The 71,746-nt window shown below is 46.5% G+C and overlaps 1 protein-coding gene across 3 annotated transcripts; it reads left to right on the forward strand.

The window, feature by feature from the left end:
- Positions 1-231: 231 nt before the first annotated feature.
- LOC146337807 (sialic acid-binding Ig-like lectin 13) lies at positions 232-47,589 on the forward strand. 3 transcript variants are annotated; one of them, XR_014785100.1, is made up of 10 exons: positions 232-321; positions 9,708-9,825; positions 9,966-10,352; positions 16,234-16,536; positions 17,751-17,801; positions 18,658-18,915; positions 24,533-24,720; positions 34,552-34,654; positions 43,002-43,086; positions 45,457-46,953. XR_014785100.1 is itself a non-coding variant. In XM_084815286.1 (9 exons), exons 2-9 carry the CDS (start codon positions 9,765-9,767, stop codon positions 45,643-45,645), a joined length of 1,437 nt encoding a protein of 478 aa, XP_084671412.1. In that variant the 5' UTR covers positions 232-321; positions 9,708-9,764; the 3' UTR covers positions 45,646-47,589. The 3 variants fall into 3 exon arrangements, 2 of the variants coding, with proteins under 2 accessions (XP_084671412.1, XP_084671413.1); XM_084815286.1 differs by lacking the exon at positions 24,533-24,720 and having other exon boundaries at positions 45,457-47,589; XM_084815287.1 differs by lacking the exons at positions 34,552-34,654; positions 43,002-43,086; positions 45,457-46,953 and having other exon boundaries at positions 24,533-24,775.
- The last annotated feature ends 24,157 nt before the right edge of the window (positions 47,590-71,746 follow it).

Raw genomic sequence — 71,746 nt, forward strand, 5'->3', positions numbered from 1 at the left:
CCTGGGGACAAGAGACACCTTACAAGAACCAGTAGCGATGGCGCTTGAATCACTTTTGCTAACTAACACACACACACACCCCCACCCTCATTAGCTCTTTGCTTGCCCAATGAAGTCCCACATTTCACTGTCCGCTGTACATTGATGTTGCAATCTACTGATGACGGTTTGTGAGGCATAAACACTTCTGCTTTTCACAGGTACTTTTTTCTGGGAACTTCTTTCTTTCCTGCATTATTGCACTGATAAGAGAGAGGGACAGGCACATTGGCAAAGAAACTCCAGGACGTTTGCGACAAACACTGGTGCCGGCGCAAAGAGGTAAGAATCCCCTTCTCATTTCAGCCAAAGTTAAGAACTTTTAAGTAACACTGATTTTGACAGGCTGCCACTGAGATCAAAAGAACTTTTAAAGTGCTTAGCTTTAGCTGGGCTTCACTTATGAATGTGTTTGTTTTCTTGATTGCCCATCATTCATTTCCCTTCTCCTCTGCCATTCTTTAAGCTTGCTTTGCTGGAATATCTCAAGGTACTAGATTGTTATTAGTTATTTCAAAATTTCCTGGTTATATGTGACAAGTGACTTACTTTACAATTTCAAAAAAGAGGCTTACTTCCTTTCTTATTTGAATGATGCCTGTTTAGCCTTGAAAAGAGAAGACTGAGGGGAGATATGATAGCACTCTTCAAGGACTTGAAAGGTTGTCCCAGAGAGGAAGGCCAGGATCTTTTCTCCATCATTCCAGAGTGCAGGACACGGAATAATGGGCTCAAGTGACAGGAAGCCAGATTCCGGCTGAACATCACGAAAAACTTCCTGTCAGGGTGGAAACTGAGCCCATAGAGCCCTAGAGCAGTTCTGATTCTGAGGAGGAACAGCAATCCATGGGAGAGGAGCTCGCTCATCTCTCACAAGCACAGCAGCTGTCAGAGATTCCTTCTGCCAGCATTCCTGGGAGAGATAGTGACCCTGGCTGTGAGAGAGCAGTGGAGGGGGGCTTGCTGGATGCTTGGCGCAGACGCAGGGAGCAACGACAGATGGAGGGCACCGAAAGGAGGCGCTCTGCTCGTTTGGCGCTCAAACAACGGTCATGTCCCAAGGACCCAAGGGTAAGAGGGAGGATCTCTCCCTAGCCCATAAGTTCAGAGTCTTCCTGCGCTTCTCCTTCAAACGGGGACCAACTGCCTTACCTGGAGCTTAGGCTACTCTGCTATCTACCCCAGTGCAGTTCCTTGCTTAGTCGCTAGTGATTAGTATCTGTAAGAGTCATAAAGTAATAATGGAATAAAGCCTTGGAAAGAATCCTCGTCGTCTGTGTCCTGAGTTGGCTATTGGAGGGGACTGTAAGAGGCAGCTAGGGTGCTCCTGACACTTCCTAACTGTTAGAGCAATACGACAATGGAACCAATGACCTAGGGAGGTGGTGCGCTCTCCCACACTGGAAGCATTCAAGATGAAGCTGGACAGCCATCTGTCAGGGATGCTCTGACTTGGATTCCTGCATTGAGCAGGGTGTTGGACTCGATGGTCTTATAGGCCCTTTGCAACCCTACTATTCTATGATTCTGTGATGCTTCTGCTTTCTCACTGGAGGGAATATTACATAAGATGATTTTCTCTACTGTGTGTGCCCTTGTGTCAGAATATGCTTGAATTACACATGAATCCACACCATGCAGAATGTTAAAGAGCTCTGTGTAACTCAGAAATCCTGCATACCTGTACATCGCCAAATTAGTCCCATATAGAAATATCCAATATATATATATATATTACCACACCTGTTTTTTTTTTTATTTTTTTTTTTACCTTATATCAACCTAGTCCAAGTACTTTGGCTTACTGGGATTGTAGGAGGATACCATTTGAATCAGCCCTCAGACTCACCTCTTAAATTTTGAAGTGAGTGGTTAAACCATGGGTTCCAACTCTGGCTTGTCAGGAGAAAGACAAGCCATGGTTTCTGGTTTGCACATCATGGCAAACAACCCAGGGATTGATAACAATCCCTGGGTTGTTAGCCACTCTCACTCAGAGCAGGAGTGATTGGACATGCTCACTCATTCACAACAACTCAGGGTTAAAAACTAGAGCTGTGCGCAAAGGGCCTTTTGAAATTCTCCACCTTACTTGGGGGCAGAGAAATTTGGGAGACAACATCACCAAATTTCTCCAGTGGGAGGAAAAATTATCAACAGTTTCGCCCAGCCGGAGCTCCCCATTGGCAAAGCTTGCGGCACAGCTTCTTTCTCTTTTTTGTAAGGGGTTTGGGGGTTTTCATGCTGCAACAGCATCAACTGTCTTGGCAGGTTGGCCCCCAGTTGCATCCACTGCAATGCAGATGGGGGCAGTGTTGTGTCCAGCTCCAGGGATGAGGATTTAGTGCTCTGCTAAAATCTGCCCTCCAATTTCCGGCATGTTTTCTCCCCTGATGAAAAAGGCTTCCATTGTTCTGCCTCATTCAGGATGTTTTATAACTAGCTTACCCAATCACAGCCAGCCTCCCAGGCTGCCTGTACATCCTGATCTGAAAACCCCCTAAGGGTGGAATTACCTCATGGTGCCGTAAACTGGGCTTTAATTGAAGTGTAGGGAGCTGAGGAGGCCACAGGTTGCCAGAGAGATGATTGTACAATGAAAAGCAGGTCACGTGTGCTCGCTCCTTGGCCACCTCCTAAGTAAGGTAAGCCCAAGAAACCCAAACCCAGCCCATGAGAATTTCTCCAAAATGTCTTCATCGTTGAATCTCTTTTCGAAAGCAATTTCTCTTCTATGAAAACGGTTGAAAAAATGTGGGAGGCATTTTCAGCACCACACTATTAAAAACAAACAAACTTGGGCTGTTGTGATGTCCGAACTAGGCCAATGTGGAATGGCTCCCTTCAGCTAGCAAGTTTGAAAGCCACTGTTTTGTTTCAAGAAAAAAAAAGAGTTATTTTTGTTACAAAATCAAAGTATAAAATGAATAACTAACAACCATATTAACATTTTTACAAAGATAGAGAAAAGCCCTTGGCTTTTCATTTCACTTATTTATTTTTCTGAGATCAAAAATATTCACCAGTAAGAATTGTATATTACAAAGATGTATATGGATAGATTATTTATGGTACTGCAACAAGTAGCAGGTTTTTTTTTTTAAAAAAAGATCTAATTTCGGTAAAATCACAAGTTATGAAATCCAGGTCTGCAAATAGGAAGTGGCTAGCTATAATGAACAAACAGAGAACTTGACCCACCTTGAGAAACACTATGCTAAGAAGAAGGTTGTGTGGGTTTGAGTTCTCTGTCTGGCTCTTACATCTCAATCCCAAGCATGTTTACTCAGAAGTAAGTCCTTATAAATTTAATGGGATTTAGGCTGCAATCCGGTACACAGTTATGTGGGAGCAAATTCCTAAAGTAGTTACTAAACTCATCCGGGCTTTCTTCTGAGTAGACGTGCCCAGGACTACACTATTACCCTCTAGTAACTGGGTTTAGAATTGCAGCCTTAGAGGGAAGAGGGAAGGAACCACCAAAGTTTGCAGATCCAAATTAAGCTCGCTTTGGGGAAGGAAGGCTGAATGTTGTTCTTTAGAAAATTACTGTATTTTGGTTCTGTTCTGCTTTCATGTGTATTGCAGTGACCATCAGTGATTCACTTCCAAAATAAAAAGAGAGAGCGAGAGAGAAGCTGTGTCTAGGAACATTAAATGTTGCGAGGCAGCCTATGCTGTGACAATATTTGGGGATTTTTAGTTGAGAAAGAAGGCAAATAACGGGGTGTGTATGAGAGGGGTTTATAAAATTATGTTGTGGTCTCAACTCTGTCATAATGCTAGAACCCGGGGTCATCCCATGAAGCTGTTTGGTGGGAGATTCAGGACAGATAAAAGGAAATACTTCCTCATCCAGCGCATAGTTAAACTATGGAATTCACCTCCACAAGATGTAGGACTGGACACCAATTTGGATGGCTTTAAAAGAGGACAGGACAAATTCATGGAGGATAAGGTTATCAGTGGCTATTAGTCCTGATGGCTACATGCTACCTCCAGTATCAGAGGCAGTATGTGTATGTACACCCGTTGCTGGGGAACATGGGCAGGAGGATGCTGTTGCATTCATTGTCTGCTTGTAGGCTTCCCATGGGCAGCTGGTTGGCCACTGTGTGAACAGAAGGCTGGATTAGATGCACCCTTGGTCTCATCCAGCCTGGCTCTCCTTATGTTCTTATGATTGAGGGATGATTTGTCTCTCCCACCCACCCGCTTATAATAGTAGAACCCAAAGTAATCCAATGAAGTTAATAGTGGGAGATTCAGGGCAGACAAAAGGAAGTGCTTCTTCGCACACAGCACATTGTTAAACTATGGAACTCGTGGGTTCTCATGGGTTGGGCTTGGGGTCTTGTCCTTATCTTGCTTAGGAGATGGCTGAGGAGTGTGCATGAGTAACCTGTCTGTCATTGTACGGTAATCTCTGTGGCAGCCTGTAGCCTCGTCAGCTTCCCGCACTTCAGTTAAAGCCATCATGAGGAAGACACCACGAGGCAATTCCTCCCATGGGGCCTTTTCAGTTTAGGAAGTGCAGGTGGCCTGGGAGGCTGTAGAGGAATAGAAAGATGTGTAATAGGGAGGGAAAACACACACAGCACCCTCGGCCCCCTCACAGCGATTAGGTAGGCTCAAAAATGCCACCAAAAGAAATCCAAAATTCTGCCTCAAAAAAGTTGAAGCCTCACACAGTTGATGCTGTCACCAGCTACAGAAGCAGTGCAATAAACCAATAATGCTTTGGAAAAAAGAAAGAAGCTGTGCTACAAGCCCTGCCCATAGTGAGCCCTATCTGTGAGAAACTGCTGGAGAATTTCTCCTCCCCAAGAGAAATTCGGTGAAATTGTGTCCCCCCCCCCATTTCTCTACCCATAAATAGGCTGGAGAATTTTGAGAGGCCCTTTGTGCACAGCTCTAGTTCTTACTATACAGACTACCCACTAGGATGACCAGATGCGATAGGGCTCATTTACCATTAGTGGATGAGTAGAAGTAGTAATACACCTGCGGAGATCCCCTCTTCTACACGAGTATTAAAGGTGTAGCAGCCCTGCCCTGTTTGGCCTCTGGCTACCCTAGCCTTCCATAACCAGTTGAATTCACCCACATTCCTTCTTTTCCACAGCCATTAAAGGAACAGGAGCCTCACCCTTCTTTGCATATGGTTGCCTCTAGTGATTTTCTTGGTTAAAATATGATTACAGAAGGAAGGGAAGAGCATAACCATAATGTCACATTTTCCAGATGACTTTGTTCATCGAGAGATTGTGGGGAGAGGGGAGAGGAAAGTTGCTGCATATGTAACAATGGGTGGTGAATTCAGACAGTTGGTTAGCAAGTGGTACCAAGTGGAACTGTGTGTCAAGAGGTCGCCCCTTCTGCCTTCTGAAATCCTCAGGTAGCCAGAATCAACACGTAGACAATAGAGCTCTTTTCCAAGGCTTTATTTCCATTCAACGTAATGACGCTTACAGATGCTAATTGCTTGATCCTACCAGTGAGACTTAAGAGAGCTGCCTACTCAGGGGTTCTAACCTTAGGAATCAGTTGATCTCCATTTGGAGGGGAAGGTGGGAAACCTCTGAACTTATGAGCTAGGAGGAGAGAGTCCACCCCTTTCCCGTGGGGCTTCGGGGTGCTGCTGTTGCCATCGCGCCAAGCGGGCTGAGCACCTCCTCTCAGCACCCGCCATCTCCTGCTTGACGCTGTGCTGGCACCTAACATCCAGAAGCTGCTGTTGTGCCTCCCTCTCCCTGCCAGAGTCACTATCACTCTCAGGAATGTGTACGACACCAGGAATGTGTACAACGCAAATGGCGTCCCTGCGTTAGCCGTGATAGGCTATGTAAGTATTTACATAGCCTATCATGGCTATAATGAAGAAGCGAATGGCGGCTGCAGACGCGGCCGCCATTCGCAAAGCAAGGCGAATGGCAGCAGGTAAGTGCTCCGTTTCATGCACCTTTTGCGGGGTGGGGGGGGCAGGGGGCTTTGTTCCACCACTGATTTCAGGGGGCCGAATGCACTGGCATTCGGCCACACTGAGATCCGTGGCGGAATTCTCTAACATCCCTAAGTAACAACAACAAAAAACCCTGACACACTGGGATGTATAATGGAATGAAAATAGACAAAATACATGTACGCACACAAAACACATAGACAGACTTTATAAGGTCCAAAATTTAAAAAAGATAAGAAAGAACAACATATTACATCACCTAAATGCATAAAATAAAAGTGATCCTAACAGTGGAGGCTGGTGGCTCCGATTTTGGTGAGGCTATGCATCCATTCCAGGTTTTAGTCCGAACCAGCCAGAACTCTAAAGGAACTATCCAAAGGGCTGAATCCTACCCCCCAAATGGGTTCAGAACCTTGGATAGCTTCTTTAGAGTTCTGGCTGCGTCTACAGCCCCACCGAAATTGGAGCCACCAGCCTCCACTGAATCATATGGAAAACACACTAAATGCATATGACCATAAGGTCTTCTTCCGTGGTAAAATATCTGAACATTATTATTTCTCATAGAAGAAAGCATATATATGGAGACATACATACAACCAAACCTCTCAAACCAAAGTGCCAAAGTAAGACAGCTGAGTCAATGCAGACTGTTTCACTACACCTGATGTGTGGTAAAACTCTCCTTATCATTTGAAAGGATGACCAAGGCTGCAATCCTATGCACACTTTCCTGGGTGTGTCCCCACTGAACACAGTGGGACTAATTTCTGAGTAAAACATGCATAGGATTGTGCTGTTATTTATGATCATAGGAAAGAAAAAAAGAAAGAAAGAGAGAGAGAGAGAGAGAAAGAAAAAGAAAAAGAGAGAGAGAAAGAAAGAAAGAAAGAAAGAAAGGGGGGAGGAAGGACTCTACCACTGAGCTATGTTGTTGTTCAGTCGCGTCCGACTCTTCGTGACCCCATGGACCATAGCACGCCAGGCCTTCCAGTCCTCCGCTCTCTCCCGGAGTGTGCTCAAGTTCATACCCTCCCTGTAATGACCATGGGGTGAGAAGGTCACCCTGGGACAGTTTGGTTGACACCTCATGCTCTCAGTCTCTCTCCCCGCAAAGTGTGAGTACAGTACTTTGCACCTGGTCAAAAATTGGAGGAAGCATGTGTGAAGAGGGAGGATTCCCCTCATCACTTGCAAACACAGCCAATAGTTATGTGGGCCTTAAAAGGGGGTTAGACAAATTCATGGCTAAATGGAACCTCTATATCCGGAAGAAGTATACCACCGAAAGTTAGCTGCTAGAGAACAAGAGCACGGGAATGCTATTGCCCTCATGTCCTGCTCATGAGCTTCACAGAGGATTCTGGCTAGCCCTTGGGTGAAAAACAGGATACTGGACTAGATGGAGCACGAAGTCTGATCCAGCAGGGATCCTCTTTTGACCTTATGATGATACTATCTAAAGGACCACCCACCTCAGTGGTGCAGCTGGGACTTAATGGTCTGATGGGGGTGGGGTCTCTTTAGAGACCCATGTTGTGAAGCATACAATTAACATTTCCCTTCCCAAATTTCTCCTAGGGGAAGAGGAATTCTCCAACAGTTTCTCACAGATAGGGCTCACTATTGGCAGGGCTTGTAGCACAGTTTCTTTCTTTTTCCCTAAGTGCTTTTGGTTTATTGCACTGCTTCTGCAAGTGGCAACAGTTGATGCTTGCAAGCAGGGATGTCAGAGAATTCCGCCACGGACTCCAATGAGCCCCCCTGGAATATGTGGCGGAACAGCCTCCCTCCCCGCCACCCTGCGGAATCCCCCCGGGACAGAGCTTACCTGGCAGCGGATGCGACGGCAGTTCCGGGGCTGGAATTTCGCCACTGGAATTCTGGAATTCCGGCCACTGCCGGGCTGCTGAGGCCACAAATGGCAGCTGTCGTAGCGGCCACCATTTGCATGGCTGCCTTTTGCCATAATAGGAGACGTAAGTATTTAAGTAGCCTATCACGGCTTGGCAGCCACGCAAATGGCAGCTGGCATAGCGGCCGCCATTTGCGGCCGCAGCAGCCTGGCAGCGGCCGGAATTCCAGCTGTGGCTGGCCCCAGCTGACAGCTCTGCGGAGTTGCCGCGGAGTGGAGCTGGCCAGGAAGGATTCCAGGGGGAGGGACGGAGCGCCTCCCCCCAGCGCCGGTGCCCCGGAACGGACAGGTGAGTGGGATTCGTACATCCCTACTTGCAGGCCAGTACAAATAGGTAGCCAGGCTGCTCTTCTTTGCTCAGTGTGCATATGTTGTCTGTAAAGAGGTATTACAAGAACACTACAAACTGCTATTGACCTCTCATCCACCACAAACTGAAGGCTTGCAGTGTTCTCCTGAAAATTTGACACATTAACCATGCACAAACCCTCTCCTTCAAAGTAAGTAACTCCGCCTGTCAACTTGACAATAACTGAGCCATTGTTTCCATCCTTCCTTCGTCATTTTATTGCTTGTTTGGTTCTGAAGCTTCTAGAAAGAATGTCTTTTGTTCTCCCTTCTGGAATGAATGAGTTCATGAGTACCCTCTTGCAGAGCCAATTACTAAGGGAAAGCACCAGAGTTTATGGCGCCAATGGATGGTCTCAAACCACCAGCAGGTTTTTCTGTACTAGCTCAATAAGCTGAACTGAATTTCAATGGTGCTTGTTCAAGAGAAACTTCCGGGTGGCCTTTGTGAAAATCTGTTTGCAAATTCATGAGTTGAGAAGGAGTCGCAGGAGTGGCAGTGAAGAGAGGTGTGCTGGCCAAAATGAAAAAAATTATTTATTTATTACATTCATATTCTGCCTTTTGGCCGCCCAGAAGCCCTTGGTTTCCCCCACATTTTTTTTTTTTTTTTTTTACCATTCTCATTCAATTAGATAGAAAATAAATTGCTTTCAAAAAGAAATTCAGAGGAGGAGAAATTTCGGAGAAATTCTCATGGGTTGGGCTTGGGGTTCTTGTGCTTACCTTACTTATGAGGTGGCTGAGGAGTGTGCATGAGTGTCCTGTCTGTCATTGTACAACAGTCTCTGTGGCAGCCTGTCACCTCCTCAGCTTCCCGCACTTCAGTTAAAGCTGTCATTAGGAAGATATCATGGGGCAATTCCTCCCATGGGGCCTTTTCAGTTCAGGAAGTGCAGGTGGCCTGGGATGCTGCAGAGCAAAGGACAGATGTGTAATAGAGAGAGAAAACACACACAGCACCCTCGGCCACCTCACAGAGATTAAGCAAGCTCAAAAATGCCACCAAAAGAAATTCAAAATTCTGCCTCAGAAAAGTGGAAGCTGCATCATCATTGATGCTGTTGCCACCTACAGAAGCGGTGCAGTAAAGCAAAAACCCTTAGGAAGGAAAAGAAAGAACCTGTGCTACAAGCCCTGCCAATAATGAGCCCTATCTGTGAGAAGCTGTTGGAGAATTTCTGTTCACCTAGGAGACATTTGGTGAAATTGTCCCCCAATTTCTCTGGCCACAAAAAAAAAATAAAAAAATTGAGAGGCTATTTGCACACAGCACTAATCCTAATAATGGAGAGGCTATTTGAGAGGCTATTTGAGAGGCTATTTGCTATTGAGAGGCTATTTGCACACAGCTCTAATCCTAATAATGTCCAGGCTTCAAAGTTACCCACTTTCTGTTTCTGTACCCACTTTTCCCTCCGCATTCTTTCTGTTTCTTAGGAACCTACAGCTGACAGCAGAGTTGCTGACGTTTCAGGGAGCAGAAGAAAAGAGAAGATGGGCTATTTCCTTGAGGTCTTGAGTCTTGGTCTGGTTTCAACCTGCCTGCTTTGGGAAGGTAAGGACTAGGAGAAGGCAGAGAGCTATGGGAACAAACACTACTCCCTGGATTCTCCAGTTGTTTTCAGTAATGGGGTGGGGAGGGGACTGTTGTTCTCTACCTGGATGGTTGAGTTTCTTGCCTTCTCCTCTTTGCAGGTGTCCAGTGCCAGAACCTGAATTATAGACTGAATGCCCCTCAGGCTGTGTCAGTACAGGAGGGGCTCTGTGTCATCATCCCCTGCAATTTCACTTATGAACCATTACATGCCAATAGCACTGCCACGCTGTATGGATATTGGTACAAGGAAGGCAGCAGATTTGGCATCAGTCCTGCAGTGGCCACCAATGATGGGAATAAAAACATAGCAGATGACACTGGCAATCGCTTTCATCTCTCGGGGGATCTGGAACAAGGCGACTGTTCCCTCAGCATCAATGATGCCCAGGAAAGTGATGGAAGGAAGTACTTTTTCAGAATGGAGAAAGAGCCTGCAGCAAAATTCAGTTACAGCAGATTTGTCCAGCCATCTGTGAGCGTAACACGTGAGTGCTTGCAAGGATGCCTGGGCTCTGCTGAAGCCCCCATCTGCCCTGAACCTTTGGGGTGGGGTGGGCTATAAATGACAACCAGAAAACCAAGCTTCATCTAATGGGCGGTATAGAAATGTAATAAACAAACAAATAAATACTAAAACACATGAATAAAGCCACTAGCATGAGACCGGATCACCCCCCCCCCCTCCATGCAATATGATCCACAGTGTGCAACAGACACAGGAGCAACAAAGTGCAGTGAGATGCTTTGGGAGCAAAAAGCTTCTCTTGGCTCCAGAGCAAGAAGGAAAGATGCCCCTCTTGGCCTCTGATCATGGGTGCCTTTGGGCTTCTTCACACGAAGCTTTTATCCTGCAATGGAGATTGGTTACACATGGAAGTTCACAGATCCTTTAGATGACGTCGTCAGCCTCCAGAGCATCTCCTGCACTAAATGACCTTTATTCCATTTTTTAAAAAGATGGGAGAGAATGAGCTATCAAATTACAGCGTTTGAGTTCCGCTTGAGTTCCCTCATGAAAAAGGAAAAGCTGCATAAGAGGTGCTAGACCACAGTGCCATCTAGCGGCTGTATAATGAAACATATGGAAGACTCAGATAAGGGGGGAAAGTGGCAGGGGGGAAAGGAAGCGCGTGTAAAGGGAGTCTGTCGTGATCCTGCATTTAAAACAGAAGCAGAAAGCCCCATTTTAAATGTGGGATTTTAGGCTGGTGTAGAGACGCTCTTTGCAAACCCAACAAAGGAGTCTCGGAAATCCTTTGGCTCAGCACCTCTCACATTTTCCTTGATGGAACATCCCTGATTCCTTCCAACTAATCTTTGAAAGATCTGCCCCATCCCTCTTTTTATCCTGGACAAGGCCTTGGTTCCTCTTGTGTGTTCAAGATCATTCTTCAACTGTATATGAAGTAGAGATGGGGCAGGCATCTGAATCGGGGAAGCTCAGATAGGCGAACGCCCCTGCTTGAAAGATTGCCAACAGCATCCAGGTGAGCACAGCACATTCAGGCAACCTCCCCTGCTTCGATTCTGCAGACACCACACCCTGGCCCATCCCCCTTCCTGCACAGCGGCCCTGACTGCCTTTTTCAGCCTGAAGTCAGGGCTGCTGTCCCCACCCAGGATCACACCAGTGGAGGCTGGTGGCTCCGATTTTGGTGGTTCCCTGAATCCATTCCAGGTTTCAGTCAGAACCAGCCAGAACTCTAATGGAGCTATCCAACATGCTGAACCTATTTTTGGGACAAGGTTCAGCACCTTGCCTAGCTCCTTTAGAGTTCTGGCTAGTTCTGACAGAAACCCAGAATGAATTCATAGACCCACCGAAATTGGAGCCAACAGCCTCCACTGGATCTCAGACTGCAAAGAGTCGAGCTCCAAAAATGGTGGCACAGGGACAAAAATCAACCCACTGGTGAAGACCATCTTGGCCCAAGGGTCTTCAGTGGTGGGTGCTTTCTCTCCCCCCCCCAACACCCCCCCCCACACTATTTTCAGGGCTGTAGAGTGTTTAACTCTGCCTATTCAAGTCAATGGAGGCACAATGTCTCCACTGTCTTGAATGGGCAGTTATAGTCCCTGGTGAGGCAAACACTGCATTTCTGTGAGCATCCCTACCCCACCCCTATAAAGATGTTGAGGTTTGCAACTGCCTGGCGGAAGTGTTCAGCTCAAAATGACAATTTTTGAGGCAAAGGTCCTCAAATCCGTGCATCTCTAATCTAAAGGGCAGCTAACATTGCTCATTTCTGGGGCCATGGAACCATCACAGAGTTTTCCTCAGCTTCTTTTCCCACACATCATAACTTACCAATGCCCAATTTCCATGCCCTGCTTCTTGCTCAAAATGCCACACCTCTCCATAAAGGTGCCCATTGCTCCAGAGACCCTTACCTACAAAGGTAAGGACATATGTCAAGTTTCCAACATAACAAATATAGCAATGGGTTTAAACAACAACAACAAAGGATCAGAAACCCGTTACACCTTTTTCTGAAGTGACAACTACCATCTACAGCCCCTTGGTTTCTGCAGTGTGCGGAGCCTCCTTACATGTCTCTGATGCGAAGAGTGTTTAGAAGATAATTGTGCACATGCAGGAGTGCTTGAAGTCCCTCGCCCTGCAAAACTCTTTGTGCATACACAGAGGGATTGGCTTATTAATCCAAGTTGCAACTCAGAGATTTCCCCCTCTCCCTTTAAATTTACTGGGGCCTTGTCTCCTGAGGCAGTTCTGGCTTCTCTCTTCTCCTCTGGATGGTCCATCGCTCTGCTCCCTGTGCCATATCAAGCGGGACTCAAAGTGGGCTGCATTGCAGGCTGCGGAAGATGAAATGTGCCAGGGAAACATAAACAAGCCAAGCAGGGGAAGGGTAAGCTGCATTGTAGATTGTACAGGAAATTCTGAATAGACTAGAGGGTCACCAACCAAAACTGACGATGTGAACGAATAAACTGGGGAAAAGGCAAGCCTTAAAAATAGGCCTGCCTCTCTCTCTCTCTCTCTCTATATATATATATATATATATATTAGATATATCTACTATATATATATATAAGTCATTGTGTGTGGGTTTGTGTGTTTGTGGCTGGCTGCAGGGCCGTCTGTAACACAGGGCATAAGGGGAAGCTGCCCTGGGCCTAATCACACTGCGGGGGCCCACTGAGCCTGCCATTTGGGCCCTACAGTTGCTGCCTCTTTTACTTCACATTCTCACTTGCCAGAGTGTATGACAGGAGTCACTGGGTCACGTTATTACTTTGTTTATACTTTCCCTGACTAACAAGTTGTTGTTGCTGTTGTTCCGTCCTTAAGTCGTGTCCGACTCTCTGTGACCCCATGGACCACAGCACGCCAGGCCCTCCTGTCCTCCACTCTCTCCCGGAGTGTGCTCAGGTTCATATTCATTGCATCGGTGATGCTATCTAGCCATCTCATCCTCTGCTGTCCCCTTCTCCTTTTGCCTTCCATCTTTCCCAGCATCAGGGTCTTTTCCAGGGAGTTTTCTCTTCGCATTAGGTGGCCAAAATATTTCAGCTTCAGCTTCAGTATCTGTCCTTCCAATGAGCACTCAGGGTTGATTTCCTTTAGGATGGACTGATTTGACCTCCTTGCAGTCCAGGGGACCCGTGAGAGTCTTCTCCAGCACCACAGTTTGAAAGCATCAATTCTTTGGCACTCAGCCTTCCTTATAGTCCAGCTCTCACAGCCATACGTTACTACTGGGAAAACCATAGCTTTGATCAGACGGACCTTTGTCGGCAAGGTGATGTCTCTGCTTCTTACTATGCTGTCTAGGTTTGCCATAGCTTTCCTCCCAAGCGGCAAGTGTCTTTTAATTTCATGTCTACAGTCACCGTCTGCGGTGATCTTGGAGCCCAAGAAAGTAAAATCTGTCACTGCTTCCATTTCTTCCCCTTCTATATGCCAGGAAGTGATGGGGCCAGATGCCATGATCTTCGTTTTTTTAATGTTGAGTTTCAAACCAGCTTTTGCACTCTCCACTTTCACCCTCAACAAGAGGCTCTTCGCTTTCTGCCATTAGGGTGGTATCGTCTGTGTATCTGAGGTTGTTAATAATTCTCCCAGCGATCTTAATTCTGACCTGTGATCCCTCTGAATCATGGTACAGGCCGGGTTTCTGATTTAAGCTACCAGTCACCCTATTGGCCATCTTTCATTCTATTGGTCTCTCTCCCATTCACTCTGACTTCCTTCACCTTGGATTGGCTGGCTGCCATTTGTTCCCTCCCCTTTACTCACCGTTTCTTTTCTGACTGTGCAGAGCATTTAGTTTCTCTCCCCTCTTCCTGCAATATCCAGCGAACGAGCAAGGTGCTGTTAAATATCTTTACCGCTTTCAATGCCAGATGTACCTGTAGTAGTGTGTGATTAACGCTAATGTGAAATGCGGTGCAGTGTGTGCTCACTTGTCTGAGGGGCTGGGATGACACAGTGGAGTGGAGACTTAGGGCTTTATTCATAAAAGAGTTAACTGCAGGGAATTGAGAAGGGAATCACAAAATAGCAGAGTTTTACGTGTAGCTGAATTGAGGATCCAACTCCACTTCTTTGGCCTTAAGTTTGCAATTCCCTCTTTCATGAATAAAGCCCTAAGTGGAAGAGCTCAATGCATAAGGTAGCAGAGGTGACATTTTTTCAGGTTACTGAGCTGAGTGTGTAGCTGGGGTTTGACGTAAAGGATTTGCAAGTTGCCTGGTAGTTGGTAGGCTGGTGCATCACGTTGCAGTAGGTGACATTGTCATATTTTATGGTCAGGCAGATGTTTACACAGCACATTGAATTAGAGAGAAGTTTTGGTGAAACATGGGACATGGAGCAGTGTTTGTTTGGGGGGCACGGTAGGGTGATGTGAATTTCAGTTTTATATTGCTGTAGACAGTGTCCATTGGTGGCACACTGTGTGTGAGAGAATGGAGTTTGAATAGGATTAGGTTTTTTGTGACATATTTCAAGGTTTTGCTGTACTCTTTATAAGATTTTTTAAAAAAACAATAAATAAAAAACGTACTGAATTTTTCTTTTCACCTTTCTTATGGAGCCTTTCCGTAAAGCTTAAACCTACCTTAAGATATTTCTAACAAATAGTATCTCTGACAAAATTACATCCCGGGCAACGTCGGGTATATCAGCTAGTGTATGTGTGTGTGTGTGTGTGTGTGTATATATATATATATATATATATATATGGAGAGAGAGAGAGAGAATTTGACATATCTGATAAACTAACATCAACATTTAATCCAATAAAATAATATCAAAGAGCCAAATGCAAACATTCCGAAGTGACAAGTGAAAGATACTGAATGTTGTAAGACTGGGCCGTTCCTTCTTCATTATGTGATTAAGGATAAACTTGGATAAACGTCACTGTATGTGGAATATTGTACCTGGAATGACTGGATTGTCTTTTTCTAATGTTTTTGCGACCCCCCAGTGCTTTTTATTTGTTTTGATCTTACCATACACAACTTTTGTTGTTGCTTTGTCGAATACTCTAATATGTTTTGAGGATATGTTTCTAAGGGCTGCTTTGCAGGTCCAGCAAAAACAGGCACGAGGCGTTAGTTGCCATTGCTTTATCCACCAGGCTGGTGGTGAACTCTCTGGGCAGCTCTGGTTTGCAAGCTGGCAGTTCTAGTATTAATGCAGTTTCACAGCATTCCCTCTGTGACATGCAGTTTAGATGTCATTGGTCTTCAACTGGTGAGTCAAGAGCCACAATCGGCTCATGCTCTGATCACATGAAGTCCATTGCGCTAGCGGCTCCACCCTCTTTTCAATTTTTGTGACTCTTTCCTATTCAGGCTGCTGGGGATGTTTTAAAGCGGAAGACAAGAGTACATGCAGAGAGAGAGAGAGAGAGAGTGAGAGAGAGAGTGAGAGAGAGAGTGAGAGAGAGAGTGCAATAGAATGTATATAGTAAAAAAGGAAAAATAAAAGTGGGTCCATATTGAAGGATGGAGCTGAAAATGAATCACAGAGATAGCATCCAGATTTAGTCATCCTTACAGGAGACCCATTGAAATCAGTGGAACAGACATTAGCCATGACTATTCAATAAATTACCCATGACTACCCAATGGGTCCGCACTGCATATGACTAAATCTGGTTTCAACCTCAGTCTGACAGGTTGAAGGCCCCTAAACTTCACTCCTGGGAGCTGCTATCTAAAAAGCTAGCCTTATGGGATATGGATAGAGCACTGAATGGATCCCTTATTCCATTCTAGGTTGGAAAGACCAACCTGTGCTTCCAGTTTGTCTGAGATGAAGCACAACTGGTGGGGAGGGAATGGCGAGGTGGTGGACATAGCTAGACACTGACTCCCCTCCTCTCTTCTTAGCACTGGAAAACCCAGAAATACAGATGCTGGGAAAGCTTCGGGCAGGACATCCAGTGAATATCACTTGCACAGCCCCAGGGAGTTGTGCTTTGAAGCCTCCGAACATCACCTGGGGAGGCATTTCTGAAGACGACACATCCGGGATCTCTGGCGTGCTGCCGAACGGCACCAAAGTTTACAGCTCTGTGTTCAACTTCGTGCCCTCAGTGTCAGACCATGGTCAGAATCTGACTTGCAATGTCAGCTATGGAAAAGGGCCCAGTTCTGTGTACACGGCACAGACTGTCCAGCTGAACGTCAACTGTGAGTGACTCCTTAGATCCATCCCCCTGTCCCAAAGGGGCCACTTTGCGTGTTAACTTTCACCAGTGCTGATCTTCAAGTCTGGGTTAGCTGGAACTGAAATGACTTGCTGGAAAGACTTCAAGAACAATGTAGATCAATTCTGTTTGGAGTATTTGGGAGGCAAGTCACTCTCTTGCATCAGAGGGTTGTTGTCCCTGGGGACCCAAGATCACCCCCTTACAGAGGGAATCTTTGTCTATTTCATTGTGGGAGGAACAAGTCAATCTGAGGCACTTTAGAGTGCTTAAAATATGTATCCTTATGAACTGGAAAATCCAGGGCAAAATGTAGACTGGTGCAATACAGGCTTTCCTCAGTTTGTCATTTGGGCTCAGCCCTTCCTGTGCCCTTAGATGATGAACAGGAACTAACTACTGCCTGAAAGTAGCTGGTCTGTTTCTGATCAATGTGCTGCAAAGTGCTGTAAAGCCACTTTTGTAAAGCACTGGCCTGAAGCGTTCTGCCATAAAGCACTACTGCGGCTGAAAAACATGCTAAAACATGACATCCTCATCAAGGGCTGGCTTTATAGAGTCTGTCTCACCATGGCGGAATCAGTTAGGAGTGTCCCGCCTACACTGTATCTTCCTTGGCTTTCCAGAGCCGGCTGCTGGAGGAAACAGAATGCTGGACAAGGTTGATTTCTTTGGTCTTCAGTTCCAGCAAAGCTGCAACACACATGCAAGGGGTCATATAGAAAAATGGCAGCTGATCATTAGCAACTCCAGTTGCTGGAGGCAGCAGAGAGGCTCGAGGTGATAGCCGTGGGAGGAGAGAAAGTGGCAACTATTTGGCTTTGGATAGATGCAGAGGAAAGATGAGTGCTGAATGCAGTGGAAGCTGGTGACTGTGATGTCCGTGGGGCAGTGAATTTGCTCTGGGCTTCAGTCAGAACCAGCTGAACCCTAAAGGAACTATCCAAGTTGTGGAAACCCCTTGGACCGCTCCTAGAGTTCTGACTGGTTCTGACTGAAACCAGAGCAGATTCACTGCCCTATTGACATCAGAGCCATCAGCCTCCACTGGTTGAGTGTGAGCATGTAGAAAAGCACATGAGAGAGAGAGAGAGAGAGAGAGAGAGAGAGAGATCCTAGGATGTGACTCTCCCTACCCTCTGCTGAATCCTAATGGGAGGGCATCACTCACCAAAAGGGCTTGTTCTTGTCTTACAGATCCACCCCAGAAGCCAGAGCTCAGCGGGGAGCTTATACCTGTAAATAAAAGTAAGTTTTCTATGTTTCTGTATAGCCACCAAATTATATAGACCATTAAAATAAAGATGGTTGCTTAATCCACAACTCCTTGAGGCAAAGATTTTTTTAGAAATACCTCGGACCCTTCCATAGATAAGAGTGTGTGTCTGGAAAGACGGTGTGGTCCAGTGAGTGTTGCAAATCCGGGGGGGGGGGGTGGATGAGAAAGTAGCCTCCCATGTTAGAGGATGGAACTGGATGGAGACTTGACTGCCGGTGCCTTTAGAAGTGAAATTTCACACTGCATTCTAAAGGTCTAGCAAGGGCAGCAGCAGTAGACAGGGCAGCTAATAGTGGTGGGAGGGATGTTTGCTCTCTGTTTGCCTTGCCTGGTGTCTCCCCAAAGGGCTAAAGCCCCAAGCCAGTAAGTTGGCGCCACCAAACAAACCAAACCATTCTTCAGTTAAAGTGAAAAAAAAACACTTCATCTCAATCTGTAGGGAAATAACTCTTCCCAGTAACTTCTCAGGGGAAAGGAGGGTGAATTGATTGTGGAGTGTTATTCTAAAGAGTGCCCCCACCCCCGTAAGACTGTTAAGTCCAGAATCTATCTAAAATTACACTACTGGTAGCAGGAAGGGAAAAATTCATGATTTTCCCCAGGATAGCAAATCAGCCCTAATGATCAACAGGTATTCACCACAATCCCAGGTGATTTGGGATTGTTGGAGGGTCAACACACAAGCAAGCGTAATTTTCTTGCTTTGTCTTGCATCTGGTGAAATTTGTGGACAGGTATTCTTTCTTTGACCTGGGGTGAACTGGTTGGCCATGCCAGAGTTTGAGAACCACGGTAGCAGCTCACTGTCTCTTTGGATTCTTGCAGCTGCGCAAACCTTTACAGGTGTCTCCCAGATCCATGCAAACAAGGGCGACTCTGTCGTGCTATGCTGCAAGGTAAAGGGCAACCCCTTACCCAGCGTGACTTGGGTGAAGGAATCACAATCCTCAGGGACTTTTGAGCACGCATCAGATAATCCACTGAAGCTTTCCGGTCTGGAGCAGCGTCATGTGGGCAGTTACAAGTGCCTGGCAAAAAATGCAGAAGGCTCCACTGAGGAAACCATCTGGCTCTCCCTAGCACGTAAGTGAGGCAGTGTTGGGATTTGTTCAGAGGGACATTGCCGAGACATAATGGCTGTCAAAAGGCTGCTTCCAGAGGAAGGGGTCCTAGAGCTAACAACCAGAAGGGACACTGCAGCAATTCCATCCCATCTTTTTCTCTTTAATGGATTCTCTGCAGTAAGGGTCCAGATGCTAGACGCAGTGGGAAAACACGGGAGAGTTCCAAGTAGATAGCGACGATGTCTGGACCACCTGTAAAATTCAGTGAATCAGGCAGGATGGTAAAAGCCTCATTTGGAAGCACCCCAAAAGTTCCCAGGTCATTCAGAGAACCTTTCTACATGAGGCATTTATTGTGTGCTTGTGATTCCTCACACACGGTAGTTTGCAGGTGCTTTACACGATGGCCTCAGCCTCCATAGCCTCTCCTGTCGTTTGCAACCATTATAGCGTGTGTGTGTGTGTGTGTGTCTGTGTGTCTGTGTGTGTCTGTTTGTGTGTATGTGTTGTTTTCCTAATGAGGAAAGTCTGGTATTTTTGTGAATAGCACTATGAAACCCTGGTGTATTTGCACAATTTCACTATACCACAGCACCACCTAGTGATTGTGTTATGGAACACATAGAAAGAGAGAGAAAAAAAACTGGCAGAAAAATCTTAATCCCACAAAGAATCCAGAAGCAGAAGCCTTGGTAAAGTGGCGGGTTAAAAGCCTTATGTAAAAAAGCCCTCAGTGAAGCTGAATGGTGGGAGATTCAGGATGGATAAAAGGAAGTTCTCCTTCACACAGCACAGAATTAAACTGTGGAATTTGTTATCACAAGATATGGCAAAACCCACTAGTTTTAAAAGGCTATTAGACAAATTCATGGAGGGGAAGGCTATCAATAGCTACTAGTCATGAAGGCTAAATGCTACCTTCACATCAGAGGCAGCATGCTTCTGAATTCCAGTTGCTGGAGAACAAAAGAGGGAGAGGGATGTTGCTTTCATGTCCTGCGTGTGGGATTCACAGAGAGAGGTGGTTGGCCACTGCAGGGAACTGGATACTACTGGACTACGTAGCTGGTCTGATCCAGCAGGGCTCTTCATATGTTCTTAGAAGAACTCATCCTTGAATTTCACACTACAAGGGAGTATTATGGAGAGTACAGGAGCATACTCTAGAACTCCTTGCTGCAATGGGGCATTCTTGGAGTTCACAACTGTGGTGAATATGGGGGTTTGGCCTGGTACTTTGCTGCGAAGGATATAAGATTTTACCATGACCCCTTGCCCTGAACTGCATGGAAAACATGATCGGGGTTTGCTCTCTTGACTCCCTCAAGCCATGGAATTATTCTTTGTACCTGTCATGCCCTACCTAGAAGATAATTCATCTGAGGAAGAAGAGGAGGGGGAGTTCAGGAACTGCCCAAGAGGGGCCAGGTTGCTCCTGTAAGGGTTCCAGGGGAGGGTTGTCCTGAGGCCTCCTGTTCTTCACTTAGCTCTGGCTGGGGCCTGTTGTGCTGGCTCTCCCCCTCCTCTTCTTCCTCAGATGAATCACCTTCCAGGTAGGGCATGACAGTACCTACCTATCCATGATATCAGTTACTCAGGTGGAATTCAATGCCTACAACACCTGCAACATTAGAGGGTTTTTACGTTATTGTTTTATTGTGAAATTTCAACAACATCACCACCAAAAAGGAGGGGGAGAAAAGTATCTACATAAATTTGAATATATCACTTTCACTGTATGCATATGAGTGTGTGTGTGTGTGTGTGTGTGTGCGCGCACGCACGTGTGTGTGTGTATATATATATTGGTGGACAGCAAAAGAGATTTAAAGATGTTCTCAAAGCTAATCTAAAAAAATGTAACTTAAGCACTGAAGACTGGGAAGCTCTAACCCATGAGCGTTCCAACTGGAGGTCAGCCTATATTAAAGACGCTATGGACTTTGAAGAAGCACAAGTACAGGGCGAAAGGGAGAAACGAACTCAGCGGAAGGCATGTCAAGCAAATCCTCACCGTGATTGCCTTCCACCTGGAAACCTATGTCCTTGCTGTGGGAAGCTGTGAGGATCCAGACCAGAATTGGCCTTCACAGCCACCTGCAGACCCACTGCTAAGACTCCACCCCTAGAAGACAATCTTACTCGGTTACAAGTGATCGCGTATATATATATATATATATATATATATATATATATATGAAAATATAGCTGTCTAAGAATTATGCATGAACTTCAAGAAAAGCAGACCAAATATCCATATAAGTACCCATTCACAAGTGGTGTCTGTATACAGATGTTGAAAGCGTTGTTAGGACCTCAGTCCACTGCATTATGTGGTGAGCGTTTATCCTTCCAATGCTGTAATATCAGTCTTTTAGCTCTTAGAAGGGCGTGGAGAATCCATTTGCCCTGATCCTGCATTACCTTCCAGGAAGCAGGTAGATAATTTAAGTGGTCTGTAAATATTAAAGAGTGTTCCAGTACTAGGTTTATCCATATAATAACCTCCTCATCAAAAGAGGCAACTATTAGGCATTGCCAAAACATATGGTTAAAAGAAGCATTAGCTGTGTTACACCTCCACCCATTAGCCTACTACGACAAACCCTTATTGAAGAGATGTTGTGGCATCCAACAGGCACAGAACAGGAGTTTTTTTGCTGAATAAGGTGAAACCTAAGTCCATAGATGCTTCATACCAACTGATATCAGTTGCTCAGGTGAAATTCAATGCCTAGAACTCCTGCAATATTACAGTTATGATGTTCACACATCCTGCCCCCCAGTCACAAGGCCCACTGACAGTCATTCCCTCAGTCACATCTGGGTTCACTTCAGCTTCAACCAAGTCCTCATCACAGCCAATAATCAGGAAAGCTGCTACACTCCAGGCAGGAACAGGCATCAGCATCTGGCATCCCTGGGCAGCCACTAGGACATCAGCACCATGGCGGGGCCCACTAGTGACATTTGCCTTGGGGGCCCCTTAAAAATAATTCTGGCCAGGTGCTCTGAGTAATAGAGGGCACCTGGTTCCAGCCACCCTTTACATTTCCCACAATGATCCGGAGTGACGCTACATGGGGGGAGGGAGGCATTGTAAAACATTAAAATGGAGCCTAGACCTAACTAAGGAGTGCTGCTCAGAGTCCTGCTGCCACCACCCCTAAATAAGCCCAACAGGATCCACTGATGGACAAGGAAGCTCACTAGATCCCTCTAGCCAGCCACGACTCCAGGACATGAGTCAGCTGAAAATGCCAAGTGGAGCTCGGTATCATGGGCATGCTGATGAGATTGAATGCTGCCTAGTGGCTTCATGCAGACACTGAAAAGAATGAGGACATACAAAACAGATCCCTTTGGGACTTTGCAGAAAAGGTCCTCGGGGTTAGCTGTAGAACAAGTGCGGTGTAAAAAGAGTATCAGACTAAGAACTGGAGATGTGGGTTCAAGTTCACATTCAGCCATGAAGCTAACTGGGTGATCTCTGAACCATCACCTCTTTTCAACCACACCTTTCTCTCTTCTCAATTCCCCGTCCTTCTCTCTCTCTCTCATTTTCTTTTGTGCTCTCCCCCCACCCCACCTCACCCCACCCCACTTCTCTTTCTCCCTTTTGAGGTGCCCCTAAATTTTAGATCCTCTCTGATTGGTGTCTGGCTTCACTGTCCGGGGATGCAAAGGTAGGCCTCAGGCTCTGTCATACACCCTGGCAGAGGCTGTTGTGTGGGATCAGAAGGCAACTGCTGATCTGTCCTGCACAGTCTTCTCTGGATGGTTTCTTTTTACTTCCCCACCTCTCCGTGTGTGTCCTCCTTAGTCTCCCTGTCCTCTCTCCAATCTTCAGCCCTCCTCATTGAGAAGCCCTCAGCCCCTGAGACAGCTTCTTAGGGGCTAGAAGGGGATGTGCTCTAGGCATCCCACAGGGAGCTACACCACACAGGGTTACACAATACAAATAAATAGATGGAGAAGACAGAGCCTCCAAAGCCTCTAATTCTGATGTGATGTGCCAAATGGAAGCCCCTCGCCCTGAACCAAATATGAACAGTTGGGCAGGAAAATATGCAGAGCGTGAAGGAAATGAGATGTCGTTGGACCTAATCAGGGGTGGAATTCAAGTTGGGTCCTAACAGGCCTGGCTAGGGTGGCTACTTAGTAATCACCTGGAAAGAGGAAATGCAACACCAAAAAGAGTGGACACAAATGTGCATATAATTTGAATATGGTAATTCATATGTATAGATGCAAATGTAGAAATAATTATTATAATTTAAATAGAAATACAGTACATCTCACCCTAGTGTGGAAAACTATAACCAGGTGACCTGTGTGCCTGCCTGCTCAGTCTGCTGCTAAATGAGGATGGACAACAAATGTTATGGTTCTTAAAGATAAACCGGAATTGAATATGACAGCCCTTCACATGAAGGATGGTCCTCTGGCAGCTTCCAAATAGAGGACTGTCCTCTGTAAAAGAGGACACATGGCCACCCTAGGTCCTAGCTGACAGAGTTATTTTGAACAGTGGGCCCAGCCTACCAGTTCTGACCTTGAAGTTTCAGTGTTTAACTTCCAGTTCTGGGCACTGCACTTTAAGAAGGATGCAGACAAGCTGGAGAGAGTTCAGAGGAGGGCAACAAAGATGATCAGGGGACTGGAAACAGAGCCCCATGAAGAGAGGCTGAAAGAACTGGGAATGTTTAGCCTTGAGAAGAGAAGACTGAGGGGAGATAGGATAGCGCTCTTCAAGTACCTGAAAGGTTGTCACAGAGAGGAAGGCCAGGATCTCTTCTCGATCGTCCCAGAGTGCAGGACACAGAATAATGGGCTCAAGTTACAGGAAGCCAGATTCCAGCTGAACATCAGGAGAAACTTCCTGACTGTTAGAACAATACAACAATGGAACCAATTAACACTGGAGGCATTCAAGACGAGGCTGGACAGCCATCTGTCAGGGATGCTCTGACTTTGATTCCTGCAATGAGCAGGGGGCTGGACTCGATGGTCCTGTAGGCCCCTTCCAACCCTACTATTCTATGATTCTATGAAAATGATAGGTTTAGAAAATTAGATTTCAGTGTATTTTATATTAATTTAAAGTGTGTTTGCGTGTGTGTGTGTGTGTAGGTAGATATAGATATATTTTGATTAAAATAAAAAATACACAAATTTTGTGTGTACACACACACCATTAAATAGAGTAATGTAGTTGTCAGAATGCCTCAGACATTTGTTCACATATTTGATTCACCTCTTGGCCTGGGTGCTTAACGTTGAGTGATGGCCTGCACAGAGCTATAATTTGACGTAAAGTGTGGGGTTACCTTTCTGAATCACCCGACTGTTCACTTTGATGAAGAGTAGGCAGACAAGTAGTTTATAATAAATGCCATATCATATCTGGGGGCCTGCCTTCCTCTTGAATTAGAATTGCACCGCTGGCTTTAATATAAGGAATATAAGTGTAACAGGGCAGGAGTTGGCAAAGACTCTGACCCCTTCTTTGTGACTCCTTTCCAGTCAGCCCTAGGCTATGCCAAAAGGAGATTTCCCTCTGCTAGAGGGATGGCAATGGGTTCCAGTGCAATTGTTCCATCTGCTCCTCCCCTTTGCCCAATATTACATGGCAGGTCAACGGGGAGACCCTGGAGGGGAACGCCACCAAAGGGAAGCTGAAGGTCATTACCTGGAAAAAGGAGAAAGTAGTTACCAGCACTCTGCGCTTCACAGGGAATTGGGATGGAGAACACCATATGACCTGCCACGGAGCCAGCCAAAAAAGGAAAGCTTTCCATGATGTTCTTCCTATTTAGTTCAGGTATGTCTCCAGGAAGCAGATCCGTCCTGCATTGTTTGCTATTCAGTTAATCGCTTTCTAGACCACTTGACTAAATCTAAAAAGAGATCTCGAAGTGGTTTACAACATAAACATTTCAAATGCAAGACATCCACAGTTCAAACATTAAAACACAGCACCTCTCAGTTAAAAACATACAACATAAAAAAGATAAATGTCCTCAGTTAAAACTTTTAAAACCAGAGAACTAATAATCAACAAACTGTAGTCACCCAGGTCCGTGTTCCAGTATGCAGCCCACACTCACAGGCCATGTCATAGGGTTGCCAGCCAACCAGAACCCCCCGCCCCTCGAGACCCAACAACAGCCTGACCCCCTCGTGTGTCTTTAAGAGCAGCTCGACCTGCAGAAATCAGCAGGTGAGGCTTTTCCTGGCATGGAGATACATAGCATCGCTTGCTAATGCCTCCAGGTCAAGCTGCAGTTAAAGGCGCAAGAGCAAAGGCCAATTGAAAAGTTGGCAACTGTAACCACATCAAGCCTGCCCTGCCTCTTGAATTGGCCCACATTACCTCACTCTCCTTCCTTCCTCTCCTGTTTCTGTTATCCTCTTCTCTGAACCTTTCCCTGTAGCTGCTCCGGCTCCCAGATGCCACAGTACCACTCTCTCTGTATACGTGGTGTCATAAGGAGGCACAACAGGTGGTTCTGGGGTGTCATCAGCCACTCCAAGCAGCAGTGAATGGGACAGATGATAGTCCCAAGGCAGTAGGCTGGGACAGGGGTTGTTTGCCTGCCCTATAATGTATGTATTCCTGACGTTTAGGGCCAACTAGACAGAATCCTTAAATGCATCTTTGCATCTTGTGCAGGGTGTTGAATCAACCCTTTCCTTCTCCACGGCAGTCCTGGGGCAAATTCCTCTTCTGTAACTAGAATTTGCTTTGGGTTGCTAGGACCTCCAATAGTGCCCATTGGGGATATCCTCCTAATGCAAACAGGAGCATCAAAAGAGGTATTTTTCTCAGGATCACAGCAGGGAAGGAAAGGGTTAATTCTCCCCTCCATGCCTCCTTTGATCTCAGTAATTTCCCCCCCCCCCTCTCTCTCTCTCACACACACACACACACACACACACACGTAAAGACAAATTTAACATCACATCCAGAGTTTGGCCCTTAGTCCAAAGACTACTTCACCCTTTCCCAACCTGATGCCTTCTAGATGTTGTTCAGTCGTTCAGTCGTGTCCGACTCTTCGTGACCCCATGGACCATAGCACGCCAGGCCTTCCTGTCCTGCGCTCTCTCCCGGAGTGTGCTCAAGTTCATATTCCCTTCATGGATCACTGCCTTGTTGTGGCGAAGGGGCTTGCGTAACTCAGTGAAGCCATAAGCTATGCCGTGCAGGGCCACCCAAGACGGACAGGTCATGGCAGAGAGTTCTGACAAAATGTGGTCCACTGGAGAAGGAAATGGCAACCCACTCCAGTATTCTTGCCAAGAAAACCCCATGGAAAGTATCACAAGGCTAAAAGAGATGACGCCGGAAGATGAGCCCCTCAGGTCGGAAGGTGTCCAATATGCTACTGGGGAAGAGCAGAGGGTATCTCCAAGTAGCGCCAGAAAGAGTGAAGCGGCTGGGCCAAACCCGAAAGGACACTCAGCTGTGGATGTGTCTGGTGGTGAAAAGAAAATCCGCTGCTGTAAAGAACAATATTGTTTAGGAACCTGGAATGTCAGATCAATGAATCAAGGTAAGCTGGAGGTGGTCAAACATGAGATGGCAAGATTGAACATCGACATCTTGGGAATCAGCGAACTAAAATGGACAGGCATGGGCGAATTTAATTCAGGTGACCATCATATCTACTATTGTGGGCAAGAATCCCTTAGAAGAAATGGAGTAGCACTCATAGTCAACAAAAGGGTGGGAAAAGCAGTACTGGGGTACAATCTCAAAAATGATAGAATGATCTCAGTACGAATCCAAGGCAAACCATTCAACATCACAGTAATTCAAGTCTATGCCCCAACCACTGAGGCCGAAGAAGCTGAGGTTGATCGGTTCTATGAAGACCTACAACACCTTCTAGAACTAACACCAAAAAAAGATGTCCTCTTCATCATAGGGGATTGGAATGCTAAAGTAGGAAGTCAAGAAATCACCGGGATAACAGGCAGGCATGGCCTTGGTGTACAAAATGAAGCAGGACAAAAGCTAATAGAGTTTTGCCAAGAGAACACGCTGATCATAGCAAACACACTTTTCCAACAGCACAAGAGGCGACTCTACACATGGACGTCACCAGATGGTCAATATTGAAATCAGATTGATTATGTCCTTTGCAGCCAAAGATGGAGAAGCTCTATACAGTCAGTCAAAACAAGACCTGGAGCTGACTGTGGCTCAGATCATGAGCTTCTTCTTGCAAAATTTCAGCTTAAATTGAAGAAGGTAGGGAAAACAACTAAATCATTCAGGTATGAACTAAATCATATCCCTTATGAATATACAGTGGAGGTGAGGAATAGATTTAAGGGATTAGACCTGATAGACAGAGTGCCTGAGGAACTATGGATGGAGGTCCGTAACATTGTTCAGGAGGCAGCAACGAAATCCATCCCAAAGAAAAAGAAATACAAGAAAGCAAAGTGGCTGTCTGATGAGGCTTGACAAGTAGCTGAGGAAAGAAGGGAAGCGAAAAGCAAGGGAGAAAGGGGAAGATATATCCAACTGAATGCAGAGTTTCAGAGAATAGCAAGGAGAGACAAGAAGGCCTTCTTAAATGAACAATGCAAAGAAATCGAGGAAAACAACAGAATGGGTAAGACTAGAGATCTTTTCAAGAAAATCGGAAATCTCAAGGGAACGTTTTGTGCAAAGCCAGGCATGATAAAGGACAAAGAAGGCAGGGACCTAACAGAAGCAGATGAGATTAAGAAGAGGTGGAAAGAATACACAGAAGAACTATACAGGAAAGATCTGAATGTCCCTGATAGCCATGATAGTGTGGTCACTGAACTTGTGCTGGACATCCTAGAGAGTGAAGTCAAGTGGGCCTTAGGAAGCATTACTAACAACAAAGCTAATGGAGATGACAGTATTCTAGCTGAGCTATTTAAAATCCTAAAAGATGATGCTGTTAAAGTGCTGCACTCAATATGCCAACAAATTTGGAACACTCAACAGTGGCCACAAGACTGGAAAAGGTCAGTTTACATTCCAATTCCAAAGAAGGGCAATGCCAAAGAGTGCTCAAACTACCATACAATTGCGCTCATTTCACATGCCAGCAAGGTGATGCTCAAAATCCTGCAAGCTAGGCTTCAGCAGTATGTGAACTGAGAACTACCGGAAGTACAAGCTGGGTTTCGAAGAGGCAGAGGAACTAGAGATCAAATCGCCAACATTCGTTGGATCATGGAGAAAGCAAGAGAATTCCAGAAAAACGTCCATTTCTGCTTCATTGACTACGCTAAAGCCTTTGATTGTGTGGATCACAACAAACTCTGGCAAATTCTGAAAGACATGGGAGTACCAGACCACCTTACCTGTCTCCTGAGAAACCTGTACAAGGGTCAAGAAGCAACAGTAAGAACCGGACATGGAACAACCGATTGGTTCAAAATTGGGAAAGGAGTACGACAACGCTATATATTGTCACCCTGCTTATTTAATTTATATGCAGAGTACATCATGAGAAACTCTGGGTTGGATGAATCACAGGTCGGAATTAAGATTGCCGGGAGAATTATCAACAACCTCAGATACGCAGACGATACCACCCTGATGGCAGAAAGCGAAGAGGATTCAAAGAGCCTCTTGGTGAGGGTGAGAGTGCAAAAGCTGGTTTGAAACTCAACATTAAAAAAACTAAGATCATGGCATCTGGCCCCATCACTTCCTGGCATATAGAAGGGGAAGAAATGGAAGCAGTGACAGATTTTATTTTCTTGGGCTCCAAGATCACTGCAGACGGTGACTGTAGCCATGAAATTAAAAGATGCTTGCTCCTTGGGAGGAAAGCTATGGCAAACCTAGACAGCATAGTAAGAAGCAGAGATATCACCTTGCCGACAAAGCTTCGTATAATCAAAGCTATGGTTTTCCCAATAGCAACGTATGGCTGTGAGTGCTGGACTATTAGGGATGTATGAATCCCTTACCTGGTTCCGTGCAGGGGCATCCGTGGGGGGGGGGAGGCACTCTGTCCCTCCCCCCGGAATCCTGCCTGGCCGGCTCCGCTCCATGGCCAACCCGCAGGGCCGCTGGCCGGCTCCGGCCACCCGCAGCCAGACATCCGGCCACTGGGCAGCCCTGCAGGGACACAAATGGCGGCTGTCGTAGCCGCTGCCATTTGCGTCCCTGTATTGAGCCATGATAGGCTACGTAAATATTTACGTAGCCTATCACGGCAGGGGGAAAAACCCCAGCGTACGCAATTGGCAGTAGCCGCCATTTGCGTATGCTGAGTCCCCCCCCCCCCGCCGCCATGATAGGCTACGTAAATACTTATGTAGTCTATCACAGCCTCCACAGGGATGCAAATGGCGTCCCTGTGTTAGCCGTGATAGGCTATGTAAGTATTTACGTAGCCTATCATGGCTAGGAAGAGGAGGAAGCGAATGGCTGCCAGGACGGCAGCCATTCGCAAAGCAGCGCGGACAGGAGCAGGTAAGTGCTCCATTTCGCGTGCCTTTCGTGGGGTGGGAGCGGCGGGGGCTTCGTCCCGCGTGCCTTTCGTGGGGTGGGGGGGCAGGGGCTTCGTTCCGTGATGGATTTCGGGGGGCCAAATGCACTGGCATTCGGCCTCACCGATATCCGTTGTGGAATTCTCTGACATCCCTATGGACTATAAGGAAGGCCGAGTGCCAAAGAATTGATGCTTTCGAACTGTGGTGCTGGAGAAGACTCTTATGAGTCCCCTGGACTGCAAGGAGGTCAAATCAGTCAATCCTAAAGGAAATCAACCCTGACTGCTCATTGGAAGGACAGATACTGAAACTGAAGCTGAAATATTTTGGCCACCTAATGCGAAGAGAAAAGTCACTGGAAAAGACCCTGATGCTGGGAAAGATTGAAGGCAAAAGGAGAAGGGGACGGCAGAGGATGAGATGGCTAGATAGCATCACTGATGCGATGCAATGAATATGAACTTGAGCACGCTCCGGGAGAGAGTGGAGAACAGGAAGGCCTGGCGTGCTATGGTCCATGGGGTCACGAAGAGTTGGACACGACTTAACGACTGAACAACATCATTAAACATTGGCCAATGGTGACCCTATTACAATCAGGGTGGCCTGATTCAAAATTGGATGGGGCTCCTGCACCTTTAAGAGCCTCGTGTGGCGCAGAGTGGTAGGTGGCAGTATTGCAACTGAAACTCTCCCCACGACCTGAGTTCGATCCCAGCGGAAGCCGGGTCTCCGGTAGCCGGCTCAGGTCGACTCAGCCCTCCATCCTTCCGAGGTCAGTAAAATGCGGACCCAGCTTGCTGGGGGGAAGGTAGTCACGACCGGGGAAGGCAATGGCAAACCACCCCGCTACAGTCTGCCATGAAAACGCCAGCGCAAGCGGCGTCCCTCTAGGGGTCAGTAATGACCAGGTGCTTGCACAGGAGGAACCTTTCCTTTCCTTTTCCTGCACCTTCAGTTGTGTAGAAGAAGTAATACACCCGCTGAAATTCCGTCTTCTATGCAGCTATTAAAGGTGCAGGAGCTCTGTCCTCTTTTGCATCTGCGAGCTGTAACTATGATTCTGAGAAGTGGTTAAGCTTACCCCATTCCCATCTCCATCCCACATATGGTGATTTGGAGACCATATCTGCACATATTCAGAGGCACCAGTTTATTTACTTGCATTCTGCCCTGGCCTTAAAAACAGCTTCTGGGACCTGATCCCTGGCTGAAATTAAGACCCGAGATGCCTCTACATTTTCATGTGTTTCAAAATGAGGATTTTATTATCCTTTTCTCCAATTCTCTAAAGAGCTTTCAGCATCCGGCCAGAAGGCAAGCCTGGCTGAGATTTTATTAAGTGTATCCACATTAATAACTTTAATTTTAGAGATAAATGATTGCTATTAGAATAATTTAGTGCTGAACTCTTAAAAGTTTATTATTTTCTTCTAATAGCTTAGGGGAAAAACGTGATTAGCACCAGTAATTCCATGTATTTATTTTTAATTGTAGAGATAATACTTTCAATTTTTTAAAATCCTAACAACGATTTTAGGTGCTATTTTAATGAGGGGTAGCATTGGCAGTTACCACTCATTTAATGCTAGACAGACTACTGGAAGATGCTATGTTTATAAAAGACAATATGCACAGCAATTTTGGGTTAGGAGAGCTGGTGCAATGTAATGGTTGAGGCTCCAATCCTGTACCCACTTACCTGGGACTAAGCCCCATTTAACTCAGTGGGACTTACTTCTGAGAAGACATGTGTAGGATTGCGTTGTAAGAATGTGAGCTTTGAAGCCCCAGTTCAAATTTCATATCGGCTCACTTGGTATCTTAGCCCTGATCTTTCTGCCTTGGTCCTTCCACCTGAAATCAATTTATCACAATCATACATGAACTTAAGAAAAGAATGAAATGTAACAACTAGTAATTGATGAAAGTAAAAAGTATACAACTGTCCAGAGGTATAGCGTGTTCAGATGAGTATGACCAGATTGGTAAAGATCTGGAACCAAGTTGTATGAGGAATGATTGATGTGTATATTTAGCCTGGGGAAGAGAAGATTAAAGGGAAACATGATAGCTGCCTTCAAATATCTCAAGGGCTGACATGCAGAAGATGGAGCAGCAGATTTGTTCTCTGTCGCTCCAGAAGGCAGGCCTAGAACCAATCAGGGCCAGGCAGGGCAGGGCAGGAAGGGTACACTTTACCAGGGCCCAGAGATCCTGGGGGCCCCAGCCCAGGCTATAATCCCATTACGCTGAGGAAGAAAAACATGAGACTAAATTGTAAATCGTACTTGAGTATATTTATGAAAACTCATCTCCCCATATCTATATTCCTGTTGCCCTGACCTTGTGAGATTTGCTGGAGCCAATCAGTAGCAGCCCAGAACAAGCAACGTTCTGAACAATGGGTTGTTGTTGGCCCAGGCCTTCTCTAGAACAGAGTGAGTGTGCTTGTGCAGTTAAACTAGGACTAGTAGTTAGAGAGAGAGAGAGAGAGAGAGAGAGAGAAAGGTGCTTCCTTGTGTGACATGCTCTCCTGAGGAGTTCTTTGGGTTTGGCAGGAGGGAGGGACAAAGCACCTTAATAATCAGGGACATTAATCCCAGGGACCATTGGAGCCAGTGGTGCTTGTAGGATTGACAAGCCCAAAATATATGTGAGGGAGGGAGCAGTCCTGTGGTTCTAGAAGAGCATCCCAGGGACCATAGGCTTCTCTGGAGTCCACCCTCTGAGACCATAGACACTGCCATGACCTCGGAATGGGGATTCTAGAATCTGATCCCTCCCCTTGCCCCCCCAGCCTCTTGCAGCCGCTGCTTTCTAACGTCACAATAGCAGCCTCAGAGGACCTCAGAGAGGTCTGAAAGGGGGCATTCCCATGGGCGGGGATGGGACAGGAGAGGAGAGGCCAGGATACACTGTTTTCCATGGACTCTCCACCCTACCCCTGGCAGCGAAACTACTCTAGATGGGCTCAGAGGCCTGCCTAGAAAATGTAGAAACAGGAGGAAGGATAGGTGAAAATCGTTAGCATCACTCCTCCTGCTCTGCTGGCAGCAGCCTGGCAGGGCACTGGATACTTGGAAACCTCTGAGATCTGAGGCTTCCATCCAATGAGGGTGCAACCCATAGGGCTGCACCCTAAATGTCTAGTTCATACACACATACACACACACACACACACACACACATACCATACTGTTACATCTGACTATAAATACAAATCATACATCCAGAAACGTAAGGAAGTTAAACAAAGGGAACTTAAAGAAGCTAAATAACACCAATCAAACCTTCAGTTTTTGTCAAAACAGACCAAGGCCTTCCTGCAGTCTGGCCCAGGAAAGGCACTAAACAGGGAGATGGATGAACAAAATAATAAGACAATGATTTCTGTATAGAGATTTTGTCTGTGGCAACTGGTGAAGAATAAACTCTGCCAGATGTATCATCCAACTCCAATCTAATGCTTCTGAAGGAAAGTCAAGTAGTCTCATGATTAGTACAGCCACATCCAGAAGAAGGAGATCAGGAGAGAGTAGTGCTTCACTCTCTGATTCATTTCCCTGCCAAAGATATAGCGTTATGCTTAAAAAAAAATTCTGTTAAATCCCCCCCCCCCACCGCACACACAGCCCTGTTCTATCCGTTGTCTTCTCTCTTGAATAAATGCAGAACCTAGCAAAGTCAATGCCAAAAGTTGTCGGTGGGTATAGTTTTTCTGAATTTCTTCTCAAATGTAAGTCTTTCAACAAGAGAGAAAAGATACAAAAGATACAAAAGATACACTTGTCTAAAGTACTGTTTTCTAGCTATTTCTAGCTGTACTGCTTTCTAGCTATTTTGTCTATTGCGTATGAACATGCAAGAAAAAATGTCCTCGGGGAGATAGTTCATGATTTTGCAATGAAAAAGTCCAGAAAAAAATCAAGCTTTAAAGTGTATTGGTCTATTTATAAAATCTTTGCAGCCTTTTTGGCACATTAGAATTAAAAAGAATAACAACATCAATAGCACCAATATCTTTATTAGGACCAACCCCAAAGCTACAAAATAGTCAGCAAGCTTCCTAGGTCTCTTCTTCAGGCTGAAAGTTATGTTAAACAACAAACAGGAAAAAGTGTGGGTGGGTAGGTAGAAAAGCCCCGGTGTAGACATGGTGTAATTTCAGAAATGTAGAAAACAATTTCAGAGTTAAAATAGATGTGTGTTTTTTCTTTCGTGGCTCCTTAGATTTTATGTATCGGATGAGATCATAGTATTGGAGGGGTGCCATGTTACAAGTTTGTACTGCCCCCCCACCCCCCCGATGCTTGGGCCCTAGAACTAAATGATGGGTGGAATTTGCAGGGAAGCAGATTTCAGCTAAGCATCAGGAGAAACTTCCTAATGATAAGAGCTGTTTGACAGTGGAACAGACTGCCTCAAGAAGAGGTGGGGGTCTCCTTTGCTGGAGGTATTCATTTCAAGTAGAGACTGGATGGCCATTTATCAGGGATGCTTTAGTTGCATCTTGTACTGTGGTTTGTTTGTTTGTTTATTTATTTGTTATATTTATATCTCACCTTTCCTCCAAGAAGCCCCAGATGGCATACACGATCCTGGTCTGCCTCTCCATTCTACCTCACAACAGCCCTGTGAGGTAGGTTAGGCTGAGAGTCAGTGCCTGGCCCAAAGTCACCCAGTGAGCTTCATGGCTGAATGGGGACTAGAACCCATGTCTCCCCAACCCCAGTCCAACACTCTAACCACTACACCACAATGGCATTGAGCGGGAGGTTGGGCTAATGACCTCCAAGGTGACTTCCAACTCTAAAATCCTTTGGTTCCATTATCAATTAGCCTTGACTACAACAGCAGTCTTTCTGGGCTGATTATCCTAGGAAGTGGAGATGGTTTCAGCCCGCCCACCGGCATTGGTTAAGGGTCAAGTCTACATCTAGCCTCCACTGCCCCACCTTTGCTTCTGGCATCCATGACTGCAAAGACCGCAAGAAAGCCCAAACTTTTCCCCCCTGAGAGGGCTGTACAAAAGGAACACCAGAGCACGTACTTCTCTGTGGCAGGAACAGAATGGGGTCTCTTTGAATGCTGGGTTGCGATGAAAAAAGAAAGGTCTATTCCACTGAACTCTATCTCTTCTTCTCTGAGCCAGCAGAAGACATGTGGACCTGGAAGATAATTAGTGCAGTGACTGGCACGCTCATCATGTTCGTTATCATCCTGCTCATCATTGCAATTGTTGTGACTTCCAAAAAGTAAGTAATAATGAAAGTTTCTGGACTGTTTGAGGAGGGTTGTGGTTGAGGGTGGATTGGAGGGAGACAAAGAGTTGAAGGCCCCATCTTGATTAAGGGTGCGATCTTATGGATGTTTAGACAGAAAAAAAGTCCTACAACTCCAAACATGCCCCAGCCAGCATGGATGGCTGGGGCATGCTGGGAGTTGTAGGACTTTTTTCTGTCTAAACATCCATAGGACTGCACCTTAAGTTATGGACTCCACCATACTCCAGTTTGGCTGTTCTGCAGGGAGAGAGGGCCCAGCGTTGTGATTAGAAGCCAGTTCACACATCCAAACTGATTATGCTGATGATGTGGGTTGAATAGATTTACAAACCAGAAAGGCCCATAAGACACTGCACAAGTAGGTTGTCAGGAGCTTGAAATGTACTCAACCCATGTAATCATCACCGCTGCAGAAGCTCTTGCAGATTCGTGCTGGCCATTTCTTTGGATCTTTCCAGACACTCATCTTCTCCCAGGGGGTTGTTGTTGTTTATTTGTTCAGTCGCTTCTGACTCTTTGTGACTTCATGGACCAGCCCACGCCAGAGCTTTCTGTCGACTGTCGCCACCCCCAGCTCCCCCAAGGTCGAGTCCGTCACCTCCAGAATATCATCCATCCATCTTGCCCTTGGTCGGCCCCTCTCTCTTTTGCCTTCCACTTTCCCTAGCATCAGCATCTTCTCCAGGGTATCCTGTCTTCTCATTATGTGGCCAAAGTACTTCAGTTTTGTCTTTAATATCATTCCTCTCCCAGGGGGACTCCCAGATAATTACACATCCACATGGAAGATGCAATCCCAGCAAGGGCATCTGTTGCTGGTAGACTGCTACTTTCCAGCAACTGCTAATTTTAATTGCTTGGGAGCTCTTAGGCCTTGGCAAGGGTTTGGATCCAGGCAATTAGGTTTTGCAGAGGGAGAGGAGGGCGAGCTGGCAGTCAGTCCAAGTGGGGGTAAAAGTACATGTATAGACAAAACTATACAAGGTTCAAGTCCCAGAGCAGTAGTTCCAGACAAGAACCAGGACCTTGTTTGCTCATTCATTCATTCAAGGTATTTTAAGATGCTTTTTAGGACCAGCCCCCCTACAAAGGGACAAACACAAAATGAATGAAACAGTAGTACGTTAGGTAGATCACTTAAGAGTACAGTAGATGCAGCAATAGGTGAATGAGAAAACTGCTTTGGAATACACAGCCATCAGTTCTCTTTAGGAAAAGCAGTAGTAAAAAGATATGTTTTTAAGGTCCTCTTAAATGCCTATACTGACGGGGCTAAGTAAATGTCAGACGGAAAGAAGTTCCACAGCTGTGAGGCCACCACCAAGAAGCCCCTGTCACTTGTGCTCAGCAGCCTAACTGATTTTACTGACAGACACACAAGCTAGACCTCTGGTGAATATCTTAGATACATGGGTGAAAGCCCAAGCATCATCTTCACACAAGAGACAAGTTAGTCAAACTGAGGAGCGCATTTGGAGGCTTCGGGATATCAGAGATGGGCAAGCAGCCCTGCACTCACCCCCAAAAGCATTTGTGTCGCTCGAGCACTGAAACTGAATGCTTGGAAAACGGGTACCCAAATTATCAGGGGGGTTCCTAAAAAGAAAGACTACACCATTTTGGGATTTTTAGTTTAGGAATAAGGGAACGAAAAGAGGGGGGCACAACAGAGTTTTATTAAATTATGCATGGTGCAGAGAAAGTGGATAGATTCTCTCTCTCTCTCTCTCTCTCTGTCTCAAGCATAGAATCATAGAATAGTAGGGTTGGAAGGGGCCTATAAGACCATCAAGTCCAACCCCCTGCTCAATGCAGGAATCCAGGTCAGAGCGTCCCTGACAGATGGCTGTCCAGCCTTGTCCTGAATGCCTCCAGTGTGGGAGAGCCCACCACCTCCCTAGGGAATTGGTTCCATTGTCGTATTGCTCTAACAGTCAGGAAGTTTCTCCTGATGTTCAGCTGGAATCTGGCTTCCTGTAACTTGAGCCCATGATTCCATGTCCTGCACTCTGGGATGATCGAGAAGAGATCCTGGCCCTCCTCTCTGTGATAGCCTTTCAAGTACTTGAAGAGCGCTATCATATCAAGCACACACACCACACTAGAAATCAGGACCATCTGATGAAACTGACTGGCAGGAGATCCAGGACAGACTAAAGGAAGCCCTTCATACACTGTAAAAATAATTTGTGGAACTCACTGCCTCAAGGTGTGGCGATTGGCCACTTGATTAGATGGCTTTCAAAGGGGATTAGACAAATTCATCAACAATAAAACTACAATGGCTACTAGTCCGGATGGCTGTTTGCAACCTCCAGGCTCAGAGGCAGTGTGGATAAAAATACCAGTTGCTGGGGAACACGAGCTGGGGGTGGGGTGTTTTCAGGAGCGCCCTAGCGGCCTCTTTCAGTACACTCCAATAGCCAACTCAAGACACAGATGAAAGGATTCTTTTCAAGGCTTTAAACCTTTTACAACTTAATGACTCTTTCAGATGCTAATCACCAGTGACTAAGCAATGAACAGCAGAGTAGCCTATGCTCCGAGTAGGCAGTTGATCCCCGTTTGAAGGAGAATCACTTGAAGACCCTGAACTTATGGGCTAGGGAGAGATCCTCCCTCTTTCCCTTGGGTCCACGGGAGGCAGCCGTTGCTTGCGCGCCAAACGGGTGCTATGCCTCCTTTCCATGCCCTCCATCGCTCGTCGCTTCCTGCGTCTGCGGTGAGCGTCTAGCAAGCCCCCCTCCCGCACTTTCTCACTGCTAGGATCACTATCTCAGGAATGCCGGCAGGAGGAATCTGCCAGCTGCTGTGCCTGTGAGGAATGAGCTGGCTCCTCTCCCATGGATTGCTGATCCTCCTCAGAATCAGAACTGCTCTGGGGTTCTATCGGCTCAGTTTCCACCCTGACAAATGTTATTGCACTCATGTCCTGCTTGCGGGCTTCCCAGAAGCATTTGGCCCACTGCTGTGGGAAACAGAATGCTGGATTAGGTAGGGCTCTTATAAGATCCAGCAGGGCTCTCCTTATGTTCTTATGCAAGCCTTGAGGAGGCTTTGTGAGCATTTGACATAACCCAAATGCCAACTCCCACTGACTGCTATCTTGTCCCCCTCCCCAAAGGAGAACCCCTCCCCGCTCAGCTTGGGAAAGGGGGACAGGGTAGCCTCCAGCAGAGGGCTGGCAGTGTGAGCAGAATTGAGACAGGGCAGCCTGCTTGAGGTGGGCAGTTTCCACCTCAGTTCCTCTCGCAAGAGCTTTATAAAGATGTGTGGCCAGGGACTGGCCTTTGTGGGTCAGGTGACTGAGTATTCAGGCAGGCTGGTTCCGAAGCCTAGTTGGTACCATCAAAGAACAAACCGCAGTCAGCTGGGATGCTGGTTGCAGAGGAGGGAAGATGCTAACACCGGGTTAGTGAAAGTCTGCGTGTGAGAAACCCACCACCTTGCAGAAGCAGGTTATCTTTTCATCCCCAGCATGTACTTCTCTGTGGGGAAGGCACTTGTCTTGCATGACATCACCACCATGTGCGTCAGAAGTCCTTTCCCCTTCTGCCAGCCTTCCCCAACCTGGTGCCCTCCAGGTGTCTTGGACTACAACCCCCACTATCCCCAACCAGCATGATGGGAGTTGTAGTCCACCTCATTTGGAAACCACCAGATTGGGGAATGCTGCCCTATGCTATTAACATAAGAATTGCCTGCAAATGTTCTCTCTCTCTCTCTCTCTCTCTGGAAAGATGACTTATACAATAGATCTCTCTTAGATATATTTTAAAAGCTTCTTTTTAATTTCATACAGAAGATGACGTGTTTCTCTTTGTTTTGCATCCTTCTGCAAAATTCCAGTGTTGCTAATACTTCCCTCCCTCCTTCCCTCCCTCCTTCCCTCCCTTCCTCCCTCTCTCTCTCTCCCCCTCTCTCTCTGCCGGTTTCTTTTTTTAATTCAAATATGAAGAAATCTTTATGAATTCCCGCTCACATAAGCTTTATTAGTTTCCCATATAGTTAACTTCTCCTTCTCAGGAGTATTATTAAGTCTGAAAAATCCCCTTAGTTCATCACTACACTACAAACCTCATTGTTTGACGATAACAAATTATTTAATTTCCTAGAGCAAAGTTGCTCTTATTTATAATTGATCACGTTTAAATATGTTGTTTTGCAATCAATTTATACCGAGGCACTTATTTGGGACCCTGCAAAAGAGATATTTTATCAGCTGGGGAATGATCAGACATGTGTATCTGCCTTAGACTGAATCACACCATGGCCCATTTAGCCCCCTGTTTTATTCTGGCTGGCAGTGGCTCTCCATGGACTCGGGCATGGGTCTTTCCAAGCCAGATCTCCTGAAGATATTTTTAAAATGGAGGGGTGGGGAACTTCAGGCCTGGCGGCTAAGCCTGGCTCTCAGTCCGGTCCCAATCTGGCCCTCTGAGGTTCCCCAGACGCCCTGCCCCCTCTCTGCCAACCACCGATCATTTGATGGTTTCCCGGCTTTTGCATAGTTTCCCTGCCCCCCCATTCTGAACGGCTGAAATGCCTCCCCTAAGGCTTTGTTACTGGCAACAAGAACTTTAAGCTTAAATATGCTGTAGTTTGCTTGTGTTTTTTTAAAATGGTCTCCCCTTTTGCCTTTGGCCCGGCCCACCACTGGAATGCAGCCTTCAAGAGCTTCTCTGGAATGGAATTTAGCCTTTGGCTGAAAGAGGTTCCCCGTCCCTGGGCTAGGGATCAAATCAGAGATTTCTCCCTGCAAGACCTGTGCTCTACCAGTGAGCCATGGTCTTCCCTTGTTCTCAGATCTTGTCTTAAGTCTTTTGGGTTCCTGGTTGACAGCTGGTTGACCACTGTGTGAACAGAATGCTGGACTAGATGGACCTTTGGTCTGATCCAGCAGGGCTCTTCTTATGTTCTTATGGAACAGCAGATACAATCGATGGAGGCTGGTGACTCCTTTAGAGTTCTGACTGGTTCTGACTGAACCCGGGGTGGATTCACCGTCCCACTGACATTAGCTACCAGCCTCCACTGAATACAACCTTCATAAGTTAGAATCTGATATCTCTAGGCATCACTTAGCTCAAAGAAGACTATATAAGGGTGCAATCCTATGCATGTTTAGACAAAAATAAGTCCTACATCTCCCAGCATCATTTCATCTCCCCTTTCTTATTGCTGTTTTTCTTATTTGGTTATGAGTCTGATTATATACCTGCTAATAAAACGTTCATGGGTTAAATAACGCGATACATGAGAAACACAGGATCTTCTCAAAAGGAATCCAAGGAGAATAAGAATTTATTAGGCATTCAGGAAACCCATTGATTTAAGCCTAAGGCATCCGAGGGTGTTAGAAAATGAGCCGTTAGGGAGGTTTCCATGCTCCAGATGCTACTATATCAAGCGATCTGTATGGAAAAACTGAACAAACTTGGATTTTGTACTGATTCACAAATATATTTTTATTGGACTTTTCGGGGGGGGGATACTTTGATAGGTCACAATATAAGGAGTATGACGGATAGCTCATCTTGACAGACCAGGGTTAAAGTACAGGTTAAATACCTTCCATTTCTAAAACGTTTAGTAAAGCTAGGGCACAGTCCTATGCATGTTTAGACAGAAATAAGTCCTACAACTCCCAGCATCCCCCAGCCAGCATGCTGGGAGTTGTAGGACCTATTTCTGTCTAAACATGCATAGGACTGTGCCCTAGCTTTACTAAACATTTTAGAAATGGAAGGTATTTAACCCCTACTTTAACCCTGGTCTGTCAAGATGAGCTATCCATAATACTACTTATATTGTGACCTATCAAAGTATCCCCCCCCCCCCGAAAAGTCCAATAAAAATATATTTGTGAATCAGTACAAAATCCAAGTTTGTTCAGTTTTTCCATACAGATCGCTTGATATAGTAGCATCTGGAGCATGGAAAACCTCCCTAACGGCTCATTTTCTAACACCCTCGGATGCCTTAGGCTTAAATCAATGGGTTTCCTGAATGCCTAATAAATTCTTATTCTCCCTGGATTCCTTTTGAGAAGATCCTGTGTTTCTCATGTATCGCGTTATTTAACCCATGAACGTTTTATTAGCAGGTATATAATCAGACTCATAACCAAATAAGAAAAACAGCAACAAGAAAGGGGAGATGAAATGATTGGACAAAGTTCAGTCGAGTCATACTAGGGGCACAACACCCAGGTATGGGGGGATGTCACGGGGGAATAACAGAACCCTGTTCCGCACTCCTCCCTTGGTACACACACGTACATGCAGAGACACATTGCCAGGTGGGTAATGGGTTATGGGATGCCTGTGCACCTGACCCATTTCCCTGTCCAGCCTTCTCCATTTAGTTAAGGAGTGCAAGGGAGCTCATGCTCCTTGACTGAGTGGAGGTGGGAGAACAAAGTGGGGATATGGGCGCACAGGCCTCCTGTTCTTAGCATGGTGGGGCTCACTGACTGTGCATATACTGCAGGGGTGGTGGAAAGCAGGACTATGTTATGTCCTGTGCCTGTGGTAGGAGATCTGTCCCCATAGTCTACAACAGGAGAATTGACTGATACCCTACGACAGTATAAATGATGCTCCTGTATCAGTGTTACTACCAGTGTTAGCATTGCTGTGGCATCTTCTCGTTCCTGTTTATCTCACTTATATTGGCCTTTCCAGCTACATCTGGATGAGAATCATCATCATGAACCATGATTGTAATAATTTATGGAAAGCACTGGCCATATCTGTTTTAAAGAAATACATCCATTGATCAGAACCCTATCCTCATTTATACACTTATTTTCTCTTCAGTTAGCTTGTTCGTTAAGAATTTTATTCCCCTGCTTCCCCCCCTCAAAGGGATGCCATTTTATTCCCCTCCTCCCCTGCATGCCCCCCCCCCCAAGTGTTTACCTATATGTCGGCACCATTTACAATCAGTTTTGGATCATACCATTTTTGCTTGCATACCAGCATTTTTGGATTTGCAATTCTGAAACTGAACCATCGTATCTTCACGTACCTTATGCTTACATTTACTTACTTACTTACTTACTCACTTACAACCTTTGTATACTGATCCCCATCCAAACAGATTCCAGAGTGATGAACACAAGAAGTACAATAGTAAAAAAGATTAAAGATTAAAACGCTACATTCAAATTATTAAAAAAACAAAATGCCAAAAAGAACCATGGCTGGTCATTTAAGGAATGTTTCCTGGAACAGAAATGTTTCCAGGAGGCTCCAGAAACAACACAGTGTTGGCGTCTGCCTGACCTCAAGAGGCAGGGAATTCCAAAGAAAGGGGGCCACCACACTGAAGGCTGTTCTCCTGGTGGACTCCAATCCGTGAATATACACTGTTAGTTCTAAAAGCTGCTTGTAGCAGTGCTGTTCATTGATAAGGCTCCCTATTAAACAAGCAAATAATTTTTCTAGGTTTTCTGCTAAATTTTCTCCTGCAGTTGTTCAGGTAAGCCTCTTCACTCTTTGTATTTTTTCTAAATCTTTTGTCTAAACTGTCATTGTGCTTTTCTAATCCTGTCTGTTGTCTTCTTTGGGACTTACAATTTCAACTGTTCTTCTAGCCAGATCAAACCTTCCAAATTATGCTTCAGAACACCTCTGTCTCTACTAACTTCCTTCCACTTTTTCTTTAAGATGTAAGGCTGCATCCAGTGAACACTTTCTTGGGAACAAGTTCCTTTGAATTCACTTGGATGTACTTCTGAATAACATGCATATGATCAGACTGAAACACACTCATCCTTAATTCCAGACATGTTTTGCGTTTCGTTTAATATTTCAATAAGCCAGTCTCATTGTTTTTGTCATTGCGTTACCCTGACCGGAGCATGCTTCCTACACATTTTTTTTTTCAAAATTATCAAAAATCAAACATCCGGGTTTCCTCTTTCCCTTTGGTACGTGGGAATAGGGGGCATTGTGTCATGTGTCTACAACTAGTACAGCAACAACAAAGGAATGTGATAATCTCTTTGAGTGTCTGGAAAAGGTGAGTGTCTGGAAAGACCCTTGTAACAGGGGAAGAAATAGAAGTTTTGTGGGGAGCAGAATGAAGCCTGCTCATCCATGCACACCCAAGCACTGAATGGTGTTTTGACAGCATCAGTCATGACTTACACCACTGAAGCTAAAGACAATCCTAAGGATCAGCACTCCTGTCATAGTTGGGATGGGACCTATCTGTACATGTTTATAATAATTGAGAAGAGATCCTTTATGATCAGGCTGGAGATGGTCTGGGCTTAGTTAAATATAAAGGGGCTGACATTTCTTTGCAGGTGCAGGAGAAAATCTGTGACTGGCTCAAAATCTTACACAAAACAACAGGCTCTTGTCCAAGGCAAGATACCCACAAATGTCAAGGTTTGTAGCATCTGCTTCTTCACTGCCACTAGTAAGCAACCCATGCCAGCACTTTGGTGATATGCAGAGGCAATGGTGGGTCTTGGGTGGATCCTTGAACACTCAGTTGGGCCTGGAGCACCCACTTTCCCTTTACCGCCACCCATGCCATGTGGCTAGATACCCTGGCTTACCAGGAGCTGTCCAGTGAGTCAAAACTCAGGAGACTCAGGGTAGCTGTCCAGCAGGTTACGCAACAAAATTAGATGTTGCTTCAGCTATGTGTGTGTCATAGCTTCTTCAAATCAGTGGCCTCCTCAGGCAGGGTTGGTCTTGCCCCGCCCCCCAGGTGGTGGCTGTGGGGGGCCTTTTCTTGTCTCTGCCTACCCTCCTGGAATCTTATCAGTACTGGGGCCTGTGACAGGTTCTTCCTTTTCCTCTGTGTTCTCATGCAGTCTCAAGGGTGTTCCCACAAGAAAAGATGATGGGGACATGACACCCAGGCATCCCTATATTCATACACATGCATCAATAGCTTTGATATGGATTTGTGCAAAACCAGCTTAAAAAAAAAAAAGCCTGGGGGACCTTTTTAATTTAGGAAAAAGACAACTAAGGAATGATGTGATAGAGCAGGGGTGCAGAACTCTTTCCAGATGGGTTCTGGATTGCCTCCACCAGGTCCACTGTGGGCCAGATGACATCATTCTGCATGGCCCCATCCCCTAATGTTACATCAGGGGATGTGGCCATGCCCATGGGCATCATTGCCCCACCCCCTCTCTCCATGTTGGGAGAGGCATGGGGTTGCATGTCTCCTCCCAGCATAGAGAAAGGGACCTGGCTGGTGCAGTCATCTCAGATCAGTGATAACAGCAGCAATGCCCTCCAGGGGGTGGGACTTGGAGGCCAAGACCCCTGCTGGATCAGTCCTGGAAAGCTCTGCAGGCCAGATTGGGGTAGGGATGTCAGAGGAATCTGTCTGGTGGGTGAAGCTCACTGAACTTTAGTCAGCTCTTCCACCACCACCATCACCACCACCACCACCCCGCGGACTTCAGCTCACTGTTCTATGAGCTGGTCCAGCTTGATCTGCATCGAGGGGCACCAGGTTGTGGATTTCTGAGCTTTAAAAAATTATTTGTGTAAAGCAACTTGTGCAAATTATGGCTGCAACTTGTGTAAATTATGGCTGCAACATGCACAAATTGTGGCTGCAACGTGCGCAAATTGTGGCTGCAACGTGCACAAATTGTGGCTGAAATTTGTATGATTTGTGCAAATTGCTTTTTCATGAAAGAAAACAAAAAACAAAAAGGTTTCTGTAGTTCAGGAACCCCTACCCCACCCCCCAGCTTGGCTCGCAAATGCAAGCTGAGTCGGGGTTGCCACAGGAATCCATTGGGCCAAAAAAGGGCTGGATTTCCCTGTGATGGACATCCCTATATTGGGGAGCTAGATTAGGCCCAAGGGCCAGAGTTTCTGCACCCCTGTGCTAGAGATATCAGAGAATGAGAGAGAGGGGGGGGAGAGAGGGAGAGAGAGAGAGAGATTCTTTCAGCATCTTTCATAAATGCTGGAACTTGGTGGCAGTCAAATTGGGAGTAGATACAGGACTGACAAAAGGAAGTCCTTCTTCACACAATGCAGAATTAATTCATGCAACTCAGTGCCATGAGAAGTGCTGATGGCCACTGGCTTTGATGGTTTTAAAAGGGGATTCTACAAATTCATGAAGAACATTTACTCATAATGCTGAAATGGACCCTCCATGAATAGAGGAAGTATACCTTTGAATAGAAGGTGCTGGGGACAAACTGCAGGGGAGGATTTCTATCTTTATGTTCTGCTTATGGACTTTCTGAAACATCTGGTTGAACACTGTTGTAAACAGGAATCTGGTCTGGACTAGATGGACCCTCGGTCTGATCCAGCGGTTCTACTTAGGTTCTTATCTTCAGAAAAGGTTAAAGAGTGTGGCTGCAATAAGGAACCCAGCTATACTGCTTAAATCTGAATCAGTGGGTTTTTTTTTTTTAAAGCCTGCCTATGTGCAGTATTAATGCCTTTAAAAATAACCCTCAAGGATAAATTTCAAAAGTGAACTTTGAAAAAATATATTAAGTATAAAATGATAAAGTCAAGTTCTCAGACTTCACCAACCTTTACACTTATATGAAATTTAATTTTAGCTTGAAAATAACCCTATGCTTATTTACTGAGGTTGCAAAAATAGATGCTTTGGGGTGCAGACGTTTGGCTAGCTTGGCTCAGAATGCTGGTTCTGTTCATTCTTAAGAATCCCAGCCCTCTTGATGGGTAGGCTGTAAAATTAGCTCAGTCTAGGTTTTGTATAATGCTGAGTCGTCGTCCCCCACCCACCCCCAATAGGATTCCAACATCAAGGAAGGCAGCGAAGTCCCAAACGTGCAAGAAAAGGCAAATGAATCTGCTGACGAAAACCCCTATGATCCCGAAGACCTGCATTATGCATCTCTTCAGTTTAGTGTGAAGAAAACCATACCAGAGACAATTCCAGAAGAAACTGAAACAGAGTATGCCGAAATCAAGACCTCGTAGTCTACGAGCAGTGCCGGCTCTGGGGTTTTCGAGTGATTTTGGGCAAGACACCCTTGATGCGCCCCCTCCTCAGTGAGTCCACCTTCTCACCACTGTCGTCACCAGCTGCTCTTGCTCCGCATCCTCTTCCTCACCCTTGCTACCGCTTGCTTGCATGACCGGCAGAGAGCCAGCGAGCAAGTTGGCAGGGGCAGCTTCCTCTCCTCCTTCTCACCACCACCGTTGTCTGGGCGAGAACAGCAGCCAGGTGAACAAGCAGGTTCTAGGAGGAACTCCCGGGGACTCTTGCCAGTGGGCCCCTGATGCAGTGTGGGCCCTTGGCAGGTGCCTGACGATGCCTCCCTTTGATGCCAGCCCTGTCCACAAGGAAACCAAAGTGGCAGGCTTAAGAGGATTCCTCTGTCTATTTGTCATTAGTCTGATCTGCTGCATGCCCTTAGAAGAAATCTCTTCCTCCTTGTGCCTCAGCTTCCCTTCTTGCCCTGTCTATTTTTCTGTATCCTCCCTGGGGGCATGGACTGCCCAATGTTTTCTCCAGCACTCAGACACATGATCTGGATTATGCAGCAGCTAGTTAGAGTTGCCAACTTGTGAAGCATCCTTAGTTGCTGTCCCTTTAGCAACAGTTTGATCTGCAGCCATTTGGTGTGTATATGTTTGTGTGCATGCACATGAGCACACACAGAACCCGATGGTGGAGCACACGCTTTACATGCATGAGGCTGCGGGTTCAGTCCCCAGCCTTCCAGCTAACGGACCTGAGGCAGCAGGGCTGTGAAATATCCCTGTCCGATTTCCAGAGACAGTTCCTCAGTCTGAGCCATCAGCACTGGACTAGATGGGCCAAGATTCTGACTCTGTTTAAGGCAGCATCATATGCTCAATTTGCAGAGTGACGTTTAGCTGTCTGCCATGTAAAGCCTCACCTCCTGATCTCTTTGTATCAAACGTCTGTTAAAGGCACAGGAGCAAGCCAAGGCAGGGTGTGTGTGTTTCCCCCATGACTAGTTGGCAAGCCTAGCTCCTGTCTCCCTGAAGCAAGGGAAGATCCACAATTACCACAAATGGAAGCATTACAGTAGATAAGTAGCTCACCGAAGGCTCCTCAGGACACAGACGAGGATTTTACAGTGAGTTCAGCTCATGTTTTGCCAGTCAGCCAGAGACTGGCATCTCATAGCACATGCCTGTGCACGGACGTGGATTAACAGTCCAGGAATGGAATCCTCAGAATCCTAGAGCTGTTTGTTCGTTTTAAACAAAATGTTGCTTACTAAAGGCTCGTAAATAAATGACTCCATGTCTGGGTGCCTGTGGAAAGTGAGAATCACCTCTGTGCTAGTCACAACTTTAGTGGGACAGTAAATGTTGGACTTATTTACACCGCCGTTTCTGTGCTCATAGATAGGGAGGTAACAAGATTGCAGCATGCATTTAGGGAACAGGGTGTCCAAAGCCTTTGTTCCAAGCGGGGTAGCAGATAGAAAGCGCTGTGCTAGGAGTGGGAGAGTAGAGTTCAACTCCCTGCTGAGTTTTGAAGCTCATCTGTTGGTTTTGGACTGGCGATTGTCTCTTGGCTTAAGTTACCCTGCAAGGGGTTTGTAAGGATAACGTAGGATAACCCCCATAAAATTAACCTCAGGATAACTTACTTCCTCAGCAGATCTGGCTGCCCTCCTCTTTGATGGCATTTAGATGTGAAGTGAAGACTGTGATACACTAGTTTAGTTTTTAAGCTTCCACTGGCCTTTTGTAAATCTGGGCTTAGTCCCCACCCCCATCTTGGTTATATCATTGGCATGTTTTCTTTTTAAATGTGTATGTATTTTCTTTTATCTTGTAAACTGCACATTCTTGTTCTGTTTTCAATTACAATTTGCAAAAACACACACAACAACCCCCAAATCCTGGCGACGGGACAGAAATGCAGGACAGCAAGAGTTTAAATAAATAACAAACAAACAAACAAACAAATAAATAAATATCCTACCTAGAGGTCTTTGGAAGAAAGACTCGGGGGGGGGGGCATAAATAAATTCTGCACACCACCTGTCAGCTCCCAGGGGGAAGGTTTCTTGATAGCTTATTTGATCTGATGAATCATTCACCACTTGCAAGGGTGGCACAACCCCCTCACTGTGAGAATGAGCGCTTTGCCTCCTCTGTACAATGAATAGCCACTCACTGTTGAGCCAGCTGCTTGTGCTTGTTTTGTGCGTGCGCATGTATGCACAAGCATGCTGCGCGCAGTGCCGGTAGCCACAGAGAGAACCTTTCTTTGGAAAGTGCGTGAGTAGGATGTGTCACAGTGTGAGGAATCACACAGCAACAGTGACATCCGCTGGCCAAGAAGGGACAGGGAAGACATTGTCCTGGAATACTGGGATTGCAAACAATCCAAATAGAGCAAGCCTGGATTTCATGAATCTGCCTTATACCGGATTTGGACCCTTGGTCCATCTACTCTGACTGGCAGATACGCTCCAGGGTCTCAGGTGGAAGTCTTCCTTATCACCTGCTACCTGATCTTGAAAACAACAACAAGAAATGCCAGTGGATGAGCTTGGAATATTCAGCATAACAAACATCTGCTCTGTTGTATTCTCTGCCCGGCAGGGCATAGGAATATGTGGATTTTGCTAAATCCATTCTGTCTCTCTTTCATGGACTGTCAGGTGTTCTTTGTTCCATCATCCACTCACTGATAGAATCAGATTTTTGGTACAAGAATTTCGTTCATTTGCAAATGTGCATTTATGCTACTGCAGTGCACACTTGAGCAGATCAGCACAAATCCCTCCCCCCCCCCCGGAAAAAACCGGGCGGATGTCTACAGAATCCACATGATTCGGAAAAAGCCATTCCTTGCAGAATCCAGGTTGGATTCACTTAAATCTGATCTCATTTGAACTGCTTGCGGATTTCTCTGACAACTCTACTAGGGCCCCTGTTTCCCTCTTGCTTTGATTAATGGTCATTTTCTTCAGAGATTTTCTACACTAGGGGACACTGTTCAGCAAGGGGGATGGTTGTAGGTGGGTTGATTGCTCTGTGACTAGGGATGGAGGAGAATTCTGCCACGGACCCCAATGAGGCTGGATTCCAAGAATCCGGCCCCACTGGGGCCCGTGGCGGAATGGAGCATTCACCTCCGCCTCCCCCCGGAATCTGTCCAGGTTGGATCCGTCTCCATGTCGATCGTGCGGAGCCGGCCGCCTGCTCCACATCACTGGCAAATGTCGATATGGCCAGCAGCCATTGCCATGCCGTATCGCTGTCCTAAGTAAGTCACTGGACACAAATGGCGTAGTGGGCGCCATATGCGGCTGTAAAGCTGGTAGATTAGCCTAAATGCAGCCATAAATGGCTGCATTTAGGCTAATCGACCAGCTTTACAGCTGCAAATGGCGCCCACTATGCCATTTGTGGCTGGAGACTGAATTACTGCAATATGGCACGGCAATGGCTGCTGGCCATATCGACATTTGCCAGCGATGTGGTGCTGGTGGCCGGCTCCACAGAATCAACGCAGAGTGGAGCCGGCCTGGATGGATTCCAGGGGGAGGGATGGATCGCTTCCCCCCGCTGGTGGATTCCCACACAGAACGACAGGTAGGGAATCTGCCCATCCCTATCTGTGACTAGAGCTTCATTCAATCCAGGGCTGTTTTGCAGGTTTACCAGCTGGGCAGAGAAAGCCTACAGACACACAGTGCTACTGTATGCTCTATCCAAACCTTTCAGTGAACTCATGAAAGTTGGGACTCCAATCTGCACACACACACTGAGGATGCTTCCAAACAAGGCTTTTATCTGCAATCACCCAGCCTCAAACACAGAATTTTAAAGGGGGTGGGTGGGATCCAGACAGAACTGTCTTCCATTTGTAAACCTTCTGTGTTTTCTCAATGCTTCTTACCAGAAATAAAATTTGCTAAGGAGGAAAAGACAGGGTGGAGAACCTTAGGCGTGGGTGCCAAATCCAGTCCTCCTGGGGTCCCAATCCATCCCTCCAGGGTTCCTCAGAATGTGGTGGTTTAATTTGATGGTTTTAGGGATGTATGAACCCACCCCTGTCTGGGTTCTTCAGGCCCCGCCCAGGCCCTACTCTGCTCCCCGCTCCCTGGACCACGCTCGAGTGTGGGCTGCTTGCCATGCTTGGCAAGCAGCCCACACTCACCCCAGTGGCCTTGTCAAGCTCCACAGTCACCATTCTTTGAAAAACAAAATGCCGATCGCAAAATGCACATATTTCAGATCTGGAAGTTCAGGGAGCCTGGTAGGCTAGCAGTGATTACATAAGTAAAAAAGCACCACAAACATAAATTCTAAAACACTTTGAGAATGAGGTAGAACAATAGACGCCTCTTTCACTGCGGAATGCAACTTACAGGAAAATAGAGGACCGATTTTAGCACGGCGCTAGCCCCACCTCTTCCCTGGAACTTGACACTACACCACCCCCCTAACAGCTGCATTATAGAGGATTAGGGGTGTACGAAACCCCGCTTACCTGGCTCCGCTGGGGTCCGCAGGTGGGGGGAGGCGATCCGTTCCTCCCCCCGGAATCCTCGACGGGGGGGAGGCGATCTGTTCCTCCCCCCTGGAATCCTCGACAGGGGGGGAGGCAATCCGTTCCTTCCCCCCGGAATCCTGCCCGGCCAGCTCCGGTCTGCGGCCAGTCCGCGGAGCCGCCAGCTGGGCCAACCCGCAGCGGGGCCTCCAGCCGCTGCCGGGCTGCTGTGGACGGCAAATGACATCCTGCGTAGGGGATGCCATTTGCGTCCCTACGCCGGCCCATGATAGGTTACGTATATATTTACATAGCCTATCACGACTAAAGCAGGGACGCAAATGGCGTCCCCTATGCCATTTGCATTCCCACTTTAGCCGTGATAGGCTACATAAATATTTACATAGCCTATCACGGGCCAGCGTAGGGACGCAAATGGCGGCCGCTACGACGGCCACCATTTGCGGCTGCAGCAGCCCGGCAGCGGCCAGAGCCTCCACCGTTGCTGCCACTCCCACATCATCTGCCGCCAGAGCTGCCGCCACTGCTGGAGCCGCAGCCAGGCAGGCTCCGTTTCCCAGGGCTTTTGCGGGGTGGTGGGGTGGGTTGCTCCATTCCGCCATGGATTCCAGGGGCCGAATTCACTGGAATTCGGCCTCCCTGGGATCCGTGGCGGAATTCTCTAACATCCCTATAGAGGATACAACACAGTTGATGTTGTTTCAACACAAGAAAACCCTTATGATAAAAGAAGCTGTGAGACAATTCCTGCCAATGGCGAGCCCTACCTGTGAAAGCTGTGGAGAATTTCTCCTCCCTTGGAGAAATTGTCCCCACAATTTCTCTGCCTACAAATAAGGTGGAGAATTTGAAGAGGCCATTTGCACACAGCTCCAGTTCTCTCCTTACCGCCTGTTTGCTTACCCTCTCCCGCTGTCACGTTTCCCTTGGGCCCCCTCTTTGCTGATGCACTCACGTACGCAAATAGAGAGGCTTCAGTCTCAGGCCTTTAATTGATTATCAACAGGTTCATTACAGATGCAAATCCTCGAAGACTCTCAGGCTACAAAAGAATGCCTCCAGGGGATTCAAATGGGAACACCGACCTTGCCTACAGTTTGTAGGGATGCACGAAAGTCACTTACCTGGTCTCGCAGCTTGCTTCGCGGTGGAGGGGAGGCGCTTCGCTGCTCCCCCCGAAGTTCAGAACGCTATTTGCGTTGTCTTTATTTTCGCCGTAGTCTACGTAAATCTTTACGTAGACTACAGGGACCAAATAAGGAATGCGAATGGCGGCTCCCTATGGGGGCCGCCATTAGCCGTACGCGCTTTTTTTTTTCTTTCAAAGTCACCCGTGATAGGCTACGTGACGATTAATGTAGCCTATCACGGGTGACTTTGCAAATCTAGCCGTGATAGGCTACGTTAATCGTTACGTAGCCTATCACAGGGGCGTTTTTTTTTTTTCTTATAATGGCGGCGGCAGCCGGTCGAAAGACCAGCTGCCGCCCCCGCCCCTGACGAAGACCTGCCGAACCGCCGCCGGAACCCGCGGGACATTTGTGAAATTCGCGGGAGGGACATTCGTGAAAGGTAAGTCCCATCCCGGGGGGGGGGCGGGGGGGCGGAGAATTTCTCCCTGAACAACCTTCGGAGGACCGAATGCGTTGGCACTCGGCCCCCCGAAGTTTCGGGGAGAAATTCTCCCCCATCCCTAGTTTGAAGTGAGGCTTGCTGGCTAGACTCACTTAGGGAGGGATGTCCCGCCCTTCCAGTGATGCTTTCCTACGTCGCCTCTCACGCATCACTAACCGGGTTGACTGTCTGAGCTCTGCCCCTGACATTTCCCTCTTAGCTCTGCGCTGTAGTCTAGCATCTCTTAGGTCACAGCCCCCACTCTCCTTTTCCTCCTGGCTTTGCACAGAGGGGGGCAAGGGGGGGGGCTTCAGGCCCAGACATCTGGTAGTAACCTGAGAAGCACACCTACCCATATCTGAACGGGCTTGGGAAAATGCATCCCCCAGATCTGGCTGTTCCTCTTCTGAATCCGAGCTGCTAACTATCTCCCTGCGCGCAGAATCAATCCTGACACCCTCTGGGCCTGATCTTTATCATCACCCAAAGGAAGTGCGCAAGGCAAATGAAGGAAGCCACTCCATGTTCTCACTCAAAAAGTCTAGCTAAATAGGAAGTGACAGAAAGGAAGATGGGAATCAGGGCCAGGAGGCTTTGGCCATTGACAGTGGGGCCCCTGCAGCAGTTCAGACCTTAGCAGGTGCCCAACAATGCCAACTCTTGGTGCTCGCCCTGACAATACTGCATTTCAGACTTGTAAAGAGCTGTTTGTCTGATTACCCGCCATGGCAAATCGCTTCTAGGAGACATAGCAGGACTGTTTAATAAAAAGCTAGGCTTTGGGTGAGATTAGGCCATAAATTACTAATGCAGAGGTGTGTGTGAGCCTGGCAAACTAATAGGCAAAATAACTTGTGGGCATGTAACTTCTGTGGATCTACTTTTCATATTTCAACATGGAGTCTTGCATGTTCTGGATTGGCACTGGCTTCCCATGGTACTGTTCCTCAGTGAACCATCTTGCCAACCCAAATATCCCCCATGCTGTGTAATAGAAGCATCAGTTTCCAATCCCCAAATAGGATTCAGTGGAGTGCGACAGGCATGTTCTGAACCTTATATGGGCAAATGGCTATTTCCAGTTGGTGTCACTTCCAGAAACGTTCACCCCAAATGTTCACTTTTCACATCTCTGCCGCTGTAAATGTGAATCCGACTTGCTGGACCTGTCTGGAATGCCGGAGCTCAGCCATTTGCAGCAATACAGAAAGTAAGTACTAATAAGCCAGCATGCCACTGCAATTCCTGCATCACAAATACATTCCAATAGATGGAATGGTATCTATTCCATACCATTCCTTCATTAATCAATTTAAAAATAATAATCCACATTAAAATTTGTATTTAAATTAATATTTAAGTACCACTCACCTGTGCAATGAAGATGTTTGTTCATTCCTTAAGTCATGTCCAACTCTTCGTGATTCCATGGACCATAGCACACCAGGCCTTCCTGTCCTCCACTCTCTCCCGGAGTGTGCTCAAGTTCATATTCATTGCATTGGTGATGCTGTCTAGCCATCTCATCCGCTGCCGTCCCCTTCTCCTTTTGCCTTCAGTGATCTTTCCCAGCATCAGGGTCTTTTCCAGGGACTTTTCTCTTCGCATTAGGTGGCCAAAATATTTCAGCTTCAGCTTCAGGATCTGTCCTTCCAATGAGCACTCAGGGTTGATTTCCTTTAGGATGGACTGATTTGACCTCCTTGCAGTCCAGGGGACTCGTAAGTCTTCTCCAGCAGCACCACAGTTCGAAAGCATCAATTCTTCGGCGCTCAGCCTTCCTTATAGTCCAGCTCTCACAGCCATACATTACTACTGGGAAAATCATAGCTTTGATTATACAGACCAGCAGGGCGACAATATGCAGCCTTGTCGTACTCCTTTCCCAATTTTGAACCAATCGGTTGTTCCATGTCTGGTTCTTACTGCTGCTTCTTGACCCTCGTACAGGTTTCTCAGGAGACAGGTAAGGTGGTCTGGTACTCCCATGTCTTTCAGAATTTGCCAGAGTTTGTTGTGATCCACACAATCAAAGGCTTTAGCATAGTCAATGAGGCAGAAATAGACGTTTTTCTGGAATTCTCTTGCTTTCTCCATGATCCAACGAATGTTGGCGATTTGATCTCTAGTTCCTCTGCCTCTTCGAAACCCAGCTTGTACTTCCAGTAGTTCTCAGTTCACATACTGCTGAAGCCTAGCTTGCAGGATTTTGAGCATAACCTTGCTGGCATGTGAAATGAGTGCAATTGTGCGGTAGTTTGAGCACTCTTTGGCATTGCCCTTCTTTGGAATTGGAATGTAAACTGACCTTTTCCAGTCTTGTGGCCACTGTTGAGTGTTCCAAATTTGTTGGCATATTGAGTGCAGCACTTTAACAGCATCATCTTTTAGGATTTTAAATAGCTCAGCTAGAATACTGTCATCTCCATTAGCTTTGTTGTTAGTAATGCTTCCTAAGGCCCACTTGACTTCACTCTCTAGGATGTCCAGCTCAAGTTCAGTGAGGGCACTATCATGGCTAACAGGGACATCAAGATCTTTCCTGGATAGTTCTTCTGTGTATTCTTGCCACCTCTTCTTAATCTCATCTGCTTCTGTTAGGTCCCTGCCTTCTTTGTTCTTTATCATGCCCGTCTTTGCACAAAATGTTCCCTTGAGATCTCCGATTTTCTTGAAAAGATCTCTAGTCTTTCCCATTCTCTTGTTTTCCTTGATTTCTTTGCATTGTTCATTTAAGAAGGCCTTCTTGTCTCTCCTTGCTATTCTCTGGAACTCTGCATTCAGTTGGATATATCTTCCCCTATCTCCCTTGCTTTTCGCTTCCCTTCTTTCCTCAGCGACTTGTAAAGCCTCATCAGACAGCCACTTGGCTTTCTTGCATTTCTTTTTCTTTGGGATGGATTGAGTTGCTGCCTCCTGAACAATGTTACGGACCTCCGTCCATAGTTCCTCAGGCACTCTGTCTATCAGGTCTAATCCCTGAAATCTATTCCTCACCTCCACTGTATATTCATCAGGGATATGATTTAGGTCATACCTGAATGGTTTAGTGGTTTTCCCTACCTTCTTCAATTTAAGCTGAAATTTTGCAACAAGAAGCTCATGATCTGAGCCACAGTCAGCTCCAGGTCTTGTTTTGACTGACTGTATAGAGCTTCTCCATCTTTGGCTGCAAAGGACATAATCAATCTGATTTCGATATTGACCATCTGGTGATGTCCATGTGTGGCGTCACCTCTTGTGCTGTTGGAAAAGAGTGTTTGCTATGATCAGCGTGTTCTCTTGGCAAAACTCTATTAGCCTTTGTCCTGCTTCATTTTGTACACCAAGGCCATGCTTGCCTGTTATCTCGGTGATTTCTTGACTTCCTATTTTAGCATTCCAATCCCCTGTGATGAAGATTACATCTTTTTTTGGTGTTAGTTCTAGAAGGTGTTGTAGGTCTTCATAGAACCGATCAACCTCAGCTTCTTCGGCATCAGTGGTTGGGGCATAGACTTGAATTATTGTGTTGTTGAATGGTTTGCCTTGGATTTGTACTGAGATCATTCTGTTGTTTTTGAGATTGTACCCCAGTACTGCTTTTCCCACCCTTTTGTTGACGATGAGTGCTACTCCATTTCTTCTAAGGGATTCTTGCCCACAGTAGTAGATATAATGATCACCTGAATTAAATTCGCCCATGCTTGTCCATTTTAGTTCGCTGATTCCCAAGATGTCGATGTTCAATCTTGCCATCTCATGTTTGACCACCTCCAGCTTACCTTGATTCATTGATCTTACATTCCAGGTTCCTAAACAATATTGTTCTTTACAGCATCGGATTTTCTTTTCACCACCAGACACATGCACAGCTGAGTGTCCTTTCGCCTTTGGCCCAGCCGCTTCACTCTTTCTGGCGCTATTTGGAAATTCCCTCTGCTCTTCCCCAGACAACTTTTGGACACCTTCCAACCTGAGGGGCTCATCTTCTGGCGTCATATCTTTTAGCCTTGTGACACGTTGCATGGGGTTTTCTTGGCAAGAATACTGGAGTGGGTTGCCATTTCCTTCTCCAGCGGACCACATTTTGTCAGAACTCTCTGCCATGACCTGTCTGTCTTGGGTGGCCCTGCATGGCATAGCTTATGGCTTCACGGAGTTACGCAAGCCCCTTCGCCACAACAAGGCAGTGATTACAAACTCTCATTTTTCACATTCACACTCTTTGTTTTTCTACAAACGCACACACACAGCTTTAGGTGTGCATAGAAAATATTTAACAGATGTAAGTTATAAAACCTGCCCTTAAAAAGCACCGGCAAAATATGCAATCCACTTTTAATTATCAATAGTACTGTGTGAGACACCTCTAAGTGTACCAGCTTTTGAAGCAAGTAACTGCTGGAATGATCAAAGAGAGAGCAGCTGTATTTCTCTGTCACTGTAGCCCTGGGTACAAATCTGAAATCTTTTGCATCAAGCATGTCCCAACTAAAAGCAAGCTGCAATCCTAAACACACCTGGGAGTAAGCCCCTTTAAATTCAGGGGACCATACTTCTGAGTAGACCAGTGGTGTAGCTGAAGATGAGCACTGGGGAACTGAGCTCCAGGATTTTTTCCAGAACAGGAGTGATGACATCATCACTAGGACACTGACAGATCCTCTTTGCTCTGGCAAGTGAATGAGAAAATAATGAGGCTTTCAAATTTTACTATTGTTTGTGACAGACTACCATAGAAGTATTAAGTCTCTGCTTGATTATTTTCCTCATGTTCTGAGTTCCTCTGTGGCATAGAGGAGAATGAGGGAAATGATGATGCATTGCAGAGGCTGGATACTTCTTTTCTTTGATGGAGTTCCTAGCAGTTTAAATGGTAACCCCTCTTTGCAAGGTTGCGTGGGGGTTTTTTAATTAAAAGCTGAAGGTTGCACTTCAGCTGGCTGATGATCTTTTGTTAACATTCAAGATGTTTTACAGGTTGAGCCAATGCAGTCAAAAGCACTGCTCCCTTACTGACCTTACTCTCAGGTAACTGCATAAGGCCTATAAACGTAATGGTGAGATTTCTTTTTTAGTGGTTCATTTGTTTTGGATATCTGATTATGATGGAGTCTTTTAACCAGAGAATTAGATCCTTTGAGTGCAAAGAAAGCATAACTATGGGGGTTTTCATGATGAATGCCTGCACTTCAAAATGTTCTACACTGGAGTAGGCATGTATTACACTCTAACGTTACAATCCTATACTTTTTTACTCTGACGTAAGTCCCACTGTAATCAATGGGTCCTAGAAAGTGTGCTTAGGATTGCTGTCTTAGAGTGTAATCCTTACCACACATATCTGGGAGTAAGCTCACTGTATGTAGTAGGGCTTCTTTCAGAGAAAAGATGCATAGGATTGCACCATAGCACTTCCTTTATTCCATCTTAAGACTATTTGTGATAGGGCTATTTGTTTGTTGTTTTCTGAATATCCAATTGGATGGGGAGTTTTGATACATTCTTATAGTGGTGTACTGGTAAACTTGAAGTGTGAGAGCTTGTCATGACAGCCCACATAGCCACGCCCCTACAAAGACACCCCCCACCCCTAGCATCAAACCAAAGCTGCTGGCCTAAACTGACTTCCAAATAATAAAGACAGGAAAATCTGAACCACACTGGTTGTAGTTACAAGAACTGTCCCCTTCTTTCCTTTCTCTGTAGCATGTGCATGGCTTGGCTTACTTACTTGAGTTGTCTCCGACTATTTGTTCCATAGACAGGCTCTTTTTGTGTGCGGTGCACTCAATCTCTGCTTGGAAGTAGAGCGTGCAGCTTGCTTGATGGATGAGCCTGCCTTTAAGAAGACAGTCTAACAGGCCTTTTCGTGCCTGGAGCAATTGCTCCAATTGGGCCATTATAATGTGCACTTGATGCAAAGGACTGACAACAAATACTGCTCTGGCAGATGGTGTCATTACTCCTGCTCTGGAAAAAATGGCCAGTGGTGCATTTTCTGCCCCCCCCCCCATCACTACACCACTGAACTCAAAAGTCTGCTTAGTTCTCTGTGGCTTTTTAGTTGTTCCTAATAAAGGCATTTTGCTATTGCAACTTTTGATTCCCCCAGCCCACCTGACCGGAGGGTTTTGTTAGCTTTTATCAGATCCTTCACTGATGCAAAGCAAGGGAGACCCCAGCAGGTGGTGCTGTGCACAAGCCTATGGAACCCTGAGCTCAGCTGTAGTGGCTGCCACTGCCAGATGTCCCCCCCCCCCCCGTGTCTGCCTTAGCATGTTTGTCAATGCATGATCATGTGGGAATACATTCTATGGGGTGGGGTCAGGAGCACACCTCGGTGCCTGATTTCTGCCTGGATACTTATTTATGCAAAGGCCAAGAAGATCTGACCGCTTTTTCCAAACATCTCTGCCGCTGTAAATGTGAATCCGACTTGCTGGACCTGTTTGGAATGCTGGAGCTCAGCCATTCGCTGCAATACAGAAAGTAAGTACTAATAAGCCAGCATGCCTCTGGACATTTGCAGACTGCAATTCCTGCATCACAAATGGCATTTCTGTCTTTTTCTAACGGTCCTGCTCCTGTGCCTTTAACCCATGTCTTGACACACACAGTTGAAGCTTTACCTGGTGGGAAGATGGGGAAAAACCTCAGCAGATCCATTTCCATTTATCTGCAGCTTGCTCTTAAAAGCACAGGGTCAAGGATGCTTTTTAGAAAAAACAACAACAACAGCCACACCAAACCTCCGATTTTGACTTATAGGGTCTCAAAAAGAGTTTTAATAATCACCCAGTGAAGTGGACAGAAGAGGTGGGCAGAAAGTAGATCTCCAGATGTTTTGAAGTTCAGCTCCCAGAAGCCCCTGTCAGCATGGCAGTCAGGAATACTGGGAGTTGAAGTCCAAAACATTTGGAGATCTACGTCTTTCCCACCCATGACGTAGGACAGCCTCCCCAAAACTGGGGCCTTCCAGATGTTTTAGACTGCAGCAAAACACCTGCAGTCTATGGCCATGTTGGCTGGGCCCCGGATGGGGAAGGTTGATACAGCAGGTTATCTCCAGGTTACTAAGAGGCTTGGTTTCTTAGCCCAGCAAGGCCTGAGAAAACAAAGGCCTGAAAGAACAAAGAAGATACAGAAATTTCTCCTCCTGCCAGTGCCCAGACATCTATGCTGCTGGTTCAGTAGTGCCTTAGAGCTGCCAGGTTATGACCTGGAGATCCCACCATCAGCTTTAAATCTGCCACTGAATTGGGAGACGAGGTGGCCACGGCTTCTTCTGCATGCCACTGCCACGATCTTTTCCCTGCCCCCCTCCTCACCTGTGGTAGTGAGCAGGAGCCCAGGCATGCCTTGCAGAAGGTCAGATGAAGAGACAGATGACTGGGCCCTGGAGGTTTCCGGCAACAGACAGGAGAAGCCAAAAGATGGAATTACTGTGTTGCATCTGGCAACTGTGACAACTTAGATACCAAGGATCTGAATCAACGTTGGTTCCAGATTTTGAGGGGTCCCCAGGCAAGATGCCCTCAGTGGGCCCCCTTCTCCATCCCACCGTTGCCCACTCTCTGTCTATCTCTGGGCCCAAACCTCAATGCCATCCAGAGTGAAAGGGCAGGAGAGTGAGCAGGCAGGGCTGCTGGCTCCTTCTCCTGATCCCTGGGGCTCCCTCACTTGCTGACTCTCCTCTGGGACCAGAGGCAGAGAGAGGATGAACTGGAGGAAATGGCAATGAGGAACAGCAGTGGGGTCTGGGGTCAGGAGCAGCCCACCTGTCAGGAATTAGTCTGAGCATGTGGAGATGTCCGGCACCTCAGATTCGGAATCAGAATGAGAATAGCAAGAACAGAGGGAGGCACCCTCCCTAGTGAGCCCAGATACAGTGAGACTTTCTTCCCAAGACTTTGACACACAGATGGCCCAGCCTGAATAGCTCCCCCATTCCTCCACAGTGAGAACTCAAGTTTCGGGGGGAGAGGAGGAGGAGGAGGAGGGGCATGACTTGAGAGATGCTAGGGTCCATCGCAGAGCAAAGCCAGAAAAGTTAGGGGCAGGGCTCAGATGCTCCACTACGTTGGCCACACCCAACATAGTAGGGAACCACCCTAAGGGAGGGGCATCCCTGAGAAGCAAGTCTGGCCAAGAAGGTCATGCCCAGTGCTGGCACCTTCTCTAACTTCCGTATCCTCTATTGATATTCGTAGATGTGTGGATTAGCTGGTCCTATGCAGTCTGAGAGTTTCCTAGAATCTGCATTTGTAAAGAAGCTAGGCATTTACTAATAAAATAGTGTTGGCCTGAAGCTTTGTTTCCTGGAGTGTGTTGATTGCAAAGGGAGGAGATGAAGGAACGTGACACCACCAGGTGAAGCATGAGCCTTGGCAGAAGAGGTGCCCGAAGCTGCCCACCCCTAATGTCAACCTGGACCTGAATTCTGATCTGACAGTGGCCTGCAATGTGCAGAAGAAGGGGGCTGCTGTACCAGTACCCCTCTCAGGCCTCACTCACACTAAGGATGTATGACTTGTTTCAGTTTTTCACCAGCATTTACCCTGTTTGCACCTCCTAAAACCAAACACAGATCCAAATACAAGCTGTGGTCAAAATCCATACAATTCTGAGCTTGTGATAAGATGTACACCACAAAAACAAACATGTCTGGAAAATGCGCATGATAAAAAATGCACATGAAAAAATGTGTACATTTCAAATTTGTGCACCAACATGCTTTAATCCATGGGAGAAAGACACATAATTTTAAAAAATGCACACAACTGATGTATACACATTTGCACACATTTTTGTGCAAAAAGAAAAAAAAACCCTCATCTGATATAGAGACGAATCGGAACAAACTTCGAGGTGGGAACTGGAGAAAGTCCAAGGCCTTGAGTTTTACTGATTCACACACCCCTAGTTCACACATGCATATGCATTACTAGGTGATTCTCTGATGAATCTTGTGTGAACTGCCTCTGTTGGAAAGTATTGTTTCATAGGTGATGTGAGGTGACAGTAACTTTGGGTCTGAATTCATCCTGCTTCTGCATTTCAGTTAGGGATGGCAGAGAATTCTGCCACGGATCACGGTGAGGCCGAATGCCAATGCATTTGGCCCCCCGAACTCCGTGGCGGAATGGCCTGCCACCTCCCCGCCCCCCCACGGATCCCCCCTGGGACAAGACTCGCCTGGGGCGGATCTTCCGGGTGGCGGCAGCTCCGGTGGTGGCTCCGGCAGCAGCTTCGGCGGCGGCCGGTCTTCCGACCAGCTGCCACCACCGCCATTTTCACTCTGGTTAAAGAAAGAAAGAAAGAAAGAAAGAAAGAAAGAAAGAAAGAAAGAAAGAGACATGATAGGCTATGTAAATCTTTATGTAGCCTATCATGGCTGGGTGGGTTAAAAAAAAACAACAACCGCGTACGCAAATGGCTAAAACATAGGCTAAAACGGGGAATCAGAAAGGGACGCAAATAGCGCCGGCTACGCTATTTGCGTTCCCCTTGATTTTTGCCGTCATAGTCTACGTAAATATTTATGTAGATTAAGAGGGGAAAAATAAGGAACGCAAATGGCGGCGGCCGTAGCCGCCGCCATTTGCGTATGCAGGTTTTTTTTGTTTTTGTTTATCCAGAGCCTTCCGCGGCTGGAAATCCGGCTGTGGACGGCTCTGGCCTGGCCGAGCCTGGCCGGCTGCTCCGTGGAGCTGCCGCGGAGCACAGCCGGCCTCGGAGGATTCTGGGGGGGAGGAACGGAGCACATTCCCCACCGGCGAGGATTCCGGGGGGAGGGACGGAGCGCCCTCCCCATCAACATAATCTGCCAACAGGTAAGTGACTTTCGTACATCCCTAATTTCAGTGTGAATAAACCAGTCCCAGCAGCCAGCTACCTGAAGTTTTCTATTCCAGTTTTCCAGTGCTTCAATTTGTCTTCCTTGTAGCTGCTCTAGGGGGAATATCACTCTCTGGGGAAAAGGGGAAACAGTTTTATCTGATGGCTACTAAGTTCTAATAGTGGTTCTTTCCCCTCTTTTTTTATTTGATCATTTATTCATGAAGGCATTAAAGCTGATGTATGACTCGCTCGGGATCCCCTCCTCCATTCCCCAAACAAAATCAAATACACGTCACTGGCAAATTTATTAGCCCTCTGTGAAGTCCCCAGAATTAGCCTCAGGGGAGCTGTTGCCACCGCATGCATTTGACTGGCTCCTAATACAATAGTAAACTGGAAATCTATGTTGGTCTGGTTTTTCCTCAGAGACAGACAAGCAGACGGGCAGTTTTTAGGGTAAAAGATTTGAGTGAGTAGATATTGAGCATTGCAGTGCCCCTTTATTAGCTGTGCTATGGTAACGCCTACCCACTCACTACAGCTGACTTTAACTGGAAGTCCCTTGACTCATTTTGGTCATGAATCAGGCTGTTTTACACCCCCGTCCCTACACACCACATGTGGCCATCAACTTAGGAACTTGGGGAGGAATATAGGAAGCTGCCTTATGCTGAGTCAGACCGTTGGACGGTTCATCAGACTGATGGGCAGCTAGAGATGGAAAAGAAATTTATTCATTTCGGATTTTAATGCGAACTTAGCTGATTTTGCAGTTTTGAACCTCTATGGAAACCAAAATTCAGTTATCCTTCAAAATTCACACTTACCTGAATTTTGCAATGGAATTCTCCAATCAAAAAATGCATATGGAAACGCATATGTTGAGGGAAATAACATTCAAAAATACATTTCATTTGGAAAATTGCTTGTAAAGAAGGTGTATATTAGGGAAAAGTGTGCACAAAAGTGTACGTATTAGTAGAAATGTGAACAAAGTGCTTATGAATTTTCATGCAAACTTAAAAAAAAAAAAAGATTCTCAAAGTTCATGACAAACCAAACTTCACTCTAAAGAAATTCCCCAAGTTCGAGATGAACCGAACATAAGATTGTGAATAGCTGAAGTTGCTTTAGATATATGTTCTTGTATATTGTTCTGTTCATGTTTTTTTTTTAATGGAATTGGCTTTTAAAATCTGTATATTGTATTTTTAAATGTTTTAATCTTTGTAAACCGCCCAGATAACTTTGGCTTTGGGGCAGTATAGAAATTAAATAAATAAATAAAACGAGAAGCGGAGAGAAACTGAAATTGACGGATTTATCCATCCCTCCTGGCTGCAGCTCTCCTGGCGTTCAGACAGGAGTTTTTCCCCAGCCTTACCTGGAGACACACTGGAGATTGAACCTGGAACCTTCTGGAGAAAAAACAGGTGCTCTGCCATGGAGCTATGATGACCCTTCCTAAAAGGTTCCACAGGTAGCACAGGCAGCTGGAATCTGTGGCACACCTGGACTGGGAGGTGGAGAGAAGAGTCTATTGACCTGACTACGCATTCAGCGGCTGTCCCCAGACTGGTTCCCTCCACCTGTGTTGGACTGCAACCCCCATAATCCCCAGCTGGCATGGCGATTGGGGCGATGGGATTTGTAATCCAACACAGCTGCAGGGTGCCAGGTTGGGGAAGGCTAGCCTAGTCAAGACTGCCTGCCTTGTGCCTCCGGCCAACAACTCCCCCCCAACAACTCAATAGATTGGAAGCAAACCAGCCTCCAGGTACATGGAGCTGTCAAACTATAGTAGCGAGAACTAAAGTGATGCTATCTGATACAGTTAGGGTTGCCAGGTCTCTGGGTTTGCCCCAACATTTCAAGGCTTCAGCCTCCCTCTCATGACCAAAGTAAACATGATAGAGCAACAATCCACATCTCTGCCCCATTCACGTATCAAGAAGGGTGGGTGGGTGGCCTATCCTTTACATGAAAAAGATATGGGCAGGGGGAGAGATGACTTTCTGCCCCCTCCCACACTGTCCCTTGGTGTGCTCTGTGGCTTGAAGTACTTTTATCCTAGCCCAGCCCAGTTCTCATAGGGGAATTGAACCAGGCTGGTTCTTTTCTTCTTTAAGTCCATGTGCTGGCTGGGGAATGCTGGGAGTTGTAGGACCTTTTTCTGTCTAAACATGCATAGAATTGTGCCCTAAGTAACTGACTTAGGGGTGGTCTGAAACAGCCAGTCCTGGAATATAGCATCCGGTAGCACAATTCTGCTCTCCGTGCGCCTTTTTTCCTTGTAAAAACACAGAGATTTTTGATGGTGGTGAGATTTTGGTAGCTGCAGCAGCAAGGGAACACAGCAGGGCCCACAAGAAAAGCCGTGGTGGCATGCAGATGGCCCGGCCCACAAACTGTGTGTTGCCCACCCCTGGTCTACCTGAAGCTCTGTCACTTAGGGCTGGTCTCCTGTAGACCAGGACTGGGCAACTTGTGGCCCTCCAGGTGTCAGTGGACTGCAACTTCCATCAGCCCTAGCCAGCTTAGCCAATGGTGAGGGATGATGGGAACTGCAGTCCAACAACACAAGTGGTCCGCCCCTGCCACAGACAAACAAGTTTGTAATAATGTTGCGGGATAGTAATTTCTGTGGATCTACTTCCAAGCTTGCATTAAATATCCCAATAAAATGGGAGAATCAGGGCCCATGGCTTCTCTGAGTGACACACAGTGGAGGCTGGTAGCTCTGATTTTGGTGGGGCCGTGTATCCATGCTGGGTTTCAGTCAGAACCAACCTGAACTCTAAAGGGGATATCCAAAGTGCTGAACCCTATCCCCCAAATGGGTTCAGCACCTTGGATAGCTCCTTTAGAGTCCTGGCTGGTTGTGACTGAAACCCAGCATGGATTCACAGCCCCACTGAAATCCAAGCCACCCGCCTCCACTGGTGGCACACCTGGGGGTGTCTCCATGAGCAATGTACTCTGAGCTGGCTGCATTTGGAGTTTGTTGGGGATACATGACATCACGGCCATCCAGCAGCCACCCCGAAGCTTATCATGGAAAACCCGGATTTCCTGAGACTTCTTAAAGTCCAATTCTTTTCCTTAGGTCAGGTTCTCAGTGATATAGTTGCTGTGTGCCTCAACCCCTGCACTGACCTCGGGTATGCTAGCCCTGCCCAGGGATGTGCCTTTCACTGTGACCCCAGTCAAGGGGTGTTTCCCCTCCCTGTGTTTCCCAGCACAAACCAATTTGTGTCTACTCAGAAGTAACTCCCACTGTGGTCAATGAGGCCTGTCCCCTGAATGCGCACACCAGCATTTGCAGAGATCCCTCTCAATTGAAATAGTAGATTTTAAAGCACTACTTCCCTAAAGGCTGTAAATCGCTTTCCCAAAGCTGCGATTCTCTGTTGTTTGGTTTATTGCCCTTCGGAAGTAACTACTTCCACCTTCGATCACTGGATCCTGAACAGCATCAGGTTAGAAAAGGGGCTGGTTTCCCATCCCTTTGTTTCCCCTTTGTCTTTCCCAGCACAGACATATGTGTTTGTACTCGAATTAACTTCCATTGTGGTCAATGAGGCTTGTCCTTGAAATGCACACTCAGTTACAAGATTCCCATGCATCGAAATAACGCATTTAGGAGCCTTAATGTTGAAGCTTTGGAGCTTCGATTGATCGCATCATCGGCTGATCAGGGCAGAAAGAACATGGTGTTCCTTTAGTGATGGTTCTTTAAGGGAGTAAATAATCTGGGGAGGGGGAGAGAGAGAGAGAAAGAGAGAGAGAGAGAAGGAGAGTGATTAATGTAGCGACACATGAGGAAACCTCTTGCGATTTTATCAAAGGTGGAAAGGGGGGAGAGCCTCTCTTATTGGTTGAGCAGCCCCTGCCCATCAGGTGACGTTCACTCCAACCCCCCTTACCCTTCTCAGAAGTATGTTCTATGAAGCGACTTTTACTGGTGCTATACACTTGCTCGTGGAGCCCTGTGTGGAGCAAAGCCAGCTCCTTGAAAAATCAGAGTAAGCCACGATTGGCTTCTCCTTCCATCTCCTTCTGTTGTCGTGGAGAAACCCCTCTGGAGTCCTGCTTGCTGCAGAAAACTATGCCGTGGGGCGTACAAAAGGAATGGTCAGGAGAACAAAAGGACACAATTAGATGCGATAACAGCAGGACGGAGTCTGGATCCTCCTGGTTCCCCAAAACAAAAACAAACCCCAGTAAAATGGTTCTATCCTTCACTATTCACAAAGAACAAAACAAAATAGGTTAATTCTGTGTATAAAAATATATAGAACGGTTAATATAAAAACTGGTATTTCACACAAAGTTTAAAGCAATAGATTAGCAGTCCAACAGTACATCACATGCACAGAGTTGCAGCACTGACTTCCAAATCAGAAAAGGCTGTGCAATCATACAATGCCTTGGTCCTAAACGCGTTTCAGCCAAACCGCTTGCTGCAGCAAACTATGCAGTGGGGTGTACAAAAGGAATGGTCAGGAGAAGCCACAGTACCAAAGGGCAAAATTAGATGTGATTACAGCAGGACCGAGTGTGGCTCTTAATGATTCCCTACAAAACATGGGGATTCGAGGTAGGGTGGTGGTGGGGAGAAAGGTGTATTTTAGAATAAATTAGCAAGTGAAACCTAAACCCTCTCTTCACCTGTACTTTTCCACCCAAAACACCATTCTTTGTTAGTTATCCCCCCTTTAACTGGAGTTAAATCCAGGCTCAGGGACTCGCTGGGAGAACACAGTTTTTCAAAAGTGATGGGGTATTTTTTAGCTCTTCCTATCCCCAAGCTGCATTCTATGGGGATTCTGTGGTAGGCATTATTCCCCTCATGCATCTGCTGCCATCATGCCCACTTTTGGCTTCAAGTTTCCTTCTTCATGAGGAATCCATAACCTCAATGGGATCAGTGGCTACAGCCTCGGGTTGGGGGGGGGGATGACTCCAAAATAGCCTATGGTCCCTGAGGCACTTTCCCAGGGACCAAAGGATTGCTCTCTTGGGGAACAATCCTATACATTTTTAGACAGGAAAAAAGTTATCCACAGCTCGCTGGGAAATACTGGGATTTGTAGGACTTTTGTTCTGTCTAAACATGCATAGGATTGTGCCCTTAATGGATTATGATGTTATTTTTTTTATTACCGTGTGTGTGTATGTGTGTGTGTTTATGGGCTTTTCTGCCTCAGTTGCCAAAATAACCCAGCTAACTTTGGATACAAAATGCATCTTTGTCTTTGGAGTGGGGAGGGCGGGGGTCCAGTTAGTGTTCCACCTCTGAAAGCAAAATGTCTTGAGCCAGTCCTGAAGTGGGCTGTTGCCAAATGCAGGATGTCCCTCGCAGCCATGACATCCTTGATAGGATGACTTGATAGGATGACTTGATAGGATGACTTGAGAGGAGGCATGGAGAATTCTCCTCCCCACTGCTTTTGCACCCAGAGAGTGTATCTTCCCGGTGACAGTGGGCGCCTCCTTTTTCGGTCGCCACTCACTGCCAAACCATCAGCCAGCATCCCTTTATTTCTCAACCTTTGACACCAATTTCACAGCAAGCTGGTTCCATCATTCCAGGCCTTTCTGTGCCTGTTAATCATCCCTCTCCCCTCCCCACACCTCACTGTTGGTTGTCTTGGGCCAGGCCGCCTGGGTCGCCGGGGAGACACCCAAACCCTCCCTGCCTATCTTAGCTATCTGCATTCACAGCCTTTATCGGTCTGTGTCTCTTTCCGCCATCACTGACAATGACAATACGCAGAGCTATCAATTAGTTAGAAAAGATAAAGGGAAGGGGAGAGAGTGTTAGATTAGATACGATTAGATTAGAATAGGTTCGTTAGATTAGGAGACTCAGACAGATAGATAGATAGATAGATAGATAGATAGATAGATAGATAGATAGATCAGGCCTGGCCAAATATAGTTTGGGCCCTGAGGCAGAAAACCATAAGGACAACCTGATATCCTTAAACACAATTGTTCACCTGAGGTATGGAATGAATGGGAGCCATTTTTATGCAACTTGCATTCATTTTAATGGTGCCTGTGCAGGAGAACGTCCTGCTGGATTGTGGGGTAGAACTAGTTATCTGTCACAGAAAAGCACAATGGTGCCCAAATTTGTCTGCCTGAGGCAGCCATCTTACCTTGCCTCATAGCAGGGGTGCCTTTGGATAGGCCTTGAAGAATTCACCTGGACCCACCTGCTGGGAATGGGAGGGGCACTTTTGGCAGAAAGCCCCACTCCAAATGTATGGTGCAGTCCCATCAAGCTCTAGTGTGGGTAGAGCTAAAATTAGGCCCAAGGCTTAGGGTCAAATTAGACTTGATGATAACAGCCATTTTGTTTGTTGATGTGTCTGCCCTGTTTATGTTTAAACTGTATGGTGTGTGTGTGGGGGGGGCGGGAGTCCAATTTTAACATCCATAAAGGTGCATAGATGAAAGAAGCTGAATCTTCTCCTCTTCCTTGCCTTATCTCCTCTCAGTTTGTTACCATAGGGACTTTTCTACTAGCTTGGGTCACTTCTAGTGTCACAGCAGTCCTGGCGGGGAAAAGAGTTTGGGCTCATTGGAAGGACAGATACTGAAGCTGAAGCTCAAATATTTTGGCCACCTAATGCAGAGAGAAAAGTCACTGGAAAAGACCCTGATGCTGGGAAAGACTGAAGGCAAAAGGAGAAGGGGACGGCAGAGGATGAGATGGCTAGATAGCATCACCGATGCGATGAATATGAACTTGAGCACACTCCGAGAGAGAGCGGAGGACAGGAAGGCCTGGCGTGCTATGGTCCATGAGGTCACGAAGAGTTGGACACAACTTAACGACTGAACAACAACAATGGTGAGAAGCTATGTGCCCCCTTTCATGATAAAAATAGACACCCCCCCTTTATACATGAACAACAGATATGGATGCCTCTGCCACATCTTGTTTGGCCCTTACATTCAGACAGGGCTCAGTTCAGTTTTGAACACCATTGGGCTTCAGCCTTTGGGGTGCTAGTAGGAAATACATTGCCTCAAAAGAGGAGACCAGCTTGCATAACATTGACGTATGCAAAGTGATATGTCAAGCTGCACATTTAGAAATAACTCTTATTTAAATAGAAATACAAGACAGCTCACCATAATGGAGAACACTGATGAGGTGCCCTGTGTGCCTGCTCAGTTTCCTGTCCAAATGCCTAATATTGATGGACCCCTCCAAGGCCCCTGCTGCTCTCACTCCTTATGGTCCTTTGACTTTAAAACATACTTGGACTGGACAGCCCATCAAACAGAGCTGGGGTGGGCAGAAGGTAGATCTCCAGATGTTTGGGACTTCAGTTCCCAGAAGCCCCTGCCAACATGGCCAATGGTCAGGAATGCAGAGTGTTGAAGTCCAAAACTTTCTGCCTACCCCCGAAATAGAGGACACCTTCAAATAGAACACTGTCCTCTGCCAGTCCTGCAAAACAGATGGCTGTCCTCTGAAAAGTAGGACACCTGGTCACTAGCACCCTTTGCCCATGTACAGAGTGGGTTTCAGGGTAATTGTAACCAGACCCTGCTGACTAGGAAGTAGGTAACTTTTGGGTCAGGGCATCAAGAAGAACTTGAGCCAAGGCTGTAATTTGACACAGGTGCTTTACCCCAGGGCTTAGCTCTGCAAACTGTTTCCAGAATTTGACCAATAGGAATGGAAACATGGCAGAATCTAGTGGGTGACCTGTTGGGCCAGGGCTGAATTCAGTGTTTTCCAGTTTCTCAGCTTCTCAGGCGTGGTTATCCTGCAGATCATGGTTTTAATAATCCTGGCTGATTGGCAACCCTACAGGGGAGAGGAGGGGGGCCTAATGGTATTGCAATCCCTTTATTTAATCCCTGTGATTTTTGGATTCCTAAATCAATCTGCCACAACTCCATTGAAGTGAGCAGAACAAGTGGGCATGGTGTACTTTTAGGACTGGAATGAAGGCAGACCCTTGGAAGAAGGTTCCCCATGGCTCAGCAGAACACTGGGAAATGCCCCCTCCACACACACGCATACTTTCTCCATGCAATATTTAGATTTGTTTTGTTTTCAGCAAGAGTCAAGAGCACAAAACCAGACTCCTCTCTCTGACTGCTAGACTTCACTCTCCTCCCAGAACCAAGATCGGAAGCCAGGCATCCTGACTCCCAGCTCCGCCCCCCCCTCCCTCCACCAGCTGTATGCTCTTAACCACTAGACCTGACTTCTCCCTTCCAATTACATTCTCCGGCTGCTGTGCACATTATTGGTTCTAAATTTTTATTTTCCTTTGGAAATTGCCCTGTAATCGGCTTTGTAATCGCCACGGTGCTAATTATGCAAATGCAATGCAAACGAGGCACTAATCATAGTGAGGTTATGGGGGAATGGCGAAGCATTTAAGGGCGAGGGAGGGGGGTGCAAAACCAGGCAGCTTGGGGGTTGAAGGCCTCAGGCTTGTGAGGGTTACAGAGCGTTGAAAAGAGGAAAGCAGGCAGTACAAGGAGAAAATGTTATATGGACTTGCTCACCCTTCTGCTCTGTAACCAGTCGTGCCCTAAGAAATATCGCAGGCAATAAAATTGACCTTGAAACAGGAGTTCATTCCTCCTTTTTTTTTGTCTGCCTAGAAAAATACTAGGGCAGGGATGGTCCTAGGTATTTGGGTAGGCCAGTGTAAAGAGAAATGTTGTGTTGAGGGGGCCGGCAATCATTGCACAACAGTCAGAACATAAATACAAGTAGCCCGATACATTTTTAAAGTAGTGCTGTGCTGAAAATTTCTCCCACATTTCTTTCCACCATTTTCATTCCATTAGATAGAAAAGAAATGGCTTTCGAAAAGAAATTCAGAGGAGGAGAAATTTCAGAGAAATACTCACGGGTTGGCTTTGGGGTTCTTGTCTTTACTTATGAGGTGGCTGAGGGGAGTGTGTGATTGTCCTGTCTTTCATTGTACAATAATCTCTGTGGCAGCCTGTAGCCTCCTCGGCTTCCCACACTTCAGTTAAAGCCGTCATGAGGCTTTTCACCACGAGGGAATTTCTCCCATGGGGCTTTTTCTGTTCAGAAAGTACAGGTGGCTTGGGAGGCGGCAGAGGAATAGAAAGATGTGTAATAGGGAGAGAAAACACACACAGGACCCTCAGCCACCTTGCAGTGATTTGTTGTTGTTGTTGTTGTTCAGTCGTTCAGTCGTGTCCGACTCTTCGTGACCCCATGGACCATAGCACGCCAGGCCTTCCTGTCCTGCGCTCTCTCCCGGAGCGTGCTCAAGTTCATATTCATTACATCGGTGATGCTATCTAGCCATCTCATCCTCTGCCGTCCCCTTCTCCTTTTGCCTTCAGTCTTTCCCAGCATCAGGGTCTTTTCCAGGGAGTTTTCTCTTCGCATTAGGTGGCCAAAATATTGGAGCTTCAGCTTCATTATCTGTCCTTCCAATGAGCACTCAGGGTTGATTTCCTTTAGGATGGACTGATTTGACCTCCTTGCAGTCCAGGGCACTCGTAAGAGTCTTCTCCAGCACCACAGTTCGAAAGCATCAATTCTTCGGCGCTCAGCCTTCCTTATAGTCCAGCTCTCACAGCCATACATTACTACTGGGAAAACCATAGCTTTGATTAGACGGACCTTTGTCGGCAAGGTGATGTCTCTGCTTCTTACTATGCTGTCTAGGTTGGCCATAGCTTTCCTCCCAAGGAGCAAGCGTCTTTTAATTTCATGGCTACAGTCACCGTCTGCGGTGATCTTGGAACCCAAGAAAGTAAAATCTGTCACTGCTTCCATTTCTTCCCCTTCTATATGCCAGGAAGTGATGGGGCCAGATGCCATGATCTTCGTTTTTTTAATGTTGAGTTTCAAACCAGCTTTTGCACTCTCCTCTTTCACCCTCAACAAGAGGCTCTTTAGATCCTCTTCGCTTTCTGCCATTAGGGTGGTATCGTCTGCATATCGGAGGTTGTTGATAATTCTCCCAGCAATGCCACCAAAAGGAATTCCAAATTCTGCCTCAAAAAAGTGGAAGCCTCACACAGTTGATGCTGTTGCCACCTACAGAAGCAGTGCAATAAACCAAAAACGCTTAGGAAAAAAGAAAGAAGCTGTGCTAC

The sequence above is a fragment of the Heloderma suspectum genome, chromosome 10, assembly GCF_057233095.1.
Source record: "Heloderma suspectum isolate Gila_16-S chromosome 10, 16-S_ref, whole genome shotgun sequence".
NCBI classification, from domain to species: domain Eukaryota; kingdom Metazoa; phylum Chordata; class Lepidosauria; order Squamata; family Helodermatidae; genus Heloderma; species Heloderma suspectum.

What these genes read in the sequence shown, in the direction of transcription:
- LOC146337807 (XM_084815286.1), top strand. Translation starts at nt 9,765, where the DNA reads ATGGGCTATTTCCTTGAGGTCTTGAGTCTTGGTCTGGTTTCAACCTGC. An exon ending in AACCTGCCTGCTTTGGGAAG is followed by an intron (nt 9,826 to 9,965) that starts GTAAGGACTAGG and finishes TCCTCTTTGCAG; the next exon opens with GTGTCCAGTGCCAGAACCTG. An exon ending in AGATACCCACAAATGTCAAG is followed by an intron (nt 43,087 to 45,456) that starts GTTTGTAGCATC and finishes CACCCCCAATAG; the next exon opens with GATTCCAACATCAAGGAAGG.